We start from the raw sequence: 67,263 nt of genomic DNA, 5'->3' as shown, positions 1-67,263 counted from the left end.
AATGTTGATGTTGTCTTAAGTTGAATATTTTCAACAACATTCTCTGCGCGTTGTTAAAAATTTTTTGCTTGTTGTTAAAATTTATTTAGCTACATTCAATAAATGTGGCTGAAACCCTATTTTGCTTGTATATTTTCAACAACATGCAGACAAAAGTTGCAAATAACATTTCGCTTTAAGAATACACACACACGTTTTATACAAATTAATAAAACTAATAATATATTGATATAAAAGATTCCATTAACATCCTCTTGTAATTGTGAATACAATATTCTTAACAATTGTGAAATGTACAAGAATTTAATAACGCAAAATAGTAATTCTTATAGTAGTCTCTTTTTCTCAGTGGTAATTGATCAAAATATTACAAAAAACTCTCAACCAAATCCAGTTCTTCAATCTCTCCATGATAGCATTAGCAATAAACCTCAAAATCTCCCAAAGTGATCAATTCCTGCACAAGCAAGACCAAATTCACTAAACATTGAAAATAATTTAACACAAGCAACTAATAAAAAAACAAAATCAGCAATGGATATTACAGAGATGAATTTAGTTTTGGTACAAAAATTTAATTGAATTGTGACATGTTTCGTGATAGGTTTTTTCTATCATAATTTTGTATTTACAAAAAATTATCAAAAATTTTAATTTTCTGTAATTCTCTACATTGTAAAATTTAAATTCTACAATTGATAAAAAACGAACAAAAAATAAAATACTATCAATCCAAAAAATTTATAATATTAATAATATATTAATCCTCGTACAAAATCTCAAACGCATTAGAACAAATGTAGAGTAAAAAAGAACTACATCAACAAAATGACATTTAGTAATCACCATTCAAATTCAACTTGCAACTTAAGTTTCCCATTAACCTCGAGAATACAAGGGCGGTTGGTCGTGCCACAAGTGCGGTAACTCCAAATGCTATTCCTGTTAAGATAAAATAGGTAAAAATGAAAATTCAAATTAAAGGAACAATACCATTTAACTATCATTGAGGAATGATGCATTAAATAGGCTTAAACTTCTGACAGTGGCTTACATTTTTCAAGAAACTACATGATATGTAATGACATTCTGATATGGTTTGAAATACAACTATCAAACTTCGGTTATTTGAAACAATGATTAATCTATTTTGGAAAAAAGATAAATCAAACTTCAGTTATTTGAACCAAGATCACAATTAAAAAACTATAGTATTTGTTGCATGCCATGACTTTTAATTCGATAGAATGGTTGAATTAAAAAACCATTAAAAGTAATTAAAAAAGAATTAAACTTCCACTGGTTTCACACCACTTCCACCTGCAACCAGTCTGCCAACGTCTCTGCAAGTGTAACAAATAGAGCAAGTTCTGATAAAACCAACAATAATAAGAAAAATAATAAAAGTATGAAGTTGTAATTACACATGAATAGAGCAATGTCTCATGTAGTCATAGAATACAATGAAGAGTCCAAAATCCACCAATTAATTACTTCTAGCCTCAATTTCATCACTGGAAGCATGGGGACAACTGAACTGAGGTTTCCACGAAGGTCTTAAGCCATGCAGGAATTAGAAGCTATTAATTATATTTTATATGTCTACTTGTCACATGTTGATATAAACAAGAATAGAGAGAATAGAGATGTAGATTAAATGATACCTCAGCAGAAACCATGGGTGCATTTACAGCAGTAGCAGCTAGCTCCCATTTCAGGGCCCCAACAATAGCTTCTGATATTTCAATGGCCAAACCTTATTGATATGTATTTATTGATAAAGCATATATACTTGTGCCTCCATAGTGCTAGCACCAAGATGTGGAATCCCAGCGAGGTTTCTTTTCTTCTTAGGTGGCTACTATAGCTGTGGTGAGCTAACAATTAAACAACAGGTTTTCAATACTTTACAAATTCTATATATGTATAATAGTATGCATCTTAACAGAATTAATAACATAAGCAACAATGGAAAGAGTGAAAATTCAGAAAAAAAGCGTAAAATCAGAAAATAATAATACCATCAAATTTGAATTAACAAATTAACCAGGTATATTAGAAATTAAATACCTCAAAAACCGAATCTAGATCAAGTGAGGAATCGGCTGGTGGTCGCGAATCGGGAAATGTTGAGGTTTTAATTGGGGGAATTCGAGATAAAGTGAAAGAAATAGAGAACTGGGAGGCAAAACGAAACTGACCAAACTAGGAGAGAGTGAGAACTGCGACAGAGTGATGAGCCAAAGGCGAGTAAATCCCGACTATTCATTGCAAGAACTTTGACGCGGCGGCAACGGACTATGTTTCCTCAACAATACATCGAACGCGGCAGCAATGGGCAAGGGTGTTCAAACAATATTACCGGCATGGCAGCAACATAGTTGAACGGTGATAAAACGACATTGTTTTCTCGACTGATTGAGTGCATGATTGATTTTTTAGGGTTTGGCCTTGAGAGAGTGATTGGTGTTTGGGTAAGAGTGTTAAATGGAGAGAGTGCTCGCGAACTGGGGGTATAAACATTAGGGAGGAGCATTGGTCACGAACGTTAAACGCACCGTTTTTGTTTCACATGTATATATGTTAAAAAGAATTCCATTTTAAAACACATTCCGTTCTGTGTCTCGTATTTTAATTTTTTTAATTTTACAATAATTAATTAAATTTTATATTATTTTTTTACTAATTTATTAACAATCAAATAAGTAATATTTAGTAATAACAAAAAGGCAAATAGATAATGTGATTATTGATTCGCCATTTCAAATTAATATTTGATAATTTAGTTGAATTAATATATAGATAATTAAATACTAAACAAACTCTATTAGCAGCATAACATTTATCTATTATTTAATTGGATTTTACTTAATACAAAATAGTATTACAAAATCTGAAATCTAATCTGATAAGTATTTATCATTTAATTAATATATTCAAATTTTGAATACCAAATCCTAAACTTTTAAATTGAATTATTATATAAAAAATCACTTATTATATGAAATTAGCGCTTTGTTATTATTATTTTTTAGGCTTTGTTACTATTATAGACGTAAAAATGGTAATAAAAATAATCAAGTGATTAACAAAATATTTCACAACATACTAAGAAGCATGCTGTTGAACATAAATAACAACGAGCAAAAGAAAGTTGTGATATATTTTTATTAACAACGTAACCTATTTGAATGTTGCTGAAGATAAAACTTTTAACAACGTACTTAGTTTGCGTGTTGTCATTTGGTTTATGGAATCCACCACAAACGTAAAATTGTTGTGATAATGTGTTTAACAACGTGTCATTACGCACGTTGTTAATGGTAAACTTTTAGTAACTTTTAGCAACATACGATTCTAAAACGTTGTTGAATACCATATTTTACAACAAGCATAGCATGCATGTTGCTGAATTCCTGTTGTCTTATCTCATTTTTCTTGTAGTGACTATTCTTAGGAAATTCTGAAATTAGACCTATTTACAAAGTTTTATGACATTTTGGGCCATAGTATAATTATATAAAGTTTTAGGCCAAAGTATAATTTTAGTGAACAATGTTACTGTAGCAAAATTCAAAAATAACGGTAATATTACTATTCCTGAGCGGCTAGCCGGATAAATCAAGCGGCTAACCGCTTGGGCGCGAGAATTTGCCTATAACGGTTAGTTTTCGGGTTTTAACTATAAAAACTCAACTCAAACTATTCTAAGAACTAATGCAAGCAAATATAAGATCATACAACATATATTGAGCTTCCAAAACGCAAATTATCATAGATTGAATCATTGTGAGCTATTATTTGCATATCCACTCTTAAAGAGAGTTTTTGTTGTAATTTTCATTTCTTATCAAATTGTGAGTGTATAAGTGTGAGAAACACTTGGGGTAAAGAGATTGGGGAGATAATCTCTTGATTGTAAAGGTTTATTGACACATTATAAGTCAATTGTAAAAACGTGAAGCCTTGAGAGGCTTGGATATTGAAATCCTCGAGCTTGGTTGGCTTGGAGGCGTGGACGTAGGCAGGGATTGCTGAACCACGTAAAAATCCATGTGTTTGTTTTTCTCTTCCCTTGCTCTTTTATTTTTAAGCTTGTTTGAATTTATTGTTTTCTATTTCATTAAGGCGTTAGATTGATTTGTTGAGTGAATTGTATTGCATAATTTTTAAAATCCCAATTCACCCCCGTCTTGGGTTGCGTTACTTGTATTTCATAGGCCACTGTTTTATTATCCAAAATCTTACTTGAGAGAATGATATATCTCTCTTTTTGTTCTATCCAACTACAAGAGCAAGATTTGATTTCTTAAAAAACTGGTTCATCTTCTTTTGCCTTCATTTTTATACCTCCATGGAAGATCTTAGCCATCTCATCTCTCAAATAAGCTTTTCTAATATTCTTCTATTAGAAAACTCTCTAGTCTCTATAAGACCCACATCTCCCTCATGTTATTATCCACCATAATCAGCCTTTAATAAGGTTTTATTAATATTGTACTCAGAATCATGTAACATTTCACATACATAGTGAATTGGAGATAATTACTCCTCTGGATATAGGCTAAAAGGCTAAACCACTTAAAATATTTTGTGTTCTTTATTTTTTTATTCTTATTCTCTTCTTATTATGATGGTTTTGATGCCTAGTTCACATTTCATATATGACCTCATCGAAGTTCTCCTAGGACCTCTATTGAGGTCTTTAAATTAGCTCCCTGAAGTTATCCTTTAGTTCACCGAAGCTATTCCTTGAGCTCTCTTAAGCTCCCTACATCAACTTTCTAAATTAACTCCTACGAGTTCTATTGAGTTCTCCATAATGTTCAAAACACATATCACCTTAACTCACCTTCCAAATGAATGCAGCTCATTTCCCAAATCACATCAGTTATACCTTCTGCCCTAAATGTCTAAAAAACATATCTCAACCCAAACTTAGCCCATTCTCCCCCTAATTTATAAATTTTATTTGTTTTAATTGGATTTGACTTAGATCTGGTAAGAACAACTACTTAATGGTTCAGATTAGATCCTAGCAAAAATCCGAGTAAAACAATACTCTTGGGCATAGATCAATCAGATATCAAGTACGTTAAATTATTATGTCTCTTTATGTTATGTGAATGATCTTTTTTTTTCTCGATATATATCTTCTTAATGCTAGTTTGATATTATATGTTTACAAGATAATAGGGGAGAGTGAAAATCCCGACTAAGAATTGTGCTAAATTTCTAGTAGAGACCTTATTTTCCTTTATTTTTTACCTATTCTCCTGGCCCTCTTAGTTATAACATAAGTTCACACCTAATCACACACCAATTGGAATACAAATTTTTTATTCTAACTTTGTAAATATCGCAATACTCCAAAAAGTAGCACAAACTATTTTAATTATTGTGAAGAATCATTTTTTACTATCTACGAGTGTCAAATCACATTTAAGATGAATCTTTTAGGATAAGTTATGGATATGCAATTTTATTCTAAAAATAATAATTTTAGACTACTCAGTGTATCTATCCAAACTTGTACATCCCAAATAAATTGACAAAATATTTTAAAGGGGTGTATATTTCTTTAATTGATGTAATTTAAGATTATATGGATATTGATTAGTTCTAACTGGTAAGATTTTGTGGATAGTAAAAAATTTAGAGTTGCCACACTCTCACATAGGTGGAAATAGAACTTAATTTCTAGTCATTTTGGTTGTGATGGTTTACATATCAAGGGGCAAACTTAACATCTTTGTTGCTACAAGTGCGTTTCATGATAGTTCGAATAGCTTTTATGGTAGCTTTGCCAATCCTTTGGGCATTCGTTTTAGTCATTTTACTATGGAGTTTATTTTAAACAAGGGCTAGTTTTCCTTTGGGTTGAGAGTGACTCTTGCAATTTCTTGCATTCGCAATAACTCATAACAACTGCCATGGTAACTTCATTAATTCAAGTTGGATCTCTAGTCATATTAAGATGGCTTCAACAAACATTATCTTTTTTGCATGTTTTTCGTGAGAGAAATATAATGATTGATAAGTTAGCCAATTTTAGTGTAAAGAATACCTACCTATTTTTTTCATGATAAAGATTGAGTGTCTTTCCCTAAGCTTTCTTAGCGTATCCAAATTAAGTTAAGAATATTAGACTCTAATCTCACAAGTCTTCCTTTTTCATGAAGTGCAAAGGAGGGGCAGAATGTTGACATCAGTTGGGAATATACCCCTAACTAAATGTTTAGGTAATAATTCGACTACTAAGGGCCCATTTGGGAATTTTTGGGAGGTTCAAAAGTGATTTTTAAAAAGTTAAAAGCTAATTTTAGTGTTTGGTAAATTTTTTTTAGAAATCATTTTTCGCAAAATCACCTTGTCCTATAGCAGATTTTGAAAGGAGTAACTTTTCAAAATCTGATTTTGAGAATCAATTTTTATACTTAATGCAATTCCATAAATATCCTCTTTTATATTATAAAACTCTAAAATGATCTTATTAATTAGGTAATAAAATTATTGACTTTAAAAATATTATTATTATCATTACCAATTATATTGAGATATCAAAATAAAAAATATTTATATACTTCTTTATAAATATTTAAATAAATTTTATTCAACATTATATTTAATTTAAGTATTTACATTATTACAACAATTTAATAGTAAGATTTACCAAACATAGACTATTACTTTTAAAACTCACAGCACGTTTAGAACTAAATTTTACGAAATATTTAATTGATATTATTCACAGTTGATTATTTTAACAGCACGGCTAATAACAATTAGTTTAAAAGTTACAAGTATTACCAAATTGACTTTAAATCGTATAGGGGCTTGTGAATTTTCTCATTGATTCCATGTTAAAAAAATATGATTTATAGGTATTTTCATGGTAAAAAGTAAATTACAAAATTTTAATTTCTTTCCGAATTTTTCTTGTTTAAACATGTGCTCTAACCTCTAAGTGCATGTGAACCTAAGATAAACGGTAAGTAATAAATGCGATCTTACCACTTATAAATGTGACCATATATATTGAAATTTTGATACTTTCACATATTTATTTTTTCGCAGTAAATTTACATTTATTACTTATGATTTTCTTAATACCAATACAACCCTTTTTCAAATTAAATAATTTCTAGATGATTGGATCATAATAATAGATAAATAATTGGTACAAAAAATAATTTAAATCAATTAAAGCAACCAGTTCCTTTTAAATTTTTTTCCAAAATTCTTAAATTTTGTTGCATATTACAAAAGTATGGGTATTGGCATGAATAGTAACCTAACTTAAATTTTTATTATAAATTTTTATTTTTATTCGTATACTATGATAATATCTACGCCACAAGAACAAAATCCCACAATAACTATTCCTTCAAGTATCCTTAATAATATCCTCCTAGCTAGCAAAAAATAGATTAAAAAATCTATAAATTCTTTAAATGTCAATATATTTTATTCATTATTTACCATATTGGAACCCAAAACGGCCGGAAAGTGGGAACAATGTTATTCTCATTCTTAATAAGGAAACAAATTCAAAAGCAAAGCGAGGTGTAATATTTTATTTTGAATGAAAACATAATGACACGCCATGATGAGTTTGACTTTTCCAGGAAACAAATTGACAACATAATCCCCCACAAATTCAATTTGCCGCATTGTAAGGGAACTTTCCTTCTCCTTTGGTATAAATCATGATAATGAAAGAGAAATTTCATTGAAGGGAAAAAAAAAAAATTGTCAGACATTATTTCACGTCTCTCTCCCATGCTTTTAAGAATAAGAAGAAGAAGAAGAAGAAGAAGCGACGTTCAAAGGAGGAACTGGAGAAAATTATGCTGATCGTCAAGTGATCATCAATCTACAACTCTCTAGGGATCAAAATTTGATTTCTATTCAAAAACCAATTCCTCAAAATCCATTTTTCATTTTTCAGAAACGCATTTCTTTCTGGTGGGGTTATTGCGTTATCGTCCTCCTTAAACCTGGCCCACATGTCTCCTTCTTCACGAGAAAATCACGTTCAGAATCCATTCAAAACGTGGAAGCTCCTTGTTTCTCCATTAATAAAACCAATGGACATAGTTTCTCTCTTCATGAAATCTGCCCTTTTCATCTTCACTGTGATTTCAATTTACCTATTGTTCTTCTACGCCTTATCCAACAAATTACATTACAGTACCTCTAATTGCCCTCAATCTCAATGTGACACCAACAGATTATTAAGCAGCCAGAAGAAATTACTCACCCGACAGAACACAACCCTTTACAATGAACCTAAAACAAACGTATCCCACATCGTATTCGGCATTGGTGGGTCCGCCAACACATGGGACGATCGCCGACATTACTGCGAGCTCTGGTGGAAGCCGGGCCTCACGCGTGGCTTCGTTTGGCTGGACGAGAAGCCTAACAAAACATGGCCGGCCACGTCACCGCCGTATAAGGTCTCCCAGGACACGTCTAGGTTTCAGTACACGAGCTGGTACGGTACGAGATCAGCGATACGTATTGCACGCATCATTAAGGAAACGTTTCGGCTAGGGTTAGGTGACGTCCGGTGGTTCGTCCTGGGAGATGATGACACCGTTTTTTTCTTAGAGAATTTGGTTACAGTTTTAGGGAGATACGATCATAACCAGATGTATTACATCGGTGGCAATAGCGAGAGCGTTGAACAAGATGTCATTCATTCTTACACCATGGCTTACGGCGGCGGCGGCTTCGCCATTAGTTACCCTTTAGCCGCCGAGCTCGTTAGGGTTTTAGACGGTTGCATTGACCGATACGCTTCATTTTACGGATCCGATCAGAAAGTCCAAGGTTGCATGGCTGAAATCGGTGTCCCCGTCACCAAAGAACTTGGTTTCCATCAGGTATTGTGATGTTCGAGAAAGAAAACTTTGACAGCATTCGATTAAACTAATTACATTTCATTTGATTAATTCTGGTTAATTATTGATATAGATTGATATACGAGGGGATCCGTATGGGTTACTAGCGGCGCACCCATTGGCACCAATTGTGTCGTTGCATCATCTGGACTACGTGCTGCCGATATTTCCAAATATGTCACAAATCGAATCGCTGAAAAAGCTCATGGGTGCGTATAAAACGGATCCTAATCGGGCCGTGCAGCAGAGTTTCTGTTATGATTTGAGTCGAAACTGGACCGTTTCCGTCTCTTGGGGTTACACCGTACAGTTGTATCCCTCTTTGGAGACGGCTAAGAGGTTGGAAACGGCGTATTTGACGTTCAAGTCTTGGAGGAGTTGGTCGGATGAGCCGTTTACTTTTAACACCCAGTACTTCAGCCCGAACCCGTGTGAAAGACCCATTATTTATTTCTTGGATCGGGTTCAGAAAGTGGGTAAGGGTAAGGACCAAACGTTGACCACGTATGAAAGAGTTAAAAGCGAACATGACAAAGACTGTGACAACAAAGCCTATGCTCCGGCTTTGGCCGTCAAACGTTTCCAAGTCTCAGCTTCCACTTTGGATCCAGACCATTGGAAATTGGTAAGATTAATCTTTCTCTTTTGTCTTCATACGTTTGTTTTCTTTGAAGCGTATCATACGTTATTTGACTCACAGCGCATCATTGCATCCATCGATTTTATGATTCCAAAGTTAGTTAATTTACTAAGAATATGGTCACTTGACCTTAAATTAAAGGGGCCCATTTAGGTAAAATAATGAAAATAGTGTAGCAACGTTAACTGTGAGAGCTAATTGTCACAACTTTATTGGTTAGGGATAGGCCAACTTGCAAAAGGGGTTTTGATTAGTATAAGCAACAATTTACGCGCAATTCGTGCAGGACACGATGAGCTTGAATATCTATGTACATAGAGTCTAACATGTTTGGCGATGATTGAATGTGTAGGCGCCACGTAGGCAGTGTTGTGAGGTGATCAACGGTGGAGGAAGTAGAAACAGTGCGGTCCGGATCAAGATCAGAGAATGCAAGCCCTTTGAGAGTGTGACGCCACCGTAGAGGAAAACAAACGGCAATCTCATAGACTATACTCGTAGAGGTTTCATTGAGAAACAGCGTCAATGATTGTAAAGTTTAACTAATACGAAACCCGTTAATCAGCCGTGCGGCCTTGTTAGGTTGATGAAAGCACCAAGCTGCTTCTTCCTTGTACTTTCGATGCTGCCGTTGCTGGCCATGCGATTTTTTAATTAATTCTATCTTGCCCATGACCGTGAGAGAAGAACATTCAAAATACAATTTTTTTTCTTCTATTGTTATTTAATGGAACTCAACATGCAGACAGTTGGCACTCCTCCAAAATTTTCTTTAAAATCTTTTTTAATTATATTTTATTTAGTACCAAAAATACCCTTCTTTGTAAACCCCCCGAACATACTCCATTTAAAAGTTAATAAAATTACAAACTCTCTTTTCTTTTCTTTTTTTAGAGTTGAACTGTTGGCACTCCTTCATTGATCTTATAAAATCCTTGTTTTATTAAAATTACATTTAAAGACCAATACAAATAAAATTAACCCCACTTATATCTCTTTAATTTTATTTTCTTCTTTTTTAAAATTTCTTTAATTTATTTTGCTAGAACATGAATGATTTTTATTTTTTTTTTGGGCTCTATCTCTCTTCTCTTTTTCATTATACATGAACAATTTTTCATGGCAATGCAACCCCCACTCCCACATCCGGATTCATAGATTCATTGGAGAAGAACATCTACTTGTAATTGCTTTTGGACTTCTGGGAAATGTTTCGATTGTTAATGCCCGCAAGCGATTTATATAATAATTTATTCTCATTTCATAGGTACATATCTGTTTCCTTGATTTTTTTTTACAAATGTTATCATCGACACACATATTCATTATTTAGATGACAGATAAATAGAAACAAAATTACAAACGAAAAAGATGATTATTTAGGGAAAAAAGAGGTATTTTCGACATTATGTGGAGTATAATTCGAAAAGGTGTTTCAATAGAATTTTAGAGGGGTACCAATAGTTGGACTCGTTTTTTAATTGTTCTGAGTTATGATTTGTTTAATGGTTTTATATTTATTTATTTTCATATTTAATCTATTTTTTATTATTAATTTGTGATTCAAAAGCCTATTTAAAAGGCTTCCAGTCTAAAAAGAAAAAAAAAAGGGAAGAAGAAGAGAACTTCCTCATTTTTGGGAGTTGACCTACTTGTACTCTAAAAATTATTTACACAATTCAATTAACAAATGAAATTTCCTCATCCATGGTGCAGTGTCATGGCTTTTCATTCAATTTCTCACAGATGACGCCAAAGACATTCAATAATCCGAGTACACAAAAGATGAAATTATACCTGCTTGTACTGTTAAAATGAATTTTCTTTCTTGTTTTTGAGTATCTTCACAAACTAGACTTGAAAGTGTACATGTAAATATACTCTAATGCTTTTGTCAGCATATGTTTCATAATTCTATAAATCTAAAATCTGGATTTCTCTTAGTTAGGTGAGAAATTAGTCAAAAAGTCCGTTCTCAATCCTTTTAGCATGTATTTATAGATCAAAAAGAGCGGAATTGATAGGATATTTGATTTCAAAACTAAATCTCTACCATTCATCTTTTTATTTTATTTGACGCTGTTAGATTTGTTAAATATTTTGTCTATATTTGAATTTTCAACTCTTGATCCTATTAATAATTATTTGCTACTTATTGTTGATGTTTCAGATTGCATAAGTGATTTTTTTTTTCTTTTAGGCTTAGTATAAGTTCCCATATGGTTCCTATTATTGTCAAGTGTCGTCGTTCCTTAACCCAAACGTGGAGTAACATGAGAATATTTCATCATCTGTTTTCATTTTATTTTCTAGACACTGGCACAGTACAAATGATTATAATTTTAGGCACTAACACTAATATTATTTTCTTCGAGCTTAAAATTGTAGATGCAAAAATGAGGGATTACTTAAATTTTTTAATTTTTTATACTTTTATTTATATTTATCTTAAATGTAATTGTGATAGATGAAATTTTATAAGATTAATGAAGAGGTGCTAATAGTGGAACACTGTTATCTTGATACAACCATCTCAAGTGGTCAATACAAAGAGAATTTTTCTCTATGACAAAGTATCATTAATTAGTCAATACAGATTGTTGAAAGATAATAATTTATGGATTAAACAAATCATTTTGGATACATCCATGAAGTTTGTTAGGAAAGAGGATGTTATGCTAAAGGACATATACGTAAGTTTTGACGTGATAGTGGGAAACGAGGTAACGAACATAATAATAAAGGATATTACTGGTAAAATACACGCAATCTATCTTAAGACTCTCTTCACTTGGAATACATAAATTGAAATGGAAAATGGTGGGTTATTTGTACTTTAAAAATTATTTTGAATACTCTGATTTAATAAAAAAAATTATTATAAAAATATCTATCATGTGAATTACTGTTAAGGACAATTTAATATAAGTTACTATTACATCATTACTTTGATGTGTGTTTACTAATTACTAATCGAAATGGGTTTGAATCGGAATATAATAGAATTGGAATGGACTAAAATTGGAATGGAGGATGAGAATCAGAATGAATTGTTTACTTTAGCTATGGAAATTAGAATCAAAATGAGTTGTATTGTCATTATTATTATTATTGTTATTATTATTATTATTATTGTTATTGTTATTATTATTATTATTATTATTATTTTAATAACAACAACATTATTATTATTAACAATAATTATGGTTAATAATAATTATTATTATTATCATTATTGTTATTATTAGTATAATTAATACTTATTATTATTTCTACTACTACTACTACTATTAATAATAATTATTATTATAGTAATTTTATTATTAATATTAATTATAATGATTAATAATTATAATAATATTATGATAAATAATTACAACTATAATAATAATAATAATAATAATAATAAGGAAGGATAAAATGAGAATTTTAAATTTTAAGTGAGAATAATATGGTCATTTTATGGAATGAGATTCTCATTTCCACCTCCCCATAAGAATGAGAACTTTAATAATTATTCCCAAGTTCAGGTGGGGCCCACTACTTTGGCTCTCATTCCACCTTTTATTTAAGTAAACACATCATTCATTTTCATTCCCTCATTCTTATTCTCATTCTCAATTAGTAAACACATTGTGAGTTGATCATATAACACACCCATTATTTAATGTATAAGTCTTATACCTTATGCCTTATACCCTAAAACTTTTATTTTTAAAATCTTAATAAATACCTAGATGGACAACGAAGAAATCATATTTCAAAAAGAATTTGACTACTATGTATGTGGAATACTTACTTTTTTTAAAAGAATGAAATTTAAAAAAAGTACTATGAAACTACCATATATTTTTTGTCTTTTGACCATTCTTTTTCTTCTTGGTCTTCTTCTTCTTCTCCGTCTTTTTCTTCTTCTTTTTCGTAGTATTTACAGAATACTTTCATTATGAGTAATTTCGGATGCAAAATTTAATATTAAACAAAAATTAAATAAAAATTATTAACTAAAATTGTCTTAAATAATTTATTCACAACTTGTTTGATTACATTATTATAAATACATACTAAATTTCTTAAAATTGAGAGTGTTGAATAGTTTTATTAATGTTTTAAATAAATAAAATTAATTAATTTAAATAGTCTGAGTGATGATTAATTTTTTTTTAAATTTTAAAGAGTGTACAAAACACAAGTTAATTTTTAAAAAAAATTTAGAGTATAAATAACTCCACCAAAAGAAAAATACAAGGACACTACAAATATTTTTTAATTTAATTTTTATGTTTTGAAAGGACCATAAGGGAAAGATCAAATTAACTTTTTAGCTACTAAAAATATATTTGAAAATCATTGATCAAAATAATAAAGATGTTTATTTTGTGATTTGCTTGTTTGCAAATAATGCTAGGCATCCCAATATGTTAATCCTACTAGGAGTCATTCATCTATTTGGTGGTTAAGTAATTTTATAAGTTATAAAATCCATCATGTAATAGATAAGTGATGCATAACATTAGAACTCACTCAAATTGCGACTCAAATAATCGATTGTTATTTGCAATAAATGCACATTCTATTGTTATTAATTTTTTTTTTGCTCATAAATTATTAGAATTATTTGTAGAACTAGGTTAGTGTATAATACCAAGAAGTTCTAATCCACTGTCTAATTTATTATGCTCTATATTTCTTTTGATGTTTTCTATTGAATATTAATATTTAAATAAGAAAACTAAACAAAAGAAAGGTGGAATTAACTGTAATACCATATGCTGTTGAAAGAATATATACATAATAATTAAGTAATATTGCAGTTTATTCAATCATCGCTCTGTCGTCGTTTAGTTCTTTTATGTTGTGTTTACTTTTTGGAGTGGGAGTGTGGAGTGTGGATTCCTTCAACTCTAGTATTTACTTACCATTTTTAAGGGGGAGTGGGATTCCCACTCCGTGGGTCCCACCTAATTTTGGAGTGGGGGAGTGGGATTCCCACTCCCATGGGGAGAGGTGGAAGTGGGAATCCACTCCCCCCTCTTCCCTTTTTATCCTCATAATTAAAATAAATAAATAATATTTAATAAAATAAATAATATCATATTTATTAAAAATAATAATTATAAACATATTTATTTTATTAAATTTAATAAAATAAAAATAAATAAATATTATATTTATTTAAATATTATTATTATTTTATTTTATAAATTAAATTCATTAAAAATAATAATATTAAACATTAATTTTAATAAATATTAATTATTTATTTAATTAATAATAAAAATATTTTATTCTAAGAAAATATTAATTTTGTACTATATTATCAATAATAATGTTTCATTTGTGTTGCTATTATTAATAATTTTTATTCACATAATTTAAATTAAAATTAAATAAAAAATTATGATTTACATAATTAAGAAAATTAATAAGAGTAATGATACAGCCACAAACTCTGGTACAAACTTATTTTGTACAAACTGATGTGGCATGATAAGATTGGTTGAATTAATATCACTTGGCCCACATGATTTGTTTTTATTAATTTATATTTTCATTCAACCAATGAATTAATGCCACATCAGTTTGTACAAAATAAATTTGTACAAGAGTTTGTGGCTGTATCATTACTCAATTAATAATTATTATTAATTTACAAATATAATAAAATATTTATTTTATTTTTTAAATATATTTTTTATTAATTTTTTAATTACAAATTATAATTATTTAAATAAGGGTAAAATTATAATTTAAAACTATTTACTCTCAATCCAAGACAATGTAAACAAATAAATTGGATTCTAGTTTCAATTCCATTCTCCAATTCCAATGTAAATAAATAACCTACTCACACTCCCACTCCACACTCCCAATCTTAGGATTCCCACTCCTCAAGATTCACACTCCAATCCAAAATGTAAACCCTACCTTAGTATTTTCTCTCCATTGATTGGACTAAGTCTTAAAAGGAAAGAAAATTACGCGAGAACCTTGAAAGATGAGCTTACTGGGCTTTGGCAACCGAGTATTATACGGCATTGCAATGTATCGCAGAAAATATAGCATTCATAAAGCATTTTCTTCAACAAATTTATTTTCTTCCAACTTTTGGGCTGGTCAAAGTCTTCTGGTTGACCCCTATATATCATTATTATTAATCACAACTAGAATTCAGAAACCAATATGCAAATTCAGTCAAATAAACAAATGACAGATTTTACCTGAAAGCGTCACCGATTGAAATTAGATTTCTACGATCTCAATGGGAAAAGATAGAAAATTAAAGAATCAAGAAACACGGATTCATGGCTTAAGAGACTTGACTTATTTTTTTCTTTTTCTTTGTTTTGATAATTGAAAGACTTGACTTAATAGAACCAAACAAGTAACTTCACTATGTTAGGACTTTTATTGGACCAAGTAGAAACCACTGTGAGAAATCAGGACACTTTTTAGTGCTATAGAGACGTGGGTCATAGAGATATGTCTTTTTTTTTTTTTTTTGTTATACACATATTGTTACTGATATTACATCAGACATTACAATTATAATATTTACAATCGTATTAAATAACTGGGATCACTGTCATACATTAATCTACCAAAGCACTTGCCCAAACACTTTAAACCCTCTCTAATATTCGAGAGGTGCCTACTCTACTCACATTTCGTAAGGGAGAGACTGTCTCCGCTCAATTAGTTGTAATTGAGGAAGAACTGAAACTAACCTCCATAATGCTCTTATGGAGACTCGAACCCTTGTACTTAACATTGTAAGTACAAGGCTTCTCCCATTGGACCAAATACCCATTGGTCATAGAGATATGTCTTAATCTTGAATCTCGAGGCAATGCACGCTAAACCAATATTTGCACGTTAAAAAAAAAATGAGTCTTCTCGATGAATAATCTTTTAAATGTTTGGTTTATGTCACATACAAGTAAAAAATGAAGTACCTTTGGAACGAGAATTCAACGAAAAATCAAATCAAGATTCCTTCGCTTCGAAAGAAAAAGGTCACATCCAATTATTTCTTATATATGTTCACACAAGACATACTCGATAATTCAAATAATTACAAATGGCCAAAATAATATTTGATCTTGAATGGATGTTCAAGTACAATAATTAAAGAAGTGGTTCTAATTTTTAATCAATGAATCTAACTAGCTAGCCGTTTTAATAATTCCATATTGATAGGATATATACAAATTAAATTTAATAAAAAAATTTACGTACAAACCGATGTCTCTCACACAATTGGCTGTATAAAATTATAGAATTCAATGTAATTACTAAGGAAATGAGCATATGCAAAATCATCTAACCATTAACCATTTGTGTGAAAAATATTGAATGGATGTTCAAGTAGAATAATAATACATCTTGTTTATTTTTAATTATGATTTAATTATTAAGTGATTTTCAAGTATTTAGGGGGACCCCCCTTCTCATTAAATCTTCGACGTGACAATGATTTGAACGGGACGCCCTGTCCTAAAATTCCAAGGGACTGATGTGTGTGCAACAGACACAACACACAAAGCATTCACACCCTAAATTTCCAACTGTCATAACTAGAATAATAATAAAAACTTACGTGGCTGGATTCTAAGTCCGGTTCTATCTCTAATCCAGCCCTCTTCCTACTAATAAAACGCGTCAATTATGAAGAAGAAGAAGCTTGGAAATGTCTGTCCCTCTTTATCTCCACACACCATTTATATACGATCCTATTATTAGAATCAGACCATCTTCTTCATCCAAACCAAATTCTGGATCAGGATACGTCATCGGAGCCCTAACCCCGGCCCGTCACCGCCGCCGATGGTCATGCAAACCACCATGGCTTGGCTCTCCGGTGCAAGCACCAAAACAACCCACATTAACACCCGCAATCTCTTCTGCCTTGACAAGTCCTCCTCCCCCTCTTCTGTAACCCTTGGCATCCTCTCTTTTGAAACGGCCAGAACCATGTCCCGTCTCGTCCATCTTTACAGGTCACTTTCCAGCGAGGAGTTCTCGGAGCTTTGCGAAGGCGCCTTGAAATCTCAAGGCGTCGCGTTCTTGAACTCCAGCGACGAGCGGTTCCTTCTCAGCCTCGCATGCGCCGAGAAGCTCGAAGAACTCAACAGAGCCGTTAACGCCGTCACCCGCTTGGGACGAAAGTGCACGGATGCCAGCTTGAACCGATTCGATCAAACCTACGCCGAAATGTGTCTCGGAGTCCGAGATTTCGGCAAGTTGGAGTACGCGTCGAAGAGCGTCGAGAAACTCGTCGAGAAAATGGATAAATACGTGAAGGCGACGTCCAACTTGCACGCTGCCTTGGAATCTCTCACCGAGTTGGAAATATCGGAGGGGAAAATCAAGAAATGGAAGCAAAATCTCGGCCCGAAGCAAGCCAACAAAGCCAACACCGATTACTTCGACGAGAAGATCGCTTATCAAAGAAAACAAGTGAAGCATTACAGAGACGTTTCGCTGTGGAACCAAACGTTCGATCAGAGCGTCGGTCTTATGACACGTGTAATCACGATCATATACGCAAGAATCTGTCTACTCTTCGGGCAGTACGTCTCAGACCTCCCTCGCCCTTCAAAAATTACAAAACCTACGTCCCAACGCATGCGTGTCCACCCAGATACAAATTTCATGCACTTCACGTCAAAATCGGGTCCGATTGCTAAATCATCACAGAAATTCGGAACAATCCGGATTGCCAAATCGGGCCCTTTACCGAAATCTGAAGACAAAGTGATTGGAAAAAGAATCCCTCTTGATGTTGTCAAGAACAAAAAGGTTATGCAATTAGCAACGGAGTCCACGGTGGGTGGCGCGGGACTCGCACTACGATACGCAAACATAATCATATATGCGGAGAGATACTTATACGCGCCTACGTGCATTAACGACGAGGCGCGTGGGTATCTCTACGAGTTGTTGCCGGAGAATTTGAAGACGACGGTGAGGGGGAAGCTGTGGGGACACTGGTGTACGAGGGCACACGAGGGGAGTGGCGGTTCACACTCGCTGGCCGAAGGTTGGAGGGAAGCGTTGGAGGAGATGATGTCGTGGTTGGCCCCCGTGGCGCATGACACGGTGAAGTGGCAGCAGGAGAGGTACTTAGAGAAGCAAAGGTTTGATGCTAAGCCGACGGTGATGTTGTTTCAGACATTGCATTTTGCGGATTTGGAGAAGACAGAAGTTGCCATTGTAGAGGTTCTGGTCGGGTTGAGTTGTATATATAGGTACGAAAATAAAAGGCTTGGCGGGCGGCCATCTGGGGATGGGTGTCGATGACAAGTATATAATAATTTTCCAGAAATCTTTTAAGTATTATATTACTAAGTAAGTATATATCAATGAAATTAATTAGCATCTTTAAATCAAAGCTTCTATGTTGCAGTACTTCTAGTTTGGTCTTTTCCTAAATGCTTTTGTGGTTTCGGTTGTTTGAATATGGAATTGCATGTTTGAGTTAATGGGTATCTTAAGATTGCAGAGTAAATTTACAAATGATTAAGCTAGGGTTTCATTTGGGTAAACTGGTGAAGCCAGAGAACAATTTTTATAGACTTTTAGTTTGTGATTTTCATGGGAAGAGAGATAGTTAACTTAGGATGAGGCAGGGTGTAGGGTATATACCTATTGGTTTGAGTGAGAAAATGGGTGTAAAGTTACTATAAACAAAAGAAATATATCTGTTATTATCTATGTTTGGTGGATGTTGAAAACCAAGTTATTTTATTGATAGTTTGATTGACAAATTAAATAATTTATAATTCATGTCGATAGAGTTAAATTTATCATTTTCTTGCGAAAGCTAAGCTATGTGAGTGTTCACAAAACACTTTGACACCTAATTTGGGCAACACAATTGTAAAATAATTAAAACAATGAGCTATCGGATTACTAAAATAAATGAAGCCCTCGCTTGTTGGATAAAATTTTCCCCATCTTTAAAAAGAAGATAAGAATTCTGAAAATCATTGAATCAAGTTCGGGCACCTAACTTGTTGAATATTTGACTATTTAGATCTTTATTTTATTATTTTTTTGCGTGTCTCTATTAAAATAATAAATGATTCAAAGTACAAATCACTTTTTAGTCGATATGGACTGTCTCATCATATTATTTTTAAGTTGAGGGTTTAAACCGCACAAATGTACTGTGAGGTTTCTTTTAAATATTAAGAAGTATATTATGTCTGTTCAAAGCCTATATGTCTAGATTGTGCCATCACAAGGTCGATTTAAGAAGTTCTAGTAAATTTCTAATTGCAAGAATCATCAAGCTTGATATAAATAAATTAATTAATTAATTAGAAATTTATTATTGAAATTTGTTATTTATTTCATATTGAGTAATGCTACACATCCCAAATTTTTTATCTTAAAAAATTGTCCCAAATGACGTAGCATTCTTCAATTGGTTAGTGAGAATAATACGATTAATTCATTTGGATCTTGTAATGACTTACCAACCAATAAATGAATGATATATCATTTAAGATGAAATTTGGGATAAAAAATTTGAGGTGTCTATTATTACTCTTTCATATTATCTCCAAAGGATAGCAATATTTCTCTCCCCTTTTTTTTGTATAACCACCCCACTTTTTAATTTTTTTTACATTATAATGCTATCCTTTAGTGAATTAATTAATATAAATAAATAAATAAATTATTATCTTGTTTATTAGATCCTTTCTTAAATTAAGAAAAATTATTTGATATGCATAACATTTGAATTGATGAAGGGAATGAGATATTATTTAATGGAAAGAATTTAAGAAGACAAATAAAGCTAGTTTTATTTAAATTTTATAATTTTTTACAAAAAATAATTTACTCACATTTTTATGTAACGAAAATATGATTAATTGCTCATTCGACAATTGTCAAATATTATACTTATGTACAGAATCCATATATATGAAATGAAAAACTTGATTTTTTCTAATAAATAACTAAATCTGAAAAATAAAATAAAAAAGAATATTATAAATGTTAAATTAATATGATTATTTTTAGGGGTAGGCACCAACCCGCTCAACCCATGAAACCAATCCCACATGATTTTTTACAGTTTGGGTTGGGTCGGTGAAATATACGGATTGGGCTAGGTTGTGAAATTCCCAACCGAATTTTCAACCCAACCCGCCATATGTAAATGTGTGTGTGTGTGTAATTTTGATATTTTATATAAAAATTAGAAAAACAAAATATAAATATAAAAGGATTAGAAAGCCTCTCACAACAGCCACAACTTTCCCAATTGTAGTAACTCTAAAGCAAATTCCTTTGGTTCAAAAAATAGCCACTCACACATAGAACACAACAAAACGTCACAACTTGGAAGCCTTTTTTAATAGCAACCCAACCGCAAAAGGGTTCTTAGTTCTTTGTAATTTACTTATTGAGTTATGTTTTGAAACAAATTGGTCAACTTTTTATTGTTAAGAATCGATTTGGATTATATTATTAGGTGATTTATATTTTTTTTTATGAAACAAATTGATCAATTTGTTGTTCTTAAGTGTCAAGAACGAGCTCAATTGGATTGGCGTAAATATACTAATTATTATTATTATCATCTTTGGGGAAAAAAATAAAAGCTTTTTGACAAACATCAAGTGGGCAATATTCTACATCAAAACTTCTTACTCTAAAAAGTAAAAATGGGCCTTTTTCAAAAGCCCAACCCAATCAATCTAACCCGACCCGACCCAACCCACAGCTTTATAGGTTGGGTTGATCGTGTTGAGATATATTATGCATTAGGTTAGACTGGGTTGATTTCTTTCAATTTGTGCAGGTTGGGTTGGGTTGTATACTATTTGAAGGGTAGATCTACAGAACATATATTGTTTTTAATAATACGACTATTTGAACTTATTAAACTACTTACTCTTTACGAATTGAAGTCGATCGAGCCTTCAGCAGCTTATGGAATTTTTTATATCATTATGAGGTAATTTCGAGATAGTTGACTAGTCAGGCCAATAATAGTTTCTACATTGAGGGCTTGCTTTTACACTTATTTATTGCCTATTATGTCACTAGTTTTCAGTTGTATCAGCTTCCATTCACTTATCTTAGGTGCCCAGTATTTACAGGGTGTCTCAAGATTTTGCATTCTAATGATACGATCTGAAAAGTTCGGGATAAGATCTTAGGTTGGGCCAACCGATTACTTTCTTTCTATGAGAAGCGAATGCTTATTCGATATGTACTATCTTTTATGTCACTGCATCTATTTCATGTTCGTTGCCCACCTACGATTATAGTCTAGCACTTAGAGAGACTCTTTATTTGGTTCTTATGAGTGATTCTGGGACGAGGTAACAAATTCACTGGTGTAAATGCTCAATGGTTTGTTATCTAGTTGACAAATGTGGCTTGGGTATCCGATCTTTTGATAATATGGTTGAGGCTTTTGAGATTAAGTTTGGTGGCGTTTATGGGAGTAGAATTCATTATAGGCTTTCTATATGAAGTATAAGTATGATAGAGCTACACATCCCAGTCTGGATCAATTGAGCTACACATCCCAGTCTGGATCAATTTCGATATCCTGTCTCTTCTCTCTGGGGATTTATTTGCTCAACTCGCTGTGTTGTTAAGCCTCATATGCGTTGGTTGGTTGGTCAATCATGAAGAGTGTAGTTTTTAGAATTATTGTTGGCTGGGCTCTTGTCCCTTGGCCATTTATAATCCTCTAATGACTTCTATGATGCCGGTTTCTTTTTATTGACAGTGTACAGTCTGCGATAAAGGTAAGCTCCAGGATATATTGCCTTTTTTTATTGGTACACAGATCATTTTGGTTCTTCTTTCTAGCGAGGAGTCGTATTTAATTCGGTAGGATCTTGTCCTTGGTGGCGCTTTTTACTTGTGGATAGCTTGGGAGTTTGTGCGATGTGCTAGACCGAGGGATAAAGCTTTTTTGGTTATTTAGTAGCGATATCACTTCTCAGGTTTTGTTTTTCTCTGGCGATTATTGTATGGATTTTTGGCTACTGATGATGCCTTATGTTCGAGAAGATTTTGAATGGTCTTTGGATGTATTTATGGTCCGGCTATTAAGACTTCTCGGTATTTATTTATTAATTGCCCACCGGTTAACCAAGTTTGGGTTCACTTTTGGCAAATTGTAGGTATGCAAGATGTCATTTTTTTTACTCATATGCTTTGTTTCGTTATTGGCGCCGATGTGTCCTTCTCATTGTCATCTTTGAGTCCTTCTTCTTAGCATTATTCTATGACAAGTTTGGAAGGCTCATAATGCTTTCAGGTTTGATTTGTAGTTTTTCTCTATTATATTGATGTAATTATCTATCAGATGGTAGATCTTAGGCTTGCCAGCTTCCCCTTTAGTTTTAAGCCTTCTCAGTTGAGAGAAGTCTTGAGTTCTTGGATTGCAGAGGATTTAGGAGTCATAGCTTCACTCAGGAGGCTGGTTCGATTAATTTTTTAGACGAGGTTACCTCCCTGGGGTTGCGAAGCTGATAGTGGGTGGTTGCTCTAGAGGCAATCCTGAGACAACTGCTTTGAGTGGCATTCTTCGTAATCATCAGGATGCGATTTTGGCTATTTTTGGATCATTTCTTGACCGCCAATTGATACTTTATGCTGAGCTTATGGTTGGTTATGAGGGGTTAGAGCTTGCTATTTAGTTCAGTTACTCAATGCTTGAGGTAGAGTTAGACTTAGCCACTATAGTTTCTTAAATTCATTCATGGGGTCCTATTCGATAGGAATATGCTTATTTGTTGCATCGGGTGTGTGCTTTGACATTTTCCATTTCTATTTTGGTTAGGCATATTTATATTCAAGTAGGGGTTCAGCCTAACCCTCCACCTTCTTGGTGGTTTCTCGAAAAAAAAAATTATTAAAGTACTCGAAAAAAAAAAAAATAAATCCACTTTCAAATTTTGAAATTTTAACTTTTACTCAACAAACCCCTTAAATACCCAATATACCCTTACTAACCTAATTTGTATAATAATAGTGTTTTTACTCATTAAATCCATTAAATTCATTTACAACCCTTAATAAATGTTCAGATTTATTAAACAGACAACTAGCATATTTCAAATATTTTTACACCTAAAATAAACAATATTCTCCATTGCCTCTCGAGGCTATCCAGTAACTCAGCCAACTTATTGCTATCTAGAATATCTTCAATGATTGCATTGAATTTCTCATGTAGTTATTCAAATTCTAGAATATAGATCTAAATTTTTCATGTTGATGGAGCAATACCATAATGGAAGAGAAAGCAAAAATGAAAATGTAGAAATATAGAAATATAAAAATATTTTAAAAGTTTCTAATAGTGATTTATGAGTTTAAAATATTTTAGGTTTCATCAGAATGGCATGCCAAAATCAAGGGAATTAAATAAATGTTAGAAAAATAAAAATGCATAAATGTAAAAAATATTTCAAATTTTCTACTATAAATATAAAAATATTTCAAAAGTTTCCACGTTCATTTTAGCTTTCTTCCGAATGGTATGCCAAAGTTACGGCAATAAAATAACAAATAAATATCAGAACAATATTACAGAGTTAATTGTCTAGAATTATTCTATTTGTAGTAGCCACCTTAGGACATAATTTTTCTAAAATGTTGTATTCGAGATGTTTGTAAATAGTGTGATGATATGCACCCCAATTAGGTGTTACAGGTAGAACATAATAACCTAACGGTAAAAATAGTTGTAAAAGCTTATAATTAATAAACATAAATTAAAATAGAACATAAACTAAATTAATAAAATAATAAGTTATACATCAACAAAATGATTGCTAAATACATAGCCGAGAGCAATAATTCTACGGAGATAGTATATGCACTAGCTTTTATCTAAAAGGTAAAAATGTAAGGAATTGGACAAGTGGGATAAGATAAGGTTATAGCACGATGCTATAAGATGACTCATTTCAGGCATATTCATCTATCGGTAATATGCTAACTAATTCTCATAATGTGAAAGGATGTGAATAAGCTCACTTATAATTTCAGGTCCATATAATTTTCCCTAATCATTTAAGTAAGAGTACAACTCATTCAATAAATCTATCCTCACTTGTACCCGTCCATCCTCACTCAAGCTTATTAAGTCAGCTCTCACTCTAAAACCATGGTTACCATCAGCTGCAACATCTTAATATGACGAATATATGGTTGAAATCCAATTGAAAGTTCATCAATATATGTAAAAAAACCAAAAATAAAATGTAAATGAAAGAAATTAATACCTCTTTGGGATTAAAATTATCGTCAACATTGTTTTGGTCCTCCATAAAATCAATATGAATCACTTTATACATGTTCTAAGATTAATAAAAAAAATATAGAATATCAATTTAGAATTTAAAAAGTACGTTGAATGTTAGGATGGGTTTAAAGATTAAAAGTTCTCCCTTTTTTTTCTTGTTTATCATATTTTAATGTCAATAATTATAATTTAATTTAGGAGAATTTTAATCATTAAAAATTATTTTCCAATGTGGGTTTAATGACCCAAATTTTAATTATTTAAAGGGTGGATTTACCAAATATATTTCCTTCATGATCTATATCTTCATCTTCACATAAATGGAAGAAAGATTATAGGGAAAGGTTCTGACATTAAAGATTTTTATTTTTATTCTACAGGGTAATTTATTAAAAGCTGCGCAAAAAATTCAGTCCAGCGCCGGACCTAATCAGTGTCAATAAGTGGGGTTGCTTTTGGAGGGGGGGAGGGGGGAGGAAATTGGCCGGAAATATTACCACCAATTCCCAAGTTGTTCAGTTATCAGTTTCTGTGGAAACTGATAACCTCTGCAGGCAGAATTGTTTACAGTCAAGCTGTTTAGGCCCTGATGCCTAAAATCACAGTTACATCACAAAGGCCCATAAAGATTTGTTTGTGAATGAGCAAGACAAAATAGAATCCTACAGAGCAGTGTAGACTCCGGAATTACAACTTCACAATTCACAAGCAAACGTTAACTGAAAGCAACGTTTTGCTTGTTCCGGAATTGGCTTTTCATTTTCCTGCAAATGGACCACTCAAAAGGTCAAGGCCAGTAACGGATCACTCCACCAATTGCTCCCAAGACAAGAGGCTGCCAAAATGAGATTTCTTGAACGTCCGACACTCTTTCAAAACATGATATGTAGAAATGCGTCTCCATGGGTTTGCATTTTTAACTCATGCATGGCTATTGGCGATTTAACTTCGAGATTTATAGTCATCAGAAAACGATAGGCCTTCAATGGCGACAATTATTATGACTACACCAGAAGTTTCTGGGTTAGTGTTTTTTCCGCTAGAATGATTCAAATCTTCGACGACCAAATTATCATAGAAAATTTGGTTAAAATCCTTTAATTTATAGTTTGTCGATATTGTTATTCTAATCTTACTTATAAATTTACGTTTTAATATATATTTATATAATTGCTTTATGTATCTGTTTAGTTATACAAGGAATATCAACACATGTTTTTTTGTTTGAATTCATGTTCCAAAGATAAGCTTAAAATGGCTTTTGGTAAAGGCAAATATTGTGAATCATGTAGAGAAAGAAGAAGATTGACGCACATATCGAAAAGATATAAAAGATAATAAAGGTTTAGTACTTCGGAGATTTTATGCACAAGCCAAGCATTTTAATTATTATTGGAGATTTCTCCGGTGGCCAAGTTGGAATTTTAATTATTTTGATGAGGGTGACTGGAGTTACTGTTCCGTTGATTTTGGTGTTGGAAGAAGTAAAATTTGAATAATATTTCGACAGTCACAAATGAAAGAAACAACAAATTCCACAATGGAGAAATAATAAATTTGAGGGAAGAATAACGTAAAAGCAAAATTAAATTTCAATTGAAACCTTTTCGTTTTTTCTTCAAGACTTATCATAGTTTTATTTAGAGGGAGTAATATAGATCATTGATATGACATGATTTTTTTTTTTATTCATGTTAACATAAATTGACACAATTATTAAAGTATTGACACAATATGATACGAGTGATAATAATATCGTATTTGTGCTTGATTACCTCAATACATTTACTTGTTTTTGACACAAATATCAAATTATTAACATAAGGTAATTTTATTGAAAAGAACCACTAATATATTTATACTTAACCTAAATATTTATTTTGTACACAAACGTATTCGTGTAGTGTTAGGCTGTCAGCTCATTCATGTCCTATTTAATAATAATATTTACATATTTATCATATTCTAAATTAATGTTTAACTTGTATGATATTTAGTACGTTAAATGAGTTTAACATGACCGAATAAAATGGGTCATATTTATATTTTGATGTAATAATAAATGAGTCATGTTATACATATTAATAGAAAGGAAAAAATTAAAAAAAGAAAAAGAAAAAGAACGGAATTATTCAAATTTTAGTGGTGAAGAAAGAAGCCAAAACCCAAACCTCATGATAGGCAAGTTTCGGGAAGCCTCTAGTTTTTGTTTGCAAGCAATGCGTATGCACACGCAATGAGCCCATTGAAAGCTTTAAACGTCCACCTCACCAACTAATGCCACGTAATAAATAAGAATAAAAGAGAAAAAAAAAATCTCTCAAATCGTGTGGCCGTTAGCCATTCGTAAGCCAATCCATCGTATTTTCATTTTCCCATACAATATTTTATAAATCGCTCTCTCCATCTGTATAAATAAGTCCACCCGAACTCCTCACTCCCTGTCCAATTGTATTGTCCGTTGTAAAACAGCAACATTTTACAGAACCGAATGCAGTTCCATTTCGTCTTCTTGTCTTAAAATAGCCCGCTTCATCTCAACCGTTTGTGCAAATGGCTACTGTTGTCTCCACCGTCGGAGCTGTTAACAACGCATTACCGGTATCATGTTTTTCCCGCCCTTTTTTGTATTTCACTAAGATTTCATCTCTTTTTTTTTTCTTCTTCTTCTTTTGGGTCGTAGTTATTGCCAAACTTGCTCTTTTAAGCTTGTTTCTTCATTGTTCTAATCGTCTCACTTAACTTCCTCATTTGTAGGAACACAAGATTGATCTCCCAATCTACTTTTGTAGTTCCCTTTTGTTGTTAGTAAAAAATTGTTACTTGTGTTGTGATGTTTGATATTAAAATTTTTGTGTGCGGATTGGCTTAACTAGAAAACCCCGCTCACATGGGTGGTGAGAGAATTGGGTTGAAAAGAATATTGCATATCGAAGTTGATTTATAGACGTTTCTCAATGTGGGGGTTTGCTTAGGAATTCAGTTGAGATATTGGATCTTTGGTTTCTTTACAATCTTGTAGTTCATTGAGTGTTGAGCAGAAGGTATCTTTGGTGCAGTTGAAAATAAATGGATCTAGTAGGTTTTCTTTGGTGCCGAGCTCAGTATTTTTGGGGAAGAGCTTGAAGAAGGTGAGCTCGAAGGTCAGCCAGCAGAGGATTTTGTCGAAGAGTTTCAAGGTTGTGAGCGAATGTGATGAGGAGAAGCAGACTTCTCAAGACAGATGGGCAGGCCTTGCATACGACATATCAGATGACCAACAGGACATTACTAGAGGAAAGGGAATGGTGGACACACTCTTCCAAGCTCCCATGGAGAGCGGAACTCACTATGCGGTCATGAGCTCCTATGATTACATCAGCCAAGGTCTTCGCCAGTAAGTACCTAACTGTAGAAATTGAAAATAATGAAATGGCATTGAGTTTCTACTTTATAGATTGGACTTGAATTTTGAACTTGAATTTTGATCATAGGTTGCTTTTGAATTGCTTTTAGGTACAGTTTGGACAACACTCTGGATGGTTTATATATTGCCCCTGCATTTATGGATAAGGTCGTTGTTCACATCACCAAGAATTTCTTGAATCTCCCAAACATTAAGGTGGGTTAGCTGAGCTTTTCGTAGAATTTTTTTTTCCAAAAAAATTGGTGCTTATTTAGAGATGAAGAAAATTTTAATGATTCATAAATGATCACGACAGGTTCCTCTCATATTGGGTATTTGGGGGAGGCAAAGGTCAAGGAAAGTCATTCCAGTGTGAGCTCGTCTTTGCCAAGATGGGAATCAAGTGAGTTAATTCCATTCCCATAACTTTCTATATATCGCTTCTTTCTTTTGGATAAATGAAATTTTATTAATTAATCAAAAATGGATCACAAGACTGCTCATAGATTAAGTATATGAATGCCAAGTGATGCAATAAAGCTAAATCCCCCAACTATAAACAAATATCTTGATTCAAGAGATTAGCAAGTCAAGAATTCTTTGAAAGCCTGTAGCTCTGTTTTATTCTTGCTCAATCTTTGTGAATCTGAACATGCAGCCCCATTATGATGAGCGCTGGTGAATTGGAAAGTGGAAATGCTGGAGAGCCCGCAAAATTAATTAGGCAAAGGTATCGTGAAGCAGCAGACATCATCAAAAAGGGAAAGATGTGCTGCCTTTTCATCAATGATCTTGATGCAGGAGCCGGTAGGATGGGTGGGACTACCCAATACACAGTCAACAATCAAATGGTGAATGCCACCCTCATGAACATTGCTGACAACCCAACCAACGTCCAGCTCCCTGGTATGTACAACCAGGAAGAGAATCCCCGTGTTCCCATTATAGTCACTGGTAATGACTTCTCCACATTGTATGCTCCTCTCATCCGTGATGGTCGTATGGAAAAGTTTTACTGGGCCCCTACTCGGGAAGACAGGATTGGTGTCTGCTCTGGTATCTTCCGTACTGATAATGTTCCCAAGGAGGATATTGTCAAGCTTGTTGACACTTTCCCTGGACAATCTATTGGTAAGTTTTATGTTATAAATCTCCAATAGGAATTCTAAAATTATGTTCAACTGCAGTTTGGTAACAAGTCTGCAACATACGTATGAAATTGATAACTGAAAGCAGTTGTTGGCTCACTGAGAAACAAACTGAACAAGAAACTGAATGAATTACATCACATGGATATGTAGATAAGAGAATACAAGCAACTTGGATTTTGAAACCTACTTTTTGGTGTGCAAAACAGTGCATAACCAGTATAATGTGGAATAAGGGACATGAAGTGATACAAAATCAATTATAAAGAACATACTAATTGTCAATATTTCTGTTGCAGACTTCTTTGGTGCCCTCAGGGCAAGAGTGTACGATGATGAGGTGAGGAAGTGGATATCAGAAGTTGGAATAGAAAGAATTGGCAAGAGGCTTGTGAACTCAAAAGAGGGACCCCCAACTTTTGAGCAACCAAAAATGACTCTTGACAAGCTCCTTGAGTACGGAAGAATGCTTGTCCAAGAGCAGGAGAATGTGAAGAGAGTCCAACTGGCTGACAAGTACTTGAGCGAGGCAGCCCTTGGTGATGCTAATGATGATGCTATCAAGAATGGAAGTTTTTATGGTTAGGCCTCAGCCCTAAAGGCCTTGATGGAGTTTTGCATCTGGATTTAGGATTATGATGGAACAATAAATGGTGCCAATTTACTCAAAAAAATTTTATCATTTGTTTTGATACAGGTAAAGCAGCACAACAGGTTAAAGTTCCTGTCCCTGAAGGCTGTACCGATCCAGCTGCAGCAAACTATGATCCAACTGCTAGGAGCGACGATGGCAGCTGCAATTACCAATTTTAGTTTGTATTAGCCATTTAGGTATATTACAAAGGAAAACCCTGTCTAATCTTGCAATTGTGTAAATAATGTATACTTTTTCATCTTTGTTTCTTGGTCCTGGAAGATGCTTTGTTTCAATCATTCTTTGCAGTTGCAAAACTTCATTTTGTTGTGTTTATAGTTTTGTAATTATACAATGGCAACATCAGTCCACCTAAATAGACTCAAAGTCTGTTTGAGAGCTTAGATAAGCTGTGGGATTGGATTGGATTTAGGAACTAAAATAATAATTTAATCTAAAATATGTTTAGTTATGCCAACTAATGAAGAAAACTAAAATTTAGTTAAAAATTAATAGGATTATTAATCCGTAGTTTTATATGGGTTTAAGTTGGATAAATTTAAAAAAAAAATTAATGTTCTTTTTTATCCTTTTTTTTTCATTTAACCTAATATTTTAATAAAATTTAAACATAGAAGTTCATTTGATAATTTTTTAACCTATAATTTTATATTATATAGAATTTCAAATTTTTATTCAATAATTTATTTTAAATTATATTTCATTTAAGATTAAATATCAAACTTGTATTCTTTGATTTATCTAAACTAGCATTGAATATTAAAGAGAAAAATAATCAATTATTTTTTAAAGGGAAAATATCCACCGTCCACCCATTTTTTACACTTTTTTCAAAAATACACAATTCCTTCATTTTTTGGCTGGAATCCACCTAAAGTTACTTTTTTTTTTACTTTTCCACTTCCGTTTGGAATCCGTTAAGAAAACTAACGGAAACTTAAAAAAATGACCATTTTACCCCCAAAACGAAAATTACAATTTCACCTTAAAAATTATAAAAAATAATTAGATTAAATCTAATTATTTTCCCCATCGGTCAATAAATAAATTAATTCCACAACCATCAAATGCAGGTTTTTTTTTTAAATATGTCTGTAATTAGAATGCTAAATTATAACAGTAGTATTAAAAATAGTCCAATCTCACAAATCATCAATTGAATTTAAGATAAGTAGAGTTTTATTATTAATTGAGTTATAATCTCTAGTAGTTAAGATTTTTTTGTACTTCATTAAAGTACCAATAATGATATTAATCATTAAATCTTATTATTTTTGGTATTTTTTAAGGTGAAATTGTAATTTTCGTTTTGGGGGTAAAATGGTCATTTTTTTAAGTTTCCGTTAGTTTTCTTAACGGATTCCAAACGGAAGTGGAAAAGTGAAAAAAAATGTAACTTTAGGTGGATTTCAGCCAAAAAATGAAGGAATTGTGTATTTTTAAAAAAGGTGTAAAAAACAGGTGGACGGTGGATATTTTCCCTTTTTTAAAAAATAATATTGAATATTAGATATTAAAATCAGTAGTTATCAATATAATTTAAACAATATAATATTATTTAAATAGTTATTTAGCTCTATTAAATTGACTTAACATACTCATATTTGACATCTTACCAACCAAAAGAGAATACTATATATAATTTAATATAATTTAATTTAATCCAATCCTGCATTCTAAACGAAACCAAAATGTTGTCAAATCAAGAGTTTAGTATTTCGTCCACTCACTCCTAACTCAGGACTCAGCCCACAGATTTCTATATTTTTAATGTTTTGCTCCAACAACTTTAAACAAAGTTCTAATGATAATGCGTCATTGGTTTATTCTATAGTTAACATTATTATCACCAAAGCTTTAACTAATCTCCACCGGTTCTGAAGAAAATCACATGGCGATTTCCAATAGGGTCAGAATGGTCCAACGAGTATTCGTACTCAAGTGCGTCAGCCTGATCACCACTTTCAATACTTTAGAATTTTTTAAGAAACCCTAACAGCAGCATTCTGTGGCCCTATGCAACAAGCCAACAGCATGTCCAGCCAAGCTACAATATATTTTGGTGACTGTTTTTGACTACTTGGTTTTAGCAAGCAATTAAAATGCTTCGAGATTCTCAAAGTCCAAGATTGTTTTAGGTTTGAAAGCTGGAACCTCTGATACCAATCATTCCAGTCCCCAGGGATTTTAGTTTTCAAATAAAAGGAATCACAAAGTAGTTAGGCATTTTCATACAAGTGAATCATGGTGGCGTGTGCGTGACTTAATGGCCGCTGCAAATGCATCATTACTAGTGACATTAGTTTAATCCCTAAAGATAAGCACTGCCTGGAGTGTAATATTATTGCATAGCCTGGAGTTTAGGCCCCAAGTCAAGTTGCATGCTGCGCACGTTTCAATTTTGAATGGAAGTGGTGGGTATCGACTTTGAACTTTGACAGTGAGCCCCTTATCTAAAATCAATTTTCAAAGAGTCAGTTAACAGAGGTGGAAAGTGATGCAATAGATTGCAACTGAAGACCATTTCATATTAAAATTTTCTCTTAACTTGTTCCTGATGACAAGTCGAGGAACAGTTTGGGATATCTCAATCTTGGACAAACCAGCATTCCATTCCCATTAGCAATTAGCTAAAAGCTAATAGGAAAAGAACAACTTGGCTTTATTATGACAGCCATTTCATCAACTAGTATCCTTTAATTATTTTTTGTTTTTAGGCACATTCTGCTTTCCATAATCATTGCATCACAAAGGAGAAAAGAGAACAAATGAGTCCTTTCCTTTTGAATTTTGGTTGCTGGTAAGATTTTGTAACAAGATTATTCACAAGTCAATTTGGTGAGACCTAGAGTCTTGAAGATAACTCTACTTAGCCAACGAGCCACATTATTTAAAATTATGGATCTTTTTACTCATTTCTTTTTTTTTTCGAAAGATTACTCATTTGAATTTCGTAGGCCACATTTTCAATTAAAAAAAAAAAGGAGCCTGCATGCACCAAAAGGTAGGTTAGATTCATACCAGGAAAAAAACCTTTTAAGCCTTGTGATTAGCCTTTGATGGAGGCAGGTGAGCTTCAGCACTGAGATATTGATAAATTTTTTAAACCGAAAAGCAAGCCAATAGTGTAACTTGGGCGGCTCCACTATTGTTTCACAAGCCAGTCTCTGTTGAATTGTTTGACAAGTTAGTGCCCCCGAAAGTGGATTAAAAGAAGAGCAAGTGTCATTTTCAGATTCACGTATACATCAGATATTCTTCTTCTTCACCATGTAATTAAACAGAGCTGTTTATAGACTTTCAATGGTGGTGGCTTTGCTAGTTGGAAAGTTCATATAAGGATTCATTATACTGCATTGATTTTTTTTTTGTTTTAACTCTTTGGTCTGTCTTTCACTGTATGCTTACCTTTTAGCCCCATGTGAAAAATAGATGCTTTCTGTCCTTGCTTAGAAACCCACTAGCCACCTGCTTTAACAGATCTGCTTACAATTTCTCTCATGTACAAATTCCAACCTCACCAACCTACCAACCCATTCAAAATCTAAGCCAATTTTGATTCAAACCCCTTCGTTTTATTTTCCCTTTTGCGTCTAGCATGGCCAGTTTCCTCAGAATTTTCTCTGCTCTAATCTTTCTCTCCATCCCAGTTTCATCTCAGCTTGATGAACTCTTCTTCCCAGGCTTCAAAGATTTGAGCAACAATCTAACCTTGCAAGGGATTGCAAAGATTGAAAACAACGGCATTCTTCAGCTAACAAATGATACAAGTAGAAAGATGGGTCAAGCATTTTATTCATCAACACTTCGGTTCAAGAACTCATCAAACAGCAACGTTTTTTCTTTTTCCACCTCATTTGCTATTGTAATTGTCCCTGAGTATCCAAGACTTGGTGGCCATGGCCTTGCTTTCACGATCTCGCCGTCGAATGATCTCAACGGCCTTCCAAGTCAATATCTAGGCCTGCTAAATTCTACTGATATTGGAAACTTCTCAAATCATTTGTTTGCTGTTGAGTTTGATACGGTTCAAGATTTTGAGTTCCAGGACATCAATGATAATCATATTGGCATTGACATCAACAGCATGAAGTCTAATGCCTCTGTTGAAGCTGCTGTCTACACCGACAATTCAACAAAACAAGATTTGAGCCTCAAGGGTGGAAAGGCAATCCTAGTTTGGGTTGATTATGATTCAGCTGAAAATATTCTCAATGTCACAGTCTCTCCAAATTCTTCCAAACCAAAAATTCCCATCTTGTCGTTTCGTGTAGATCTTTCACCGATCTTTAATGAATTCATGTATGTTGGCTTCTCTGCCTCAACAGGTTTACTCGCAAGTTCACATAACGTTTTAGGCTGGAGCTTTAAAATCAATGGACCAGCTCGAGCTCTTGATCTGTCTTCTCTTCCTTCACTTCCAGGCCCCAAGAAGAAGCATCATACAGGTGCCATTGTAGGTGTTTCAATAGCATCAGTAGTTCTTGCAATATGTATATTATCTTTAGCAATTATTTACATCATTAAGAAAATAAAAAACGCGGAAGTTATTGAAGATTGGGAGCTGGAGGTTGGACCACAAAGATACTCATATCAAGAACTTAAGCAGGCAACTAATAATTTCAGTGCCAAGCAGCTACTTGGACATGGTGGATTTGGTCAAGTTTACAAAGGAACACTGCACAATTCAAAGACAGAAGTTGCCGTTAAGCGAATTTCGAATGAATCAAAACAAGGTGTCCGTGAATTTGTATCTGAGATTGCTACTATTGGCAGACTTCGCCACCGGAACTTGGTTCAGTTAGTAGGTTGGTGCAGGAGAAAAGGTGATCTTCTTCTTGTTTATGACTTCATGGCTAATGGCAGCTTAGATAGTTTCTTATTTGATGAGCCAAAAGCAGTTCTCAATTGGGAGCAAAGGTTTAAAATCATAAAGGGTGTTGCCTCTGGGCTGCTTTACTTACACGAAGGGTATGAACAAGTTGTGATTCATAGAGATGTTAAGGCTAGTAATGTGTTACTAGACAGTGAATTAAATGGAAAATTGGGTGATTTTGGTCTTGCAAAATTGTACGAACACGGTACGAATCCTGCCACAACACGTGTTGTTGGCACGTTAGGCTACCTAGCACCAGAGACGCCCAGAACAGGGAAGTCCTCAGCAAGTTCAGATGTGTTTGCATTTGGTGCACTTTTGTTGGAAGTTGCATGTGGCCGCAGGCCTATTGAGACAAGGGCATTGCCTGAAGAACTAGTGTTGGTTGATTGGGTGTGGGGTAAGTATGGAGAAGGCAGAGTCCTTGAAGTTATTGATCCTAAGCTAAATGCTGAATATGATCAAAGTCAAGTGTTGATGGTGCTCAAATTAGGGCTATTGTGTTCAAACAATTCACCTGCGGCACGGCCTACTATGCGTCAAGTTGTGAGGTGCTTAGAGGGAGAGCTTGAGTTGCCTGACACTTTGAGAGGACCAAGATCATCTGATGGTGATAAAGCTGCTGAAGGGTTGGATGATTTGTTGAATTCTTTTGCGTCTTCATCTTTTGATAAAACGACATCTTGTTCATACTTTGAAAATGGTGTAAGCTATCCTTCTCTATCTACTTCTCCAATTACTCTTGTTTATGGAAGGGATTAGAGGTTGGATCTTGAAACAAAAATTTTGAATTTTTTTTTTTTTCCTTTTGAGTGTCATGATTTCTCGGTTGTATTATGTCCAAACTTGTAAGAAAGGATTTCCAAAAGAGAATACAAATGAAAAACCATGTGCTATAGAACATAATTTATCTTGAATATCAAGCTTTGGTCATGTTACATTGTTAATCTTCATTTTTATGAGTTTGTCTCTTTTCATCAACCTTATTCCCTCAATAGGATAGTAACTACATCATGTGCTTGCAAGCCTAAAATACGGGGCATTGTCATTTGGCTTCCCCTTTGAGCAAATGAGTCATCAATAACTATTTAAAACAGTTTGTTGTAGAGAGATAAGGTGATTGCTTCAAGAAAAACAGATAACAAAGGATAAGGTCAAGGTGAGGTTTGGTTTATTAAATTCATATGATAGTAACTGATGCTAATGTTTGACACAAAGAAGGAGATTCAGAGACATCTCTTCATCAAGCATGTTTTTTAAGACTAATAATCAATTGATATTTAACATTTATCCCACAAATTGGCAATTAAAGATTTGGTTTCTGGGTCAGAATTCAAATGTTAGAGAAGGCAGTAGATAGAATGCATTGTCTAAAACGCAATGAACTCGAGCTGGGAATGACTTGTAGCAAAAAGCCAAGCGGTATTGTTATTTCAAAATTCAAATGATGAAAAGATGGACCAAAACGAATATAATAATGCGTTTGCATTAAAATATGTTTTCTCATTGGCTGCCTTTGTGTATAAAGGAAAAAGCTATTTTCCCCGATTTTAAACCCCGAATTGCACCCCGAATTGAAACGCACCGTTTTGGCAAATAGAAAACGCACCGTTTAACCTTTGCTTTTGACTATCTCTCTCTGCAAAATCTATCTCTCAGTCTCTCACACACCTGCAAAATCTCTCTCGTTTAACCTCGTTTAACCTTTGCTTTTGACAATCTCTGGTCCCGGAAGAGACGAATAGAATGCGCATGGCCATGGACTCGGATTGGCTGGCTTACTCGCCTTTGCTTAGCTTTTCATGTAGTTCCGTCAGGGTCTTTCAGAGATGATGACGGAGAGAGATCGGTTGAGTTGATTCCCCTCCAAGGCCAGTGACTCGAGAGAAACTTTCAGATGCTTGCTTCCCCGCAGCAAAAGAATCGACAATACTTGCCAGCCAAAATATTTGATTACGTGATCATTTCTTATTGGTGGTCCCTCAAAGTTGTTTCCTCGACCTGGATCATTAATTCGTTATTATAATTCGAAGTTGAATTTTTTTTTTAAAAAAGAAGAATCGTTAAGAATTTAAGAAATTAAAAAAAAAAGATGTTAAATTGGTAACTCGGGAGCATTCCGGGGACAAGTTCTGTGACAAACTGGTACGTTCTTAACGAACTTATATGTTGTAGAAATTGGCAATTATTATATATTATTAATCATGAGTTAATTTCGTTAACGAAATTCGGAAGTTTGAATTTATGTAAAATTATTTGTGGAAAAAAAATGGTTGGAGTCGGCGGCGGCGGCAGTGGAGCAGGGGATGGAAGCAGGCGGCGTTTACCGTCATGGATGGCGGGCGAAAACGTAAATAAATCTGACGGCGAAGGACTGGATCGTAATTCCAATTCCAAGGAGCCTGCAGATATTCTTGAGTGTTGGGTTGAAACGGAGAGTAACACGTGCTTCGGTCTTCTCAAACATGTGCAATTAAAAAGGAAGAGAAACACGTGAATAAAAAAGTAAAAGTGACCGTATTAAAACGCACCGTTTTGATAAATTCGGGGTTAACTTTCGGGACATATAGCAGCACTCGTGTATAAAACACTAAAGCAAATGTCAACCAAGGCGTTCTTGTGGTCATATTTCATGTAGCTGGCTTCGGAGGGAATCTCTCCACTTTCATTAACAAAAACATGGAATGATATTTTAATGGGTCCTGATCTGATGCGCAAGGTCGCGCACTATGTTCGTTTTTAACTTCCCAAAATTTATACTAATTTTCTAAAAGTTTCAGTCAAAATTGTTTTTGAAAATCAACCCAACAACAAGACAAGATAGTACCAGAACAAGAATGGGTTGTCTGACATCCCTAGGCAAGAGATTTAACAGGGCACTGAAACTGCAAGATCTACTCACGCACACTAATATACTGAATGGTTATTCAAATACCATATGGTCCATTCACTTATAAGAAAGCACTGCGTCTCAATTTTCAGATATAACATATACAATGAAGAGAGCAAATGATAATGGAAGAAGCAACACAATTAACAAGCAGAAAAAACTTAAATTTGAAATTTCAAGGGGCTGAGAACATGCATAAATGCATGCATCCGTACATACATACAAACATACATACATACATACATATATGTATGTATTAGCCAACGCTTGGGGGCCTCTCAACTTTTCCAGAGGAATCAACATATAATCGAACTCGATTGTGTCTGAAATCCATGGTGACAAAGCTGTTTGGTGGAACCACCTGCACTTGAGCCCCTGGCCTCTCTTCCTTTATCTTCTTTTCTGCCTCTTCCGCAGTCAAGCCCACTAATCCAGGCCATGTCTTTATAGCGGCAGCGTTTGGTCCTAGTAATTGCCCATAAGTTCCTGTATCAAGCTCAAGTATCATCACCATGTTCATTAACAAAAGGACGAGTTAAGCCTCCAATCGGGAAATCTTCAACTTTATTAAAATTTAAAACAAATTTATCACGTTGCAAACTCGTGTTTTTCATCATTTACAATGTTATAAATATGTTCCAAATCTTAATACAATACTAAGATTTCTGAATTAAAAAATTTTCGAGCAAAGGACCTACCATATATGATCCAACAACACTGATAAAAAATAATAATAATAAATTTACCCACAAAAGTTATTGACTCTGCAAATTGGTCTTTTTTTTTTTTATTTATCAATTTTGTACTATTTAAATTCCGAATCGATGATCAACTAAATAAATTTATTTTAAAAAAAAACCACCAGAACATACCCCAATCATCACAAATTAAGAAAAGAAAATCAAGTTACTTGGTAAAGTCGGTGTTGATTCACTAGGTTGCGCCTGCTGGGGCTGGGGCTGAGGCTGGGGCTCGGTGGGTTTCTTCTCCTCAGACATAACGAATATCGAGATGATTCACTGGTCCTTGCTGAAAGACAATAATCTTCCCTGTATTTGATATTAAGCTAAAACACAGAGTATAATAATATCATCAACTTTAATTTAATTAAAGAATTAAAGAGTGTTACTTCGAAATCTCCAATTCCAGCTTTGGTTTTGCCATGTGCAGAAGGTTCCAGGCAAGCCAAGACGTGGATTTCGGAAACTCCCATGCACTACAATAATATCTTTCTAGTCTTGCTTGGCCGGCCCGCATAGCGCGCCAGACAGGCCATCCGGCTTTCGAGGATCGGCCCGGTAATATTAGAGCCGGGCCCCGGTTTAAAAACCCTTTTTTAAATACGCTCAATGAAATATATTAAAAATTATAGAGTGAGGATATTCAAACCCAGAACTACTTGCACCCATATTTAAAAAAATATTTTTGTTACTGATATACCCCAAATTTAGATTACGATTTTAGACATTATACAAGACAATAAAACTAAAGAAAAAAATTGAATTCATATGCTCTTCTTTCAAGTTTCAAAAGCCGCTTATACTATGCCTTCAATCTCGACTCATGAAGCCAAACAAAAGAATAATGTTTATTGTTATACACTTGGAGACAAGTTTCAATGCAGAAGAATTAAGCATCAAGTAGATTACAAATTGAAGCTTGTCTGCAAAATAAACTTTCCACGAAGACAAGATGATGTCTATTTACAAAGTATATGAAACCAACAAAAAATCATTTCCAGCAAAGATTTTTTTAAGAACTATGATATTTACTTTTTACAGGTTTTTTATTTTGATTTTGGTTCTGATTTTTTATAACGCAAACAAATTGACAACGACTAGAGGCATGTATATAGGCAAATTTTTTTTAAAAATCGTTTGGATGTATTGCAAACAAAAAATTCAAGCAAAATTTTAGATCGAATTTGTTAATTTATGTGATTAATTCCAATCTATACGTACCATAACTTAGAGGCACGAAATTACGCCAAGTGTCCTATATGTGCCATAACTTAGAGATACAAAATTACACCAAGTGTCCAAATAAAAAAAAAAGAAAGAAACTATCCCGGAAAATCAAATAAGTAAATAAATGATATCTAATCTATTTGAGAGAAAGTAACACTGGAACAAAATTCCCTTGGGACTTACGATAATAACTAAGAGTAAAAAATCATTCTAATTTCGAGATTCTAAGGTCTGAGGGAACCACGACTAATTATGGAATTCCGGAGTCTGCAGGAACCATGCCCAAGATCATAGGAGTATGGAAGCACATGGGCACGGAATAAATGACGTAGGCCCGGGATAAATATATTTATTTCCCTACGAATAAGGTCACGTCCACGTGTGCAATAATAGTTGGTGGCACATGTCATCAAGAAGAGAGACCAAGGCAAAACTCTAGACCCATGTCATTCATCAACTATAAACAGGGACCATCTCACCAAGAAAATGGGGATCCCTCCTAAGTTGAAAACCCCTAATCTTGTTTATTGTTCTTGTTTTCATTAGACCTTAAAATCAAACACTGACTTAGGCGTCAGAAGGCCCTTTTCAGGCACTCACCACGCCAGATTCGAGTTCAACGCGTGTCACAAGTTTTCCACAAATCAAAAGTACGTGTGAAGGTAAATTCTTGTTGCCTTCATAATCAAATACTTGTTTAAATGATTGATACTAATCCACAATATTTTTATATTAATAAATTGGTTTGTATTTGAAGGAAATCAATGGGAGTATTATATGGTATATTTATTTGTTTAAAATAATTTGAGTGCGTGTTTGGTTTAAGGTGGGTGAATAGAGTAAAATTTTAATTTTTATATTTTAGTAGTGAGCTTTTTTAGTAAATGTGTTTATAAAATATTTTAGGGGTTCAAATAGCGTTATCTAAAATTATATTGTTTCTAAAAACATCCATTTTTATTTCACAATTACCCTTCAATATTATTTCTCAGAAAATAATAAAATAAAATAAAAAACTCTGTGTAGTTACTATTGCAATAATCATAAGAAATCTTCATAGATTTGATTAACAAGAAGGATGATGGTATGCAACTTTGGATTTCTAAATTTTAAATTATCTTTCTATTTTGCATCAAACATACTTTTTATTTGAATATAAAGTACCTATTAATATAAATGTTCTAATTAAGGATCTTAATGATATCAAAATTAGGGATGAACTAAAAATTAAAAAGTTATAGACTCTAATGTATTGAATTTTATCATATATTATATTGAATCATTTTTTTCTTTTTACCTTATCGCTGACTTTGATATGATTAGAAATCCCTAATTGGAAGCTCACCTATTAATTCATCAAATATGAAAACTCCAAAATAAAAAAAGAATTGAGACAATTCATTAAGAATGAGTTATTTAATAACAAACTTGAATCTGATTATAACATTTTAAAGTTCATTTTACCAACTCTTCAAATGACTTTGTTAGTAATTTCATTTTCACTTATGGAGTTTCTCTCTATTCTTTTATTTATTTATTTTATCTAACTTGATGTTGATCATGAAATTTTTACTTGCCAATTTATTGCAACATCTACAGCAGGCAACAGCTGTATTTTTATTATACATGAAAATTAAAAACCAATAAAACCCCAATAGAGAGAGAAGGGGTGTGTAATCAAACATCAGGATTAAAACTGCAAACACAAATAAAAAGAGGTCTCATGAGGTGTTTGGAGGGGGTGCTAGTAGCATCAATCTAAATATTATAATTAACTATAATATTATAAGAATTTTGATTAAGTTTGTGACTATGAGAGCCTTATAGTATGTGATTGCATACGTGGTGATTTATTATTGGTGAAACTGTATTGTGTGGGACCTACTTTGCACACTAGATCGGAACTCATATTATAAAATCTATAAGACGAAAACATTAAGCACATTGAGCTTGATTTGGCACAGACAATCATACCCGTACTGGCGGGGAAGAAGGATGCTTTGCCTGTTGTCTCTAACTAAGTGATCTATAGAGCAAGATAAAGTGGGCGCAAGTGCAGTAGCTCAAGGCAGGTAGTAAAAGTAAAGGCAGGCGCATGGGCATCTAAATCGCTATCTGAAAATAGCATGTATAAGAGAAAGATGATGCGCGAGCCGCCCTTTCTGAAAGTTAAGTAAAGGCCAAAATATGTTAGGTAGTGAGATGGTAATTTGATCACAAGTCAAATGGATTCATCATGAGACAAACCCAGTGGTGGAACTATGCACAAACAATTGTATCATATGGGCTGTATTGATAGAATTGTTTCCTGAAAAATACATCACTATCTAGGGTAAGCTTATGTTACATTTGGTGTAAGTAACAGCAACGACGTGACCAATTGACCCACGTAAGAGCAACACGTGGCGGTAAGGATCGACACTGAAAACATGTTGAAACCGGTTGGAGCCAGTTGCAAAAAGTGTTAAAAGTAAAGTTAAGGACTCATTCCTTAGAATAGCCGGTTGAATATTAGTGCCATATTAATTAAAATTTCAAAAACAAAATTAAAATTTGAAATTTAATTTTTTTTCCATCCCGATTGAAATGTGGCTGTCAAACTTCTGGAATCCATTTTTCTCTTGCTCCGTTTATTGAAGAAAGCAACATCTCCCTTCTCTAACATAATCAATGAAATATTCAAAGTTTTATATTGGAATTCATTGATTAGAGGCTGAAAAAAATAAGAGATCATTTCTAGGTCTGTATGTTATTACTGATTATTAAAATGAGGAGGACATGCAGTTTGAGAAACTATGAAGATTTTCAAAAATTGTTAATTTGTTTCTTTAGCCTTAAACCATGCGGTTCACGCTGACTTTTGATTCGCTTCACTCCGACTTTCGTTAGGGTCGATTTTGGGAGTTTTCTAAATAAATGCATTAAAATAATAAGGAACCAGCCATAACAATGAATCATGTGTGTGAAATTATTTAGTCAAGACAACTTGCGAAGATGAGGTTTCAAATTTTACCTTTTTCAGTGATATTCGGGCGGCTCTAGCTTCGGTTTTGGTGAGCAGCAATTTGTTAGGTTTCCAAATTTAAGTGAACCTGCAAAATTGAAAGCGGAAGCTTATAATATCGTTTGGTGTTACTGTTATTTTCCCCTCTTTCAAACCCTGATTACTCTCATTTTTCCCTGTTCTATTTTTCATACCCAAAATATGCGCTCATCACTTTCCTTCTCCCTCCATCAATTTCATTACCCATTACCCCGTTAACTGCAATTTTCCAGAACCGTTTCGGGAGGTTGCCCATATTTTCTTTATAATAATTGTTTGACCATTGCACGTGTACCTCATTCTGTGTTAAATTTCTTCACATCCGTTGGATTTGAAAAATTACAAATCCAACGGCCCATATCGATGGGCTGTTTGTTGCAGCAAATGTAACATAGGCGTTGCCCACTATCTAATATCTAATGATAGTTTTAAGGAAAAGGCCATGCATACTCCCCAGTTTAAAACGATGACATAGATCCCTTCAGTTTCAAAAATAGCCATATGGACCCCTTTTTTTTTACTGTTTCGCCCTTTGATTACAATAAAACATTTTATAATGTTAAAAATAATAAATAAAATAACTTATAATTACAAATAAAATATTAAAATAAATATAACTAATACAATAACATATATATGTCAACTGTCAAGCTAGTTATTTCAATATTAATCTTTTATCAGTATGTCTTGACATATTTTATTAATACTTAAATTCATCAATCAGACAATTAACTTTAATATTTAAGCTAATAAAGACATGACAAAAATAATAATATAATATAGATTTTTCAAGTTACTTTGAATGTTAAATACAATTATTTTTATATTATTAATCTATGAAACTATTTTATTAACAATAAAATACATATGATAGTTAATAATATTAAAATATTTTTTTATTATTCAAATTGATTTTATAAATTTACATTGTTTATATATTAGATTATTTAATATTATTATGTATTTATTGTAGAATTTTATTTAAAGTCAATTTTTAGATTATTATTATCAAAGGGTATAATAATTAATAATAGGTCTATATGACCATTTATAAAACTAAAAAGGTTTACGTAATTATTTAAATAAACTCTGGAGGTGGATTAGCTTTTTTTTTCTATTATTTAAATTGAATTTTTGATTCAACCAAACAAGACACAACACGGAAGTTTCTTTCTTTGGAAGGAAGGTGACTTTACTTCTTGGCTTATTGTCAATTTATTATTTAATCTGTTGAATATATTTAATTAATTATATCTATTAACTTGATTTAACCAACTCTAGTGCAACAAATCACGCTGTTGCTTAAGACTTTTAGGAATTTTGAAAATTTTTGCTTCCACATCAAGGCTTCTATTATGAAAAAAAAACAAAAACCAAAGTTTCAATGTATATTGCGTGGAATTATGCACAAAGATTGCATCGTTCGGATTTTATCGAGAGAAGTGTTTCCCAGAAAATACAACCAAATCCAATTATATTTAAAAATTAATTTTCCAACCAACCAAAGAACACAGTTTTCTTTCTCTAGAAGCAAGGTGGCTATAATTTTCTTTGGTCTTATTGTCAATTTATTATTTAGTATGTTGAATCCATCCAATTGTAATTAGCTAATTGTGCCGATTAATTTAATTTATAATTAAGTTTTTATTTGGTATTGAGATACTGTAACTTTTAAGTTACAACTGTTTCAGAAAAAAAAAATTATAACTATAAAGTAAATATTAATAGTATGTAATAAATACAAATTTTAAATAATAATTTTGACAAAATTAATAAGGTATAATAGATTTTTTTTATTATACGAGTGTAAAATCAAATTAAATTAACTTTTAAAATACGAAAATTAATGTTTATCAAATGTTTTAATACTATCACTCCTAAATCGCAGTAGTTCGACCTCAATTTCAAGCAGCCCACCTCTGGTGCAACAAATCACACCATTGCTCAAGACTTTGGAGAATTGTGAAGATTTTTGCTTCCACACCGAGGCGTCTCATTCAAAGAAAGAAGCAAAATTTCAATTTCTCAGCCCTCATGGACGTGGACCACTGGCGTATTCATGGTGCACACGCGGGCTGACTCTAGTATCAACCCACATTCATGAATTTCAACTTCCGATGGCCCAGAGGCTGCCATTTTTTATGTGAGCGCCTTGCGCCTCCCATAGCCATTTACTTAAAACGATCGAAGCCACCGGAACCTAAAATATCTCCCTATGTATCTACTATTTAATATTTATCGCCTGTCCGCGCATACGACAAAGATTTTCCCACCAAAACGGTCCAAGGCTCCAAGCATGGCAACGAGAAGCAAGCAATAACGCACGCCAGTACACAAACAGTAGTCTCATGTAACACACATCAAATGTGGGGCAAATATTTACTTTTCAAAGGGAGACTTCTGAGTAGTAGAGAGTTTGACGTTTGCAGCCTGGCGGCCTGTATGTATTAGTTGTATTGGTCCAGTCATCATTTGGACTCATTTTTCCAATTTTATTTTCTATTTACATAGATGCTGCACACGCATGATTAGGCATCGAGCAAGAGATAAGCCATGGCCTTCAAGCTTCCAATACCACTGGTGTCTCTCCTGACCATCATAATCATCATCACCACTAGCTCAGCAGCAACGGCAGCAGCAGCCCAAGATAAAAATCCAAGTTTCATCTACAACGGATTCCGTTCAGCCAACCTAAGCCTGGACGGGATAGCACAATTCACCTCCAATGGACTCCTGAAGCTAACCAACGAGACCAAACAACAAATTGGCCATGCCTTTTACCCTGAACCAATACCCTTCAAAAACAACAACAGCAACTCATCAACAGCAAACGGCACCGTTTTCTCCTTCTCCACCACCTTCGTTTTCAGCATCCGCTCCGAGTTCCAGAGCATTCTCAGCGGCCACGGCATCGCCTTCGTTATAGCTCCAACAAGAGGCCTCCCCGGTGCCCGTCCCAGTCAGTACCTTGGCCTTTTCAACGAGAGCAATCTTGGCAACGAAACCAATCATGTTTTCGCCGTTGAACTCGACACAATCGAGAGCCACGAGTTCTTTGACATCAATGACAATCACGTAGGCATCGATATCAACAGTCTAAAGTCTGAGATATCATATCCAGCTGGTTACTATGGTGATCATTTTGTCAACTTGACTCTTATTAGCGGTCGCCCAATGCAAGTATGGGTTGAATACGATGGCTTGGAGAAGCGAACCGATGTTACTTTAGCTCCAATCAATATTCCCAAGCCAAGGTTACCGCTTTTGTCGCTGTCCCGTGATCTTTCCTCTGTTCTTAATGACGCCATGTACGTTGGATTCTCATCCTCCACCGGCTCAGTCTTAGTGTCTCATTATATTTTGGGTTGGAGTTTTAAGATCAACGGCCAAGCGCAGGAGCTCAATCTCTCTCAACTTCCCAAGCTTCCCCGTGTAGGGCCTAAGAAAAGATCAAAGTTTTTGACAATTGGGTTGCCCGTAATTTGTGTGAGCTTAATTTTAGCCGCTGTTTCGGGTGTGGTTTATGTGATAAGAAGGAAAAGGAAGTTCGCCGAAGAGCTTGAAGATTGGGAGCTTGATTATGGCCCTCACAGGTTCAGGTACAAAGATCTTTACATTGCCACTAAAGGGTTCAGAGAGAAAGAACTGCTAGGCAGCGGCGGATTTGGGAGAGTGTATAGGGGTACACTGCCCAAATCCAAAATTGAGATTGCAGTGAAGAAGATTTCTCACGAATCCAGACAGGGGATGAAGGAATTCGTTGCGGAGATTGTGAGCATCGGTCGCCTCAGGCACCGGAATTTAGTGCAACTCTTGGGATATTGCCGGCGTAAAGGGGAGCTGCTTTTGGTCTATGATTACATGCCTAATGGAAGCTTAGACAAATACCTCTATAACCAACCAAAAGTCACACTAAACTGGAGACAAAGATATGGAGTCATCAAAGGTGTCGCATTAGGCCTGTTATATTTGCACGAAGAATGGGAACAAGTTGTGATTCACAGAGATGTTAAGGCAAGTAACGTGTTGCTTGATGGTGAATTAAACGGAAGATTGGGAGATTTCGGCCTGGCAAGATTATACGACCACGGAACAGATCCACAAACAACGCACGTTGTGGGAACACTTGGGTACCTTGCCCCTGAGCACAGTCGGACAGGCAAGGCCACCACAAGCGCTGATGTGTTTTCATTTGGGGCATTTTTGCTTGAAGTTGCTTGCGGGAGAAGGCCAATTGAGAGACAAGAGCCAGAAGAGAATTTAATTTTGGTTGATTGCGTGTTTGACTTTTGGAACAGAGGTGAACTTCTTGAAGCTAGGGATCCAAATTTGGGAACGGAGTATGTGGCTGAGGAATTGGAGTTGGTTTTGAAACTTGGGTTGCTGTGCTCTCATTCGGACCCAACGGCAAGGCCGAGCATGCGCCAAGTTGTGCAAATTTTGGAAAGGGATGTAGCTCTGCCTGTGATTTCAGCTCTTGGGCTTTCAGCAAGTGGGATTACGTACCAGGAGGGTTTTGATGATTTTGCTGTGTCGTATTCGTCTTCTATGGGCTTCACTCGCCCATCGTCCGTTGCAGAGTCACTGCTTTCAGGTGGCCGATGAGATGATGCTTCAAAACTTTTAATCTGTGAAAATTTTGATGGATGATCTATTTGTATAGATGGTAATTATAACTAAATATTGAGTGCTTTGTATTAAACCACGTATCACGGTGATAAGTGCTTGAAATATTATAATATTTGATATTGATGAACGTTATAACCTCTTAAATCTTTGAAATATTCGAAATATTCTCGAAGTCTTAAAATATTTTTCTTTCGATTTAATTGAGTTGGTTCGTTGGGTTTGGTGTAAGCTCCATTTATAATTTGATTGAAAAATTCAACATAATTATATGGATTCTTTGTATATTGCAATTATTATAGTTTAGATTTAAGATCTACTTAATTTGATCAGTATAATTTATTTAAGTTTCGTGAAAGTTTGAATTCATACACATATGGTAAGTTAAAAATTTAGTAAGTTTAGTTCGAAAATTTGTGCCAACTAAAGATAATATCTTTAGTTGAACAAAATTGAAGGCACTATCTCACCATAAATTTCACCCTTAATGGCGCCCACATGAGTTCGAAGATATACTTTTATATTATTTTTTGATAAGATCAATAATAAACGTACATACAAAATTATTTTGAGCTCGTTTTTGTCATTATTTTGTAACTTTATGATTTTATGAAATTTGAATAAAAAAAAATCAAGTGGACGTTGGTACAAACATAAAATACTTTTTTTATTTAGGGATATTATCATTTTACTACTAATGTTTTACTGACATATCATGTCAGTACTAAGGTTTACCGAAAAGTATATTTTACTACTAAAATTTTGCGCAGTTATCAATTCACTACCATTCCGTTAACAACGTTAAAAGTTTGTTGATGTCATAAGAGTATCAAAGATATTTCCAGCTGTAAGAGTAAAATTGTTTGTTAATTTAATAGATAAATTATCATTTTACTATCAAGTTTTTAGGGGAATTATTATTTTACTACCAAACTCTTAGGGGTAAAATCGACTTTTAACTTAATTTCCGTTAAATATTAACTTTTTCTTAACGGAATGGTAGTGAATTGATAACGGCGTAAAATTTTAGTAGTAAAATATATTTTTCGGCAAATATTGGTACTGACATGATATGTCAGTAAAACTTTGATAGTAAAATGATAATTTCCCTTTTATTTATATAATTGTGCTTATTAGTACGAGCACAAATATGCTTCGTCCACACATGTGATGTAAGGATGGGCTGTGAAATTGTTATTATCAAGGCCGGAAATGTATTATTATTACAATCCCAATGAAAATTATAGGAACACCATTTTGGCATCATATAATTTGGCTGTAGAATCATGTATAGAAATGGGGATACAAATGAAATTATTTCTTCAATTAAAATTAAGGATTTGAGTCACTTGACATCTTTATTTTTGGGCCACTTTGTGGGCTTAACTTCCGACCCTAAAAGGGTCGGATCCGAACCAGGTTCTTAATTCGGACATTTTCACTTCATTCAAAACCACAAGGATAAAAGATTCTCCAACAAAGTGGTGAAAGAGGGATTCTTTTTTTTTTTTTTTTTATTAATCAAATCAATCAAGAAATGCCAGTGAGAGTTGCAGAGAGCTCAGCACCTTCTCAAGTTTCAGGTATCATTTTCCCGGGTTATCGTCCGTTTCACTGAAATGCGCTTAATCTAGAAACGTGATCAGTCCGTAACGATAATATTAGGGCATAAAAAATGCTTTATTTTATATTTCAATTGCTACATACTTGTCAAAGTCTTTGCTTTGTAAGCTTAATAACACATTTCCTGAACTTTTTAGGTGCTCATTCTGAAGAATCATCGCCCCCTATTTGCTCACTTTTGACTGTTGGACAGGTAAATTATTAGTCTATACTAATTGTGCATAATTTTCTTTTTACAAATAATTGAGATTAATCATTTTGAATTCTTTAGGTTTGGTTGTTTGGAATTTCAATTTTTGCGAGGGTGATTGGTTACCTAGCAACTTAAGTAAGATTTCAGTACTTGGACAGTCGATGCAAAATGGTCCAGTTATTTGAATGGAGAAAAATATATGACAATATGCGTGTCACTATGTTTCTTACGTACCGAACTTGATGCTGGAGAGTTGCTTGCAACCATGATTGCGTTTTGAGTGATCCGCACTTCTGCTTTCTGAATTTTATGCTCCGTCTCGTTTAGATGATTCGCTGCCTTACTTTTGTTTTTACTTGTAATATCTATGATCTACATCATTGGAGGTGGTATGTCGTGTTATGCATTACTTTAAAAAGTTCCGAATAATAGTGGCATGTTTTTGTTGTAGGCCTTCTCGGGTACTCAAAATGTTTCTAATCTGCAAAAGGAGGAAGCATGGAGAGTTAACGTCCGGATACAAGGATGTGACCTGGAACATGGATATCTTTGTGGCACCATGGAAGCTCTAAATGTCCCTATGGCAGACACTCCGGTAACTGGTTTTTCCTCTGATTCTTTTCTATATACAAAGCTTTGCTATTGAAAGATATGAAACCATCTTTAATTGAATACTGTCAACCTTATTTATTAATTCTGGATGCGACATGCATATCTTTCTAGTTTTCCCCTTCTCTATATATGGAGCTTTGCTATTGAAAAATTTGAAACTATCTTTATTTGAATACCGTTAACCTTATTTATTGATTATTCATGCGATATCCACGTCTTTATTTTTTTACCATAGGCTTAACCAGCCAATTATTCAATGTTCTGTTTCTTACCTCTACTTAACTTTTCATAGATAACTGTTATATATCCAACTTTTTATATGATTACCTATGTTACCAGGCATGGCAGACCATTGTAGCGCAGAGATAGAAAATTTCTTTTGCATGCTTATCTATGAACTGTTGTTAGATTCAAATAAAACAAAAGTTGGGACTGTTTTTGTCCCATTTTAAACAAATTTATTAAGTTACAGGATCCGTATTCTATATATATATATATATTGCTGTGTATGCACATTTACATGAATAAGCATTTACATGCATGCATATTAAAAGGCTGGCAATTTTGGTCTTGTATTTATTTGGAAATTTGGTCAACCTAATTTCTTGTAAACTCATTGAATGTTTACATTGTCCTTTTGTGATGTATTTCAGGTGGTAACCTTCTGGGAGGGAGAGATTGTTGATGCAAAAAATTATACCTTTTACACTGGCAAATGGGAAGCAACGTATTCTTCTATCTGTTTTTCCCCTCTCTTTCTTTTAGTTGAGCATTAATCATTTAATCTGTTAGCCTGCCGGTGATGGTGAACAATGATTCACTACTTTCTGGTCAATAAGAAGTGATATGAAATCCTGTAAGAAAATAAGATGCAATTAACATGAAGCTCCTTCCCATCTTAATTTGTTTATAAAACCTTTTACAGGCCAGAGGATGATATAAGGCACTGGACAAAGTTTCCATCTTTTGCGCCCCTTCTGGTAAGGAGTTAAAATATTAAACCTTTTAACATTATTTTTGAAGAGTTAGAACTTCTTCCGCATATGCAGAATCTGTTCTCATTTGATCAGGTCTAAATTCTTTTCAGAGTCGAGTGGAGGCTGATGGTGGCAAATCTTTGGACCTGAGTAACTACCCATACATATTTATGGTAATTGTGTTTGAGTCTTTTCATTAAGAGAAACAATGTAGTTTGAATTTTGTAAGGTAGTTTATGTCAATGCCATATTGTAGAAAGCTTTGCACAATCTAATTGACAGGTGGATCACATTTAATTTTTGAGATGTTAAAACTAATCAGTTTGCGACTGGCTGACCTGGCAAATGCCATGTGCACTGTTGCACCATATATATATTTTTTTCAATAATTCAATATAAATTTCTTTAAGATCTAGCATTATTCTATAAATTCATGCAAAAAGTCATATATGTCAAGTAATATAACTTTCCATTTTTTAATTTTCCATTGCAGAGATGGAAAGAGCAATACTTTGTGAATGTTGGAACAGACTGTGGGCTAACTATAGCAGGATTTTACTATGTTTGCTTCTCTTGTAGTGATGGCTCTATTAATGGCTTCTATTATGATCCCAATAGCAGGTACTTCTTTGCTTGCAATTCATTTTTGACTTATTATTGGTCAGTGTTGCATAATTTACCTTTTTTCAAAAGGACTTCTTTGTTTTAGTTTTCGCTAGTGTGCTTAAGATTGAATTGCTGTGGTTTTCATTCGAAAGCTGCTATGAAATAGAATCACTAGTTGTCAAATAAAAGTGAGTTTATTGTTGGTAAACATCAACGGCAAAAATTAAACTGGGTTTATGCTAGTCCTGCTTGCGGTTGCGGGAACTCCCTTTTCTGTAAATAGCAAGTCGATGGTTGTTTCGTACTTCAGTCTTTGTTATTACTCTCCAGCCTTTCCATTTTAAAGTTATTGATGACATGCTCTTGAATCAACTTGCAGCCCGTTTCAGAAGCTTGAGCTGAAATGTGCGAATGAGGGGAGATCAGGATTCAGTTTTTCATCATACGAGTTACAGTGAGACAAAAACAAGAAGCTGATGAGGCCACCAGCAACACGGATTTGACGACTCTGGTCCTGCAGATTCTGTCATCAGTTATTGCAGACAGGAGAATTTTCAATAGTACATCCGTACAAGGACTCCCAAGTCTCCAATGCATGTATATGTTTTGATGAGTCCATTGTTGACATTGATGAGATACACTTTAACATATATTTCGTATATTTATCTGAAATCAACTTTTTAAGCAATATTTAGTCATTGTTAAAAAAGGGAAAATGAACACTCAATCAGGGTCAGCAAGTTTTGACATGCATGCATCTTTGCAACAAGTTAATTATAGTGTTGGGCAATACAATCTCATTATTTTCATCTCTTTCACTATTACCCTTTAATTAATTAGTAATTATCATTTGGAACATGTATTCTAACTAATCACATCCTCATTACAATGCATATGTATGCTTATAAGCAATAGATGGATATTTTTTCATTTTCCCGCATAAGAAAACAATCCCAAGTGGCCAAGGGAAGACTGAAGTTGAATGGCTTGGTGTTTGGGGGAATTGAAGTATCTCGTGGACAGTAAAAGCATAATGATACAGGCACTCTGATTAGTTGAAACAGCAGTTACTGCCCTCATGGTCGTCAATCAATTCATTGATGCAGATGCTCAAAACGTGGTGGGGGCCCATGATCGCAACTGTCGCAGAGCAACCTTACGTGACAAAATGAAAACCAACCCAGCACGGCATCACCCCCCACATATTATCTCCTACTCATTCGGTGCTTAACCATCAACACTTAAAAACAGTACTCTTTCCCACTACTGAAGGGCAAGCAATGCACATTTATGCAACGCGCAATAGCTATACGCTTTATATCCCATGCATCCTCGTGTGCTCACGCAATTGGTCAAAATAACATCCACGCAGCTGTAGCATTTACCCCATTTCATGAGGGACGTGTCCTTCTTTTTATGAGAATTTTTGCACTCACAAGTCATTAACCAACCACCCCCCTCATTTATCTCTTATAACTAACGAACTATACGTGCCATATCCCCCACTCTCTCTTACTACACGCCTCTTTCATTTTTTACCGTAGCAGTCTTCTATTATTGTTGAGCACAAGAGATTCTCCGTGTCAGAGAACATTTTCTGTGTCTTTATCTTGACTCTCTCTAGTTTGTGATTTTTTTTTTTTAGTATTATTTTGTAGCTCTATTTGTTTTAGGGTTTTGCCTGGCTGCACGTAGAACTGCAGTATGAATACGGAGAGTTTGCTTTGTGATGAGTTGTGGCTTTCAGACCCTGCCAGTACTGCTGATTGCTATTCTGATCGAAAACCCAAGCAATGCAATATTTTGGAGAGCTGTGAATGTGAATGTGATGGCACTTCTTTTTACAAGACTAAGGAAGAATGTGAAGAGGCTGCTATTATCTGCCTTGATAAGGAGCTGAGTTATATGCCTGAACCAGGATATGTGGAGTATCTTGATAAGTCGAATAATTTGCCACACTTTAGATTCAGAGCTGTTCAATGGCTTATCAAGGTTCCTATTCCTTATGTTTTAATATCCTACTCTTTACATTTGCTTTTCCCCACCAACAGAGCTGACATTAAAAAATCCGTATGTGTCACTTGTGTTCTCAGTCCCGCAGTAGGTTAAATCTCTCTTTCGGAACTTTTTTCAATGCTGCAAATTACCTTGATCGATTCATATCCATGCATCAATTCCATGTAAGAAATGAATCTTTCAATCTCTCTCTCTCTATATATATATATGCTTTTGTTTGTTACACTCACTTTTAATTTCTAACTTAATTTCAGGAATGGAAATATTGGATGGTGGAACTAGTATCAGTGGCATGTTTATCCATTGCGTCCAAGTTTAACGACACCTCCTCCCCCTCATTGCATGAAATTCAGGTGATTATTGTTTTTACAATTAATGTTAGTTAATTGTTTATTTTATATGAAATTAATAACCCCAGCTGGCGATTGTATATGTGTTCACTGAAGATGGAGGAACTTGATTATTCATTTCAATCAAGCACAATTCGGAGGATGGAGTTGACACTATTACAGTCATTGGGGTGGCGCCTTGGTTGCATTACAACTTACTCTTATGTAGAGCTCCTGCTTACGAATTTTGACTCTTTTGAATTTCACCTTCACAATGAGTTAACTACTTTGGTGACAAAGTTGCTTCTTGGAGCTGTATTAGGTACTTTTTTTTTTTAATTTTCTATTCAGATTTGCCCATCTGAAAACGATTTTTTTTTACCAAAAGCACGACAAAACTGTGATAAAGAATTTTGACCTTCTGTGAATTCTGAGAATTGTTTTTTTTTTTTAAGTGCAATCATTAAATAAATTCTCAGAATTCACAACATAATCGGTTTCATCACGCCTTTGTTCAACTATCATTGTCCATTCTTCTTGCGAAAGCATATTAACCAAACTAATGCAGATGCCAGATTGTTGAAATATCAACCAAGTGTTGTTGCAGTATCTGCTTTATGGTGCAGTTTAGATGAGTTGACAGCATCATCTTGTGCCCACGTTGCCTTTATCACAAGGCTCTTTAATCAAGAGCAAAAGGTATATACATATGCACAATTACCACTAAAACCCTAATCCCTCATCTTGAATTTATTAAATATTATAATTAAAAATTAGGATTCTCTCCTAATTTATAGTCTTCTAAAAGAGTACTAATTAGTCATAGTATAAAATTAGAATTTATTATTTTTATATGATAAACACGAATTACCATTTTGTATTCTACTAATAGAGAAATTTAAATAAGGAGAAAATCTTACTCCTCATGTTATATACTGATTAATTATAGATTTATTTTGGATTTTTCTTTCTTCTTTCTGTAGGATGATGTTGTTAAGTGCAATATGATCATGAAATCAAGATTAGTGGACCCATTGTCAAACTTGATTGGCTGTGGGCAACCTTATTCCAATTGGCCATCAAGTCCAGTGACAGTCTTGTTGAGGGAGCGGATTGATATCTATGATTGCCAAGTTGATCTCTCTATTTTCAACCAGATGCAGATGCAGATGCCTGGTTCCAATGTCACCAATAATCTTGAATCTTTTAAGAAGAGAAGGAAGGAATAAAGCTCATGATATATTTGTAATTTGTTCTAAAACCATCATTAATTATAATTTCACTTCTTGTTTTTGTTGTACCAAACATTGATCAAGGCTTATATACTTTTAAAAAAAACCACACAAATAAAATATATATATATATATATATCAAGTAACTTAGAAAGAAAGATTAGTCGATCCAACCAGTTTACTTAATTAATAGGAGATTGCAACATTTTTTTTGTCAATATCATCTATCCATAAATCTTTGGGAATTGGGAGAAAGTGAATGTATTACTGTATTCACTTGCATGCATAATTATCAATTTATCATGCACTTCTCTTTCAAGCAATACACAATTAATTGGTAACTAATTAAATTAATTCTCTTTTGGGGAATTTGAACCTAGACCTTTTGTAATCAACTCAATAGGTAAAAGAGCACTCAAAAGAAGTTATGACCAAATTTGTCTCATGAGAAATTATTGTAAGAAATAAAGTGATGTATCTAATCATTAAACTTCAAAATTTGAAAACAAATATTGGATTTTTACTGCATATAAATATTAAGGATAATGTCACACTTAAATCATTTTATGGGTTCCTCTATGATGCTGTAAATTTTTTTACAGCATCAATAATGTATTAATTATGAACCATTAGATCTAATCAATGGTATACAATATTTGTACTAAAAAAATAATTTAAAAATAATGGTAACCGTTCAAGTGGATAGATAATTTTTGTAAAATAATAGTGACCACCTTTAGAGTTTGAAACAATTTCACTTAAATAGTATATTTTATTTAAAATTACTTTTCAGCCCTCCTTTAAATTTGTAATATGATAATTTCTTTTAAATAAATCTTCCAAAATCAGTTACCATTAAGTATAAAATATAATATCAAGTAGGCTATTTAACACAAAGTCTTGTAATAATTTTTATTGTATGAATTTAATTACAAACCACTAATACCTAAACAATAATGATAATAGAAAGCATTGCAATAAACGATTTTATATGTGTTTTATTAATAATACTATATGAGTCACAACAAATGAGAAATATTTTATTCACCAATTGAGAAATATTTTATTCACCAATTATTATTGAAAAATATATATGTCTATATAACTATAGAGTGAGAAATATTTTGATTTAATTTTTTATCAAAAAATTAAACTATTTATTTCATGCAATTCAATGGTGGATGATATAACATTATGAAATGGTGCTTTGACTTTCAATATCAACCATTAGACTATGAGATATTAGTGGCTCAAATATTGTACCAAAATTTTAAGTTAAAGTATCACAAACCATATCTTTATAATGGAAATATAAAAACATACAATGATTTTTTTTCCTCATTTTGTCCATTAAATATTATTTGATGTAATATTTTATTTATTGTCACTATTAAATTATCATAATAAAAGTAATGACTCTTCGTAGCATATAAATTTTATAATTAATATCAAAGAATAACATAAAATAATCTTTCATGATTCATAACTAAAGTTAATTAGAAATATGTGTTAGATTTCTCAACAATGAGTTTATTGATGTAACTATGACATTTACTTAAGTATATGTACTTAGTTGTGTTATTTATTAGTGTTATATCATATATAAATTTTGCAAATTGCAACTTATTTATTTGATTTGTGTTAAATAACCTACCATTATATTTTATACTTAATGGAAATAGATTTTGGAAGATTTATTTAAAAAAGATTATCACATTTCAAATTTAAAGGGGGATTGAAAAATAATTTTAAATAAAATATGTTATTTAAGTGAAATTATTTCAAACTCTAAGGGTGGTCATAATTATTTTACAAACTTCTCCACCCCTTACACGTTTCTTAACCGTTTACCATTATTTTTTATTTTTATTTTTGCCTACAAATATTGTGTACCATTGATTAAATCTAATGGTGCACAATTAAAAACATTATTGATGCTGTAAAAAAATTACAGCATCATAGAGGAATCCTTACTTTATAATGTCTTAAATATATCATAATGTAATGCCAATAAAAATGTCAATTTTAATATGAAAATTTATTTTAGAACAGTAGGTTTACCTTTGAGGCAATCCTCTTATCGTTTTTTTAACTAACGTGGCCACATATTATTGGATGCCGATCTGAAACGCAAGCCAGACAATCTTTTGGGGAGTGGCAATAATACAAGACATCCACAAGCTCTTCCGACTGGTGGCCCAGCACGCGAATTGATTTCGTTCGCATGATGAAGTAGATAATGTGGAAACCAATGAACGAAGCTCAACTTTTGAAAGCAAAAACAAAAGCAGCCATGGCCTCTTCATCACTCATCTCATCATCTCTCCTGCCCACAAAATTTCTAACAATCCATCGCCAAAGCCAGCAACTCTCGCTCTTCAACAACCATAGCTGCAAGATTGATACAGCCTCCAAGAGGCTACCCACTTTCAGAGTCGAAGCTGCAAAGATTCCTTCTGGGGTATCTCTTCTATTGCTTGCTTGCTTTGCGCTCTCTATTGCTTCCATTTGATTTGCCATAATCTTGCAAATTTATTTGGAAAGTTTTAATATCTTAGGTGGATTTGCCAAGAGTGCAACCAAAGTTCCAAGCCCCATTTCTTGGATTTACCAAGACTGCTGAGATATGGAATTCTAGAGCTTGTATGATTGGCATTGTTTTTACTTTCATTGTTGAATTGGTAAGGATCCTTTTTATAAAGGGAAATTGCTTCTTAAAATATTTGTAAACATTGCTTAATAGTTGGCATTTTGTTTTGTTTTCTTCCAGATTTTGAACAAAGGAATTCTTCAGGTTATTGGGGTGGAAGTTGGGAAAGGTCTTGATCTTCCTCTATGAAGATTTTATTGGGTATATTTCAATATACATGCATGCAACTTACTCTGATTTGATGGAGAACAAGTCTTGTAACTGCATTTGTAATTCTGAATTTTGACTCTTTCATTATACCATTAAACCACTGCATGAGTATACATGAAACAATCTTACATAACATTGTTGTTCGGCAGCAATTTACAGTTTCAATTTAGTTTGTAACTGTTTGCTTAAATCTCCTCAATTGATTTCAGAAGCATCAAATAGCTCAAGTTTAAGGTGGAATTATTAAAATTCACATCTTATAAGCATTATAAGTACGGCACAGAGCTGTGCATCAATGGTTATAGCAAAATATTAACAGTATTATTATTATCCAACATGAACCCATCAACTCAGGCAAGAATTTCTCCGGTGACTTCACAAAAACTGGATCTAAATCTACTCATTGTGAACATTACAAATTCTGAGGTCTCTAGCTAACACAATTATCCGACAGCCTACAGATGCAATTTATGTGTATCCATTCTCATATTTCAAAAAAAAAAATAAAATACATGAATAAACAATACATAGATTCATGACACAAACAGGAAAGATGATGCGCCATGGTTCAGGAGCAAATTCTCACGTTGCATTGTGATGTACTGGCAAGTTTTGAAATGCTTCTGTAGAATCTGGTAGAGTGTTGAACTCTGAGCTTGGGCAGCCAAGGCACAAGTTAACCATTTCTGCATAACCTGGAACGATTACATGGTCCGGCTGGTTCGAGCATCAATAACCAGCGGTTTGTTAGATGGCTCCGAGAAGTTCAGCGCCTCAGCTAGTGACACACGGCGGTTTCTCCATGCAGCCTCTGCCCATCTTTTCATTCTCTCACCTTCATCCTTTCTGTTCTGTTGAACAGAAAGTGCTTCTGCGTATCCCCCTACACAATCAACAAGCAGGATAAATGACACACATTCATCAATCAGTACAGCATCCAAAAAGATTTAGACTCAATAATAGTATCAATTGTGAAAGCAGAATGTTGTCAAAACTAATAGAAACTGAATAATGCCATTAAGACACCGAGACTTCATAGCTGGAAATATGTTCTTTTAGATGATGTAACAAGCAAGAGATGCAAGAAGTGAATGGCCAGGTCTAGTGCCAGGGTATGATGTGTGTATCATGATAGCAATAATGAAACCAGAATCACAACCAGTTTAAATCAAGATCACTGTCATCACAGAGTTGAAATCACTTCATATGGATATGAGGCTATCCGAAGAATCAAGAAGAAAACACTACAGTATTTAAGTATACCTCTGGCAAGGGCAACTATATCAGTTCTATCTACTTTTGTCTCCACACCTGTGCCATAAAAAAATAAAAAAATAAAAAAATAAAAAGTTATTCAAATTTTGCATATGGGGATAGGTAAAAGGTTAAGACTTTCCCTGTACCTTCAGATTCCAATGGTGGAGCTTTCAGAAATTCTAATGCCCTTCTATAGAGACCCTGAAAGAAATATATTGTTAAAACCATTGCAACGGAAAAATCCTAATCTCACTACAACAGGACACACCATAAACCAACTAGATTAAAACCTATAAACTTGTATGAGTAATAATTTTATCAGGACATTGTAAGTCATAATATAACTTCATAAATAGACAAAGGTTTAAGCAGCAACTTGAAAGCAAAATTAATGGGTCTGTGTTTCAACTGTCAATGTTTGTAAGAATCTAGAATATATTTAAACTTCACCTTTTAGACCACTTCCTTTTAAACCAAAAAATCCCTCTGACCTATACCAGACCCTACAACCTTGGTAGTCAATAAACCCATGGGATATACAAATATCCCAGGTAGGTGCACGAAGGGGATCTGAACCATTGAACTCTTGGTTGAATCCAAGATCTTTACCCTTCACTCCCCTTGGGATTTATGTTTTGACCAATTTAGCTAAAGGACAAGAATGAACTCATTACGAGACTGAAGAGTGTACTCTGACCGAGCTAATTTACGCTTGCGGTAACCAGGTGCTGCGATCTCGGGTCACTGAAGTTAAGCATCAATATTTGCAGAAGATGCCTATGAAAATTGTTTTTCTAGATGCTAAAATTTTAGGGAGATTTGGAAGTTCTAACCTCTTGAATTAGAAGAGCACTTGAATGCTCCTGCATTGCTTTATTCCGAAACATAAGAGCTAAGCAGGTTAAGACAACTCCAACCTTGGGATGGTGAGAACCTACAAAACAATAAAACATCTGCTCAAAACCCACATATTGTCCACAGTTAGACTACGAGAATTGCTACCAAGTATGTACCGGAATGATAAAACAAAACAAATCAATGGCGATAAAACAAAACTAACCAAAGACTTCCTCTGTTTTAGTTAGTGTCCTGGTAAGTATCTCCTCAGCATCACCAAAATTCCTGAATTCAAGGATATGGAGATGTGGCATCAGAAGATGATATCAGAATAAGCAATGATTAAAGGGCATTTTCCAAGAATTTTAAGCCTTACCCCATGTGAGCCTCAAGCTGTCCTAAAGCAAAGGTAGCTGCCAAAGCAACTTCCTCTAAAGCCATATTACATGATCCTAAGGTATTCATGTCACTAAAATCTTTTTGTTCTGCCAGCACTTCAATCACCTTCTGGTAAAACTTCTTCGCCAACAAAAAGTTCCGTGTTGCATGCAAGTATTCTCCATATGATAAAGCAGCACTGCCTATATACATAACAACTTTAATGCATTGAACAACAATGTGTTCCAAAACTACAAGTAAAAAAAATGACCTCACCAGTACAACCCTCCTCCTCTTGTAACCCTTTAAAGAAAGATTCAGCTGCATTAATACAAATCAAGTTTTATTACCAAAAATCAATACAACCCATATATATATATATGTATATCTTTTCAGAATAACAAAACATAAATTGGCAAAATTGGGTTAGCAGTACCTGATTCAAGATTACCATGGGCGAGCTCGACCAACCCTTTTACTGCATTAGCACGAGAATTGACAGCCCCGTATGTCTTATAATTTTCAGGTTTGTGCTTTTCACAAAGTTGTAAGCATTTATCTGCGACCACTGATGAAGTATCATCCTATATAAGGGGAATCATCTCCAGATAAATTCTAAATTTGATACACACATTGAATAAAATCAAAACACCAATTTAATTATTGGTCACAACTAACCTGCCCAAGCTGTAAATAGAGACCAGCAAGAGCTTCCATGGCAGCAACTACGACAAAATCCAAAAGAGAACCACGAGTGAATAGCCTTTTCATCACAAAACCAAACAGAATAAACTGAAACAAAAATGCAAAACTTTTTAATAGGCAAAACTGACCTCTAACTCCCAAAATAGAGTTCTTAAAATTTTCAACTTTCTGAAGCTTCTCTATTGCCTCCACATAATTTCCACTAATTGGAACATCAAAATTCAAAAATAAAATTTTTTTGGATTTTTCAAGCAGCATAAAATAAATTAGTAAAAATAAAAAAATAAAAAAGATAAAACCTTTCATATAATAAAGTAGACATAGCAAGTAACGAAATTCCCCTCCAACTTTCAGCGAGCTGCCCATCACTTGGCTGAGTAGAGAGACACTGCTCCAGCACTAACATACCCTGCGAGTAAGATTCATCTACATACGCATGACGCGTGTCACAATTAATTGAAATTTACTTTTCTTCTTCATTAAAATTGATTAAAATGGGAAATGAAATTGGAAGTAACCTGACTTTTGAGACCTGGCATGAGAGAGAGCATAATTGATCATCTGAAGGACAACTGGGTTTGAATTTAGGCCGTTGATTCTGTTTCCATTTCCATTTGCATCATGGACTAATCTTCTCGGCAGTGGTAATGTTGATGCAGAGAGAAGGCAGGGCTCGTGGGAGGTGGGTCCCGGTAACCGATTGATTCCGGAGACAGTAGTCGCTAATCTAGATAACTTAAATACGGTGCGCATCGTCCCTAGTTTTGATTTTCAATTCTTCCTTCTTCTGCGTTTGTTTCCTTTTGCAGGAAAATCGGCAAAACGCAAAACCCTTGGGCTTTAGAAGTCACAGTTAAAAAAAAAAAAAAAAATCACAGTAACAGGTTAAGAGAAGAGAAGCGTTTTCTATTATCTCTACTAAACGATATGTCGTTTAACGATATCCTAAATATTTCAAATAATAGTAGAAATATTATGAAATATTTACTTGGGAATGATAATGGAAATCAAGTAGTGAAAATGATTGATGAAGTTTACTTACTTAAATGCAAGAAGTAATGAGAATCATGTGGTGGGTTTCGTCTAAAATGAAAAACAATAATGCTACATGTCCCAAATATTAATTCCAAAATTCATCCCAAGTGATGTGGCAGTTGATATTACATCTCATTTATAAGTTTATTTTAAATTAAAATAGACCCATCTAAAAGAATTTATTTTACAAGAAATCCTTTTATTTTTTTTACAACTAAAGTTGTGTTTATTTTCTAGAGTGAGAGTGAGGAGTGTGGATTCCTTCCACTCCAATATTTACTTCAACAAATTGGAGAAGAATTGAGAATCTCACTCCGTGGGCCCCATCCACTTTTAGAGTGGGAGCACGGAGTGGGGAGAGGAGGTGGCTCCCACCTCTCCATTTTCTACCCTTGTTTAATTGAATTGAATTGAATTTGATTTAATAAAATAAAATAAATATTATTATATTTATTTAAATATTATTATTATATTTAACTAAATAATAATTTACATTGATTATAAGTTAAAATTACTTAAAAAATAATATTATTATATTAATAGAGAATTAATAAATATTACTATATGCTATCTTTATTTAATAATATAATAATATTATATTTATTTTAAAAATAATAGTACTTTATTTATTTAATATTAATAATTAATAATAATAAATAGTTTATTCTAAGAAAATATTAATTTTGTACTAAATAATATTATATTAATAAATAATAAATTTAGTATAATTATATTAAATAATATAATGTTTCATTTTATATTTACCCTTCTTTTTATTAAATTTACTATAATTATATTTAATAAATATTTAAATATTATTATTATATTTAACTAAATAATAATTGGGTTTGATTCTAAGTTTAATTTACTTAAAAATAATATTATTATATTAATAGAGAATTAATAATATTATTATATACCATTTTTATTTGAAAATATAATATTATTATATTTATTTAAAAATAATAGTATTATATTTATTTAATATTAATAATTAATAATAATAAATAGTTTATTCTAAGAAAATATTAATTTCATACTATGTTAGTAGTAAAAATATTTTATTTATATTGCCCTCATCAACAATTTTTAATTTATATAATTAAAATTAAAATTAATAAAAACTGTGATGTTCATAATTAAGAATATTAATAATTATTATAAATTTACAAATATAATAAAATAAATGTTTATTCATTAAATATATTTTTATTAACTTTTTAATTAAAAACTATAATTCTTTAAATAAAGATAAAATTGTCATTTGAAACTATTTATTCTCAATCAAAGACAAAGTAAATATATAAATTGAATTTTGATCTTCATTTTATGCTTCAATTTCAGTGCAAATAAACAACTTACTCCCACTCCCAATCTTAGGATTCCCACTTCTGAGGATTTCTACTCCAATCTAAAAAGTAAATGGTATCTAAAAGTCTTTTGCCCTATTGTTTTTGGCCTAGCTGCAAATTGAACAGGTTTGTCCTATCGTTTTTTTTGGCTTGGTTGCAAATTAGAGAGAAAGTTCAGGGAGAGCAAAGCTTTGGTTTCTTCTCACTCATGACAGGTTTGTTATCCCTACCAAACTATTTTACTAGCACTCAACAATATGTACTTCTTGAAAAAAAAAAAACGAATTGATGGAATTTAAATTGCTTGGCTGCAAACTACATGAACAGAGAGAGGAACTTTAGGAAGAATAAAACTTTCAGCTGAGATGATGGATTTGGAGTCAAAAGAAATAGAAGACTCCCCAAAAATCATTACTGCTGAGGTGAATTTTTTAATTTTTATTCTTATTTTTTTGTACCTTATATTAATATGTTTCGAATTTGTATTAATTGATGATGATTTTAATTAGTTGGATATTTTTGCTTTATTTGAATCAGGTTGATGACGAGAACGATATAAGTAATGAACCAAATGCAGAAGAAATTATTGAGCCAAAAATTGGCATGGTTTTTTATACGACTCAAGATTTGTTTGAGTTCTATAAGATGTATGGGAAGACAATGGGATTCGAAATTATTAAAAGAACCTTTAGGACAGGAGACGATAGATAGTTGAAATATGTGACATTTTCATGTTCATGCAGCGGCAAGGCAAAATCTTTATCGAACCATCCTTTTTTATTACAACCAACATTCAAAACAAATTGTAAGGCTAAAGTAAGGGCAAAAACATGCTTGGATAGAAAGTGGGAAGTCAGATCCATTACATATGAGCATAATCATGAGTTAAACACACCAAGTAAAGCTCGTTTTCTGAAAATCAACAGGGTGATGAAGTTGTTTGTTCAAAGAAAGTTGGAATTGAATGATCAAGCTAGAATAAAACTGAATAAAGGCTTTAATTCTTTGGTGGTTGAAGCAGGAGGACATGAAAATTTAGCTTTCGTAGAAAAAGATTATAGGAAACATTTAGATAAAGTAAGGCGCTTACGGCTTGGGGATGGTAATGCTTCTGTAGTTCTTGATTATTTCTTAAAAATGTAAGATGACAACTCCAATTTTTTTTATATGGTGGATTTAGATGAAGATGTTCGGTTGAAAATTTTCTTTTGGGCTGATCCAAGAAGTAGAGCAGCGAATAAAAAAATTGGTGATGTTATTACATTTGATTCAACATCTCACAAATAAATATTATATGCCATTTTCTGCTTTTGTTGGGGTCAATTATCATGGACAATCAACATTATTGGGATGTGGTTTGATTTCTAACGAGGACACTGACACATATATATTGCTTTTTCAATCTTGGCTTACATGCATGTTTGGTTGTGCTCCAAATGCCATAATCACTGATCAAGATAAGGCCATGCAAAAGGCGATTAAAGTTGTCTTTCCGCATGCGCGACATAGGTGGTGTTTATGGCATATAATGAAAAAGCTTCCAAAAAAAATTGAAAGGTTACAAGAAATATAAAGTGATCAAGTTGACTATGCAGAATATTGTTTTATGATTCTTTAATACCTTCTGATTTTGATAAACGTTGGATGGTGTTCATTGAAAAATATAATCTTTATAACAACGAATGGTTGCAAAGCTTGTATGATGAGAGGCAATGTTAGGTGCCAGTATATGTGAAGGATATATTTTAGGCAGGAATGTCTACAACACAACGCAGTGAGAGTATGCATACATTCTTTGATGGGTATATAAATTCAAAAACTACTCAAACAATTTGTTGAACAATGTGGAAATGCACTACGGGACAAGGTGGAAAAAGAAAATCATGCTGATTTTAATGATTTGAATTCTAATATCCCTTGTGTTACTCATTATGCCATGGAGTAGCAATTCCGAAATGCTTATGCAATGGAAAAATTCAGAGAATTTCTGCAAGAGTTAAAAGAAAAAATCTTTTGTGAGATATTTTCATGTCAAACAAATATTTTAACTTCAAAGTTTGTAGTAGTTGAAGATGTTAAATTTGGAGAGAATCACCGTCGTGACCCTTTTGGAGTTTCTTTTAATGATGTTGATTGTGAGATTAATTGTAAGTGTCGACTATTTGAGTTTAAGGGAATATTATGTCGACATATCATTGCAGTGCTTACTCATAAAGAAACATTTTTTGTTCCAGAACATTATATTTTGAGGTGATGGAGAAAGTATATAAAAAGATGCCACATCAAGGTGAAAGTAAGTAATGACAATTGGAGCACAAAACTTGAAAGACTCAGATTGATAAGATGTGCAACTTTTTTTATGATGTAGCTGAACTAGCAACTAATAATGAGAATAATTGCAATGTAGTGTTGGAGGTATTAAATGATTTGAAAGAAAAAACTAATGTTAAATGGAGGTGGTGGTGAAATTAGTCAACATGGAAGTAATATAGCTCATGGCACAACAAAATGTGGGGAGCTTCGTGGTAGTCATAATGGTAAAATTCTTTCTCCACTAGCAGTTAGAAGTAAAGATCGTTCGCCTTACAAATGAAGGCAGTCTAAGATTGAGCAAATTATTTAGAGAAAAAAGCAAAAGAAAACGACGAAGGTATAAAATTAATAAATTTTATCTAAAATGCTTATCAAATATTTTACTATACAATACTTATAATTCCTACATATTATTTTATTCAAGGGATCTCAAATGATAAGTAGTGAAACACAAAGATATAGATTGGAGAACAATGCAACTCATGCAATGGTTACTTCTGATAATCCAATGCAAGTAATGTGTTTTTATTATTTTTGCTTGGTATATAATTGTGAGGAGTATGTTATTCTTATTGTCATTAGGTTGATGTCATTTTCTTTTATATTTAGGGTAATACATAGATAAATAAATAATATCTTTTCTCTAGTTACAAATCTTTAGCTTTTTCTTTTTAACTAATCAATTTTAACGTATACAAGTCACTCGAGAGTTGTAAAGAGATTGAAGTATCTAGCAAGAAGCCAAACATAAAAAGATGAAGTACAAGAATTATTTGAAAACATTATGTTATCAAACAATAAAGTTAGATTATTGTTAAATTACTTTCAGAGTTCAGTTTTTGCTCTGAAATTTATGATGAATTATGAATTTTTAATTGCATGGATGATTATAGGTTGAGCTATTGCAATTTTATAGTAACAATACAATCCGGATGTTATGTATTTGTGATTTTATGTTCTTACAGTTAATGAATTTTCCTTTAAAAGAAAAAAAAAGAGTGAACATTTTAGTTAGGACTGAAGCACATCTTCAGTTTTTTATAATAATGCAAATGACTATTGCTGGAAATTTTCTCTTTGAATGGCAAAGCTAATTAAGTGTAGATTAATTTTCAGTACATATTGAGTTTACAAAAGAAGCCCTTCTCTTGGGTTTTGATTGAAATAAATTACAATGTTAATTTATTTTCTTCCCTATGTTAACTGCTACTACTATTGAATATGAATAATCACTGGACGAAATCTATTAACTTTCTGTCATATAACTCTGCTTTCTTGCCAATTCTAGCATAGAGAGCACTTCAGCTTGTGCAACCTCCTCACCGTCTGCTCTATGAACTGCAATTTGGCATAAAAACCTAATGTCGATAACTGGACAATTTGTTCTCCAAAACACACAAGCTGAACCAATGGAGCAATCATTCTTATTTCAATTGCTTTAGAAGTCATGGCCAAATTCCCAATAACATTGATGCAAAAAATGAGGCTCATCATTGTGCACAAC

At 33.2% G+C, this 67,263-nt stretch overlaps 10 protein-coding genes across 16 annotated transcripts; 8 read left to right on the top strand and 2 right to left on the bottom strand.

The window, feature by feature from the left end:
* Window positions 1–7,961: 7,961 nt before the first annotated feature.
* LOC18040100 lies at window positions 7,962–10,067 on the top strand. The gene is made up of 3 exons (XM_006429082.2): window positions 7,962–8,891; window positions 8,983–9,534; window positions 9,902–10,067. The coding sequence occupies exons 1-3, from the start codon at window positions 8,010–8,012 to the stop codon at window positions 10,010–10,012; spliced, it is 1,545 nt and encodes a 514-aa protein (XP_006429145.1). The 5' UTR covers window positions 7,962–8,009; the 3' UTR covers window positions 10,013–10,067.
* A 7,327-nt stretch (window positions 10,068–17,394) lies between these two features.
* On the top strand, window positions 17,395–23,231 carry LOC18039606. Its single transcript, XM_006429081.2, has 3 exons — window positions 17,395–18,771; window positions 22,898–23,014; window positions 23,133–23,231. The coding sequence occupies exons 1-3, from the start codon at window positions 17,395–17,397 to the stop codon at window positions 23,229–23,231; spliced, it is 1,593 nt and encodes a 530-aa protein (XP_006429144.2).
* Window positions 23,232–27,298: 4,067 nt separating this feature from the next.
* Window positions 27,299–30,231, top strand: LOC18039605 (ribulose bisphosphate carboxylase/oxygenase activase 2, chloroplastic). The gene is given in 8 exon segments (XM_024182279.1): window positions 27,299–27,445; window positions 27,904–28,220; window positions 28,340–28,445; window positions 28,546–28,569; window positions 28,571–28,632; window positions 28,888–29,360; window positions 29,677–29,958; window positions 30,075–30,231. Coding segments are annotated over 8 exon segments (1,428 nt in total). The 5' UTR covers window positions 27,299–27,397; the 3' UTR covers window positions 30,191–30,231.
* Window positions 30,232–33,335: 3,104 nt separating this feature from the next.
* LOC18039688 (L-type lectin-domain containing receptor kinase S.4) lies at window positions 33,336–35,789 on the top strand. The gene has a single exon (XM_006429079.2). It carries the CDS (start codon window positions 33,631–33,633, stop codon window positions 35,668–35,670), a length of 2,040 nt encoding a protein of 679 aa, XP_006429142.1. The 5' UTR covers window positions 33,336–33,630; the 3' UTR covers window positions 35,671–35,789.
* Window positions 35,790–37,955: 2,166 nt separating this feature from the next.
* On the bottom strand, window positions 37,956–39,002 carry LOC18039687 (subtilisin inhibitor CLSI-I). 2 transcript variants are annotated; one of them, XM_006429078.2, is made up of 3 exons: window positions 38,928–39,002; window positions 38,709–38,847; window positions 37,956–38,284 (listed from the first exon to the last, which is right to left on the bottom strand). In XM_006429078.2, the coding sequence occupies exons 2-3, from the start codon at window positions 38,794–38,796 to the stop codon at window positions 38,055–38,057; spliced, it is 318 nt and encodes a 105-aa protein (XP_006429141.1). In that variant the 5' UTR covers window positions 38,797–38,847; window positions 38,928–39,002; the 3' UTR covers window positions 37,956–38,054. The 2 variants fall into 2 exon arrangements, with proteins under 2 accessions (XP_006429141.1, XP_006429140.1); XM_006429077.2 differs by having other exon boundaries at window positions 38,709–38,984.
* A 5,737-nt stretch (window positions 39,003–44,739) lies between these two features.
* LOC18038445 (L-type lectin-domain containing receptor kinase IV.1) lies at window positions 44,740–47,564 on the top strand. The gene has a single exon (XM_006429076.2). The coding sequence runs from the start codon at window positions 45,362–45,364 to the stop codon at window positions 47,411–47,413; it is 2,052 nt and encodes a 683-aa protein (XP_006429139.1). The 5' UTR covers window positions 44,740–45,361; the 3' UTR covers window positions 47,414–47,564.
* Window positions 47,565–48,859: 1,295 nt separating this feature from the next.
* Window positions 48,860–52,227, top strand: LOC18039812 (glucose-induced degradation protein 4 homolog). Its single transcript, XM_006429075.2, has 8 exons — window positions 48,860–49,017; window positions 49,195–49,250; window positions 49,702–49,845; window positions 50,516–50,589; window positions 50,788–50,842; window positions 50,950–51,012; window positions 51,333–51,460; window positions 51,825–52,227. The coding sequence occupies exons 1-8, from the start codon at window positions 48,972–48,974 to the stop codon at window positions 51,901–51,903; spliced, it is 645 nt and encodes a 214-aa protein (XP_006429138.1). The 5' UTR covers window positions 48,860–48,971; the 3' UTR covers window positions 51,904–52,227.
* A 922-nt stretch (window positions 52,228–53,149) lies between these two features.
* Window positions 53,150–55,028, top strand: LOC18039811 (putative cyclin-D7-1). Its single transcript, XM_006429074.2, is given in 6 exon segments — window positions 53,150–53,437; window positions 53,539–53,625; window positions 53,716–53,814; window positions 53,908–54,112; window positions 54,359–54,489; window positions 54,774–55,028. Coding segments are annotated over 6 exon segments (1,065 nt in total).
* Window positions 55,029–57,197: 2,169 nt separating this feature from the next.
* LOC18037918 (light-harvesting complex-like protein OHP1, chloroplastic) lies at window positions 57,198–58,386 on the top strand. The gene is made up of 3 exons (XM_006429073.2): window positions 57,198–57,483; window positions 57,581–57,703; window positions 57,793–58,386. Exons 1-3 carry the CDS (start codon window positions 57,262–57,264, stop codon window positions 57,859–57,861), a joined length of 414 nt encoding a protein of 137 aa, XP_006429136.1. The 5' UTR covers window positions 57,198–57,261; the 3' UTR covers window positions 57,862–58,386.
* On the bottom strand, window positions 58,257–61,959 carry LOC18037917. Of its 6 annotated transcripts, none has more exons than XM_006429072.2 (12): window positions 61,578–61,959; window positions 61,359–61,485; window positions 61,188–61,261; window positions 61,033–61,079; window positions 60,791–60,938; window positions 60,631–60,675; window positions 60,353–60,557; window positions 60,200–60,261; window positions 59,973–60,073; window positions 59,286–59,340; window positions 59,146–59,193; window positions 58,257–58,765 (listed from the first exon to the last, which is right to left on the bottom strand). In XM_006429072.2, the coding sequence occupies exons 1-12, from the start codon at window positions 61,810–61,812 to the stop codon at window positions 58,587–58,589; spliced, it is 1,326 nt and encodes a 441-aa protein (XP_006429135.1). In that variant the 5' UTR covers window positions 61,813–61,959; the 3' UTR covers window positions 58,257–58,586. The 6 variants fall into 6 exon arrangements, with proteins under 6 accessions (XP_006429135.1, XP_024038152.1, XP_024038154.1 ...); XM_024182384.1 differs by having other exon boundaries at window positions 60,631–60,657; XM_024182386.1 differs by having other exon boundaries at window positions 61,583–61,707.
* Window positions 61,960–67,263: the final 5,304 nt, after the last annotated feature.

Source organism: Citrus clementina, unplaced genomic scaffold (genome assembly GCF_000493195.1).
Source record: "Citrus clementina cultivar Clemenules unplaced genomic scaffold, Citrus_clementina_v1.0 scaffold_6, whole genome shotgun sequence".
NCBI classification, from domain to species: domain Eukaryota; kingdom Viridiplantae; phylum Streptophyta; class Magnoliopsida; order Sapindales; family Rutaceae; genus Citrus; species Citrus x clementina.
This window is presented reverse-complemented; position numbering and strand designations above follow the sequence as displayed.

What these genes read in the sequence shown, in the direction of transcription:
- LOC18040100 (XM_006429082.2), top strand. Translation starts at nt 8,010, where the DNA reads ATGTCTCCTTCTTCACGAGAAAATCACGTTCAGAATCCATTCAAAACG. An exon ending in AAGAACTTGGTTTCCATCAG is followed by an intron (nt 8,892 to 8,982) that starts GTATTGTGATGT and finishes TTATTGATATAG; the next exon opens with ATTGATATACGAGGGGATCC. An exon ending in ATCCAGACCATTGGAAATTG is followed by an intron (nt 9,535 to 9,901) that starts GTAAGATTAATC and finishes TTGAATGTGTAG; the next exon opens with GCGCCACGTAGGCAGTGTTG.
- LOC18039606 (XM_006429081.2), top strand. Translation starts at nt 17,395, where the DNA reads ATGGCTTGGCTCTCCGGTGCAAGCACCAAAACAACCCACATTAACACC. An exon ending in CAGAAGTTGCCATTGTAGAG is followed by an intron (nt 18,772 to 22,897) that starts GTTCTGGTCGGG and finishes ATTATCTATCAG; the next exon opens with ATGGTAGATCTTAGGCTTGC. An exon ending in TAGCTTCACTCAGGAGGCTG is followed by an intron (nt 23,015 to 23,132) that starts GTTCGATTAATT and finishes CGTAATCATCAG; the next exon opens with GATGCGATTTTGGCTATTTT.
- LOC18039688 (XM_006429079.2), top strand. Translation starts at nt 33,631, where the DNA reads ATGGCCAGTTTCCTCAGAATTTTCTCTGCTCTAATCTTTCTCTCCATC.
- LOC18039687 (XM_006429078.2), bottom strand. Translation starts at nt 38,796, where the DNA reads ATGTCTGAGGAGAAGAAACCCACCGAGCCCCAGCCTCAGCCCCAGCCC. An exon ending in ATCAACACCGACTTTACCAA is followed by an intron (nt 38,285 to 38,708) that starts GTAACTTGATTT and finishes AGCTTGATACAG; the next exon opens with GAACTTATGGGCAATTACTA.
- LOC18038445 (XM_006429076.2), top strand. Translation starts at nt 45,362, where the DNA reads ATGGCCTTCAAGCTTCCAATACCACTGGTGTCTCTCCTGACCATCATA.
- LOC18039812 (XM_006429075.2), top strand. Translation starts at nt 48,972, where the DNA reads ATGCCAGTGAGAGTTGCAGAGAGCTCAGCACCTTCTCAAGTTTCAG. An exon ending in TCCCTATGGCAGACACTCCG is followed by an intron (nt 49,846 to 50,515) that starts GTAACTGGTTTT and finishes GATGTATTTCAG; the next exon opens with GTGGTAACCTTCTGGGAGGG. An exon ending in CATCTTTTGCGCCCCTTCTG is followed by an intron (nt 50,843 to 50,949) that starts GTAAGGAGTTAA and finishes AATTCTTTTCAG; the next exon opens with AGTCGAGTGGAGGCTGATGG.
- LOC18037918 (XM_006429073.2), top strand. Translation starts at nt 57,262, where the DNA reads ATGTGGAAACCAATGAACGAAGCTCAACTTTTGAAAGCAAAAACAAAA. An exon ending in CTGCAAAGATTCCTTCTGGG is followed by an intron (nt 57,484 to 57,580) that starts GTATCTCTTCTA and finishes TTAATATCTTAG; the next exon opens with GTGGATTTGCCAAGAGTGCA. An exon ending in TTACTTTCATTGTTGAATTG is followed by an intron (nt 57,704 to 57,792) that starts GTAAGGATCCTT and finishes GTTTTCTTCCAG; the next exon opens with ATTTTGAACAAAGGAATTCT.
- LOC18037917 (XM_006429072.2), bottom strand. Translation starts at nt 61,812, where the DNA reads ATGCGCACCGTATTTAAGTTATCTAGATTAGCGACTACTGTCTCCGGA. An exon ending in TCTACTTTATTATATGAAAG is followed by an intron (nt 61,262 to 61,358) that starts GTTTTATCTTTT and finishes TGTTCCAATTAG; the next exon opens with TGGAAATTATGTGGAGGCAA. An exon ending in GTGCTCTTCTAATTCAAGAG is followed by an intron (nt 59,341 to 59,972) that starts GTTAGAACTTCC and finishes TATTTCTTTCAG; the next exon opens with GGTCTCTATAGAAGGGCATT.